Source organism: Rutilus rutilus (genome assembly GCF_951802725.1).
Source record: "Rutilus rutilus genome assembly, chromosome: 3".
Taxonomy (NCBI): domain Eukaryota; kingdom Metazoa; phylum Chordata; class Actinopteri; order Cypriniformes; family Leuciscidae; genus Rutilus; species Rutilus rutilus.
The window spans coordinates 3331477-3400118 of NC_140211.1; the positions used below are offsets into that span (position 1 = coordinate 3331477).

General features: G+C 40.6%; 3 protein-coding genes and 1 long non-coding RNA gene across 4 annotated transcripts; 1 reads left to right on the plus strand and 3 right to left on the minus strand.

The window, feature by feature from the left end:
• Positions 1–1403: 1403 nt before the first annotated feature.
• On the minus strand, positions 1404–5813 carry LOC311288444 (C-type mannose receptor 2-like; the record flags this gene model as incomplete). The annotated part of the gene is made up of 5 exons (XM_084405864.1): positions 1404–1759; positions 1924–2304; positions 4920–5147; positions 5240–5278; positions 5807–5813. 5 exons carry the CDS (start codon positions 5811–5813, stop codon positions 1404–1406), a joined length of 1011 nt encoding a protein of 336 aa, XP_084261990.1.
• A 13628-nt stretch (positions 5814–19441) lies between these two features.
• On the minus strand, positions 19442–32523 carry LOC311287898 (C-type mannose receptor 2-like). The gene is made up of 5 exons (XM_084405015.1): positions 32480–32523; positions 32251–32289; positions 31808–32158; positions 20473–20796; positions 19442–20308 (listed from the first exon to the last, which is right to left on the minus strand). Exons 2-5 carry the CDS (start codon positions 32285–32287, stop codon positions 19959–19961), a joined length of 1062 nt encoding a protein of 353 aa, XP_084261141.1. The 5' UTR covers positions 32288–32289; positions 32480–32523; the 3' UTR covers positions 19442–19958.
• A 486-nt stretch (positions 32524–33009) lies between these two features.
• LOC311287941 lies at positions 33010–34170 on the plus strand. Its single transcript, XR_014626852.1, has 3 exons — positions 33010–33086; positions 33164–33260; positions 33336–34170. It is a non-coding gene; the product is annotated as an uncharacterized lncRNA (long non-coding RNA).
• A 9517-nt stretch (positions 34171–43687) lies between these two features.
• On the minus strand, positions 43688–56052 carry LOC311288445 (C-type mannose receptor 2-like; the record flags this gene model as incomplete). The annotated part of the gene is made up of 5 exons (XM_084405865.1): positions 43688–44069; positions 44234–44566; positions 51956–52303; positions 52396–52434; positions 55992–56052. The coding sequence occupies 5 exons, from the start codon at positions 56050–56052 to the stop codon at positions 43714–43716; spliced, it is 1137 nt and encodes a 378-aa protein (XP_084261991.1). The 3' UTR covers positions 43688–43713.
• Between the last annotated feature and the right edge of the window lie 12590 nt (positions 56053–68642).

Sequence of the window (68642 nt, forward strand, 5' to 3'; positions counted from 1 at the left end):
TTATTTTATACACTTTTAAAAAGAAATTAATGTTTTTCAATATGTAAGATGGTTTTTATTCTTTTGTTTATCTAAAACTGAAATGGTTGGTTTTAGTAAGCTTTTATTTTATATACTTTTAAAAGAACTGAATGTTTTATGTAAGATGATTTTATTTATATATTATATACTTTTAGAGTATACTTTTCAACTTTAATTATTTTTGTGGATATCGATGGTACGGATATTGATGTGTTCATTTTAACTCGATCATTTTATATTCTTTTATTCATCTAAAACTAAAATAATTGGTTTCAGTAGATATTCTTTTAAAGGATGTTTTTGTGTGACATACAACTCACAGTGTCCGAACAGCACGTTTCACATGGGTGGGAGGGAGCGCGATGCCGGGGACACACCATATAACCAGACATGCACCCATATAACTGGACCAAAGTTCAAACACCCGTCAAAACATCTGTTCTGTTAAAAAGGGCAAAAACTAACTGTCAAAACTTATGATTTAGGGCTAGCTAGGTCAATAGGGCAAAACTAACTGTCAAAACCCATGATCGATAGGGAGGAAGGGCAAAGGTTAATCCCTGACCCCCATTACGGAAGTTCAACCCATCAATTAAAAGGTCACCGGAAGTTCAACCTGTCAAAAGGTCAAAGGTCAAAGCCATTAATCATTTTGACATAAGGTCCCGTATAAGTACTACTATTCTCATTCCTTTAATATCCGCGGGACTCGTGTGTCCGTCTCTCATTAGCAATCGCGCCCTGTGTCACACCACAGTCATGTTAAAAAACATGAATGTATTCACTCATCCACAAACATTATTAGATCCTTCAGCATGACGACAAGTTCCCTGATTCCTCTTATCACCGCGTCATCAACCGACGCCTTTGTTATTGTAAGAGGTTAGCGACCCCTAGTGGCGAAAAAAATAAATAAATATTGTAGCTTTAAGAATAAATCATATTTAATTTTATTGAGACACATATAGATGCTCACAATCATATTTTAAACAAGTAATTAGTAAATATATGACTAGTGCAAAACACAGGAGTGAGGAGAAGAAAGAAGCCACACCACCAGAATAACAAGATCCCATGAAATCAACTGATGTGGCTTGTGCTTTGCGTTTATTTTAAAAAGCCGATATACTTTGATCCACATCCTCGAATCATGATCTTCTACTTTCTATTTAACAGTAAGTATGTTTGACTGAACAATCATAAATAAAAACTCATGTTGATGTCATGGGGTCTTTAAAACATATAGTGCACATTAGTATTTTAAATACCCAGAGAACATTACATTGATATTAAAAAGACTCATATGATACTTTTATATTACAGAAAATATATATTTTTTTGTACTGATATAAGCACATTATCTGATGATAATGACACATCCTTCAGTCCTCAGATCTGCTGCAGATGAAGTTGAGTTTGTCGTGTTCAGGACGGCTGATCCAGCGCTGATCTCCTCCAGACTGAACTGCTCCAGATCTCACTCCAGACTCACAGTTCTCCTCTCCTGGAGCCCAGTTATGAAAGCACACGGTCTCTCCGCTCAGCCAGTACCAGATGCCCAAAATATGAGAGTGACGTAAACCCAACCACACCGCCTCAGTAGACGCACGTTTAACCACATTCATCACACGACGCTGCATCTCCTCTGAATGAACCGAGACCAGATCCGTATAATTCTGTCTGCAGTATCTCAGAGCTTCAGGCCACGTCAGAGTCTCTTTGATCAGAATCAGTTTATCTGGACACAAAACAAACCACAAGCAAAAACTAGAGAGAGACTGATCAAAAACAACATGCAGAACAAACACTGTGGAGGAATCTGTCATGTCAGACATGTAGCGTGAACTTTAAGATGTCTGGAGGTGATGGATGGAGTGTGTGTGTTTGTGAGGATCTGCTCACCTTCATGACACACAAAAGGATATTGGTTGTTGCAAGAGATGTCATGCCATTGACCCTGAGCGTTGTGTTCGATAACAGTACAGTCTTCACCACCTCCATTATTAGGTTGAGTAGGAGCCCAGTATCTGAAAGAGGAGTTACTCTGATCTGACCACTGCCATGAGTCTTTGAACAGACCGATCCAGATCCGTGATCCTGATAACTGAAGACTAGTATTCAAGATCTGTGGTCCAGATAACCGAAGACCACTATTGAAATTAGTGAAATGTTGATTCTCATTCTGGTTCTTCACACTGACCAGATCAATGTGATTCTGTCTGCAGTAACTCTGAGCGTCTCTCCAGTTCATCATCTGATGGACAAAGACGAGTCCTGTGTTCGCTTCAAGAAAAGAATCAAAACAATAAAAAAAAAAGAAAAAACTGTTTCATGAATTAGTTTGTTCATTATTCTTGCGCTGCTTTATGGTTTGGATGTGAACGAGCAGCAATGGAAGACATGAAGTACATTTCTGAACATTATGATGATTTTAAAGCGCTTTCTTTTTGTCCATTATGTTTCCTCTTCAGAACACTTGATTAAGAGCCTGAAGAGAGAAACGTCAGACAGAGGAAGATGTTACACTGCAGCTAAATATGTTAATTAACTAGTCCACTAAAATATTTACTTGTGCTGTATACTAGTAATTTAGCATTTAATGTAGTTGCAGTGTATTTTGATGCTTGATTTTGTTTTAATGGACTATTATTACACTGACATTATTACATCACGCTGTTAATATAATTTGAGATATTCAAGTCTGGGTAATTTTAGCAGCTTTAAAGATCATTTTTTAAAGCACACTTTTTTTCATGTGCACTTTTTAAAGCAGTGTTTTTGAGTGTCGGCCTATTTGAATCTTTTTTTCTTTTTTTGAATTTGAATATTTAAATCTAAAAATGCATAAAAGTATTTAATGCATTATTTTATTAGCATTAATAATTTGTTATTACAGCTATTTTATAATAAATCCAAAAGCAAAACATGAAAATAACTACCCCAGGTGAAAAAAGACGTAAGACTGGAAAGACGTAAAAACTGTAAGACTGGAGAAACTGGAAGGACTGGAAGAGAGGGCAACTCTCTGAGAAAACAAAGGAAATTAACATTTGAACTCTCTTGCTATATTACCATCTCCATTCAAGACACGATCACACCAGTAGATCACCTCCCAATTTACACATCATTCCCTTCACCCATCCCTACCTAAATTCACCCACAAATCTATACAGTTTTATACATGTTTGGTATCATTTGAAATGTCTCAGTGTGACTGGTACAAAGGTCCCATTTCCAAAGAAGTAAACCAAAGGGTAATAAAGTTTTTAAGAGTTTAGAGATAACTTGCACACAGAGGAGGACGTATCTTCCAGGCAAAAGGCCTCCTGCTCTCAAAAGGTGTGAACTCTGAATGCAAATTCCCACTGTTAGCACACGTTTCCATGTGAAAGGCATTTCTGTCTATAATGACATGTAAAAAGAGGCTCAGGGCGATTTGTAATGAGATCTGTCCATAATGCTTAGTATCTTCCAGAGACATTAGAGTCAGGTACATCTTTTTCTCTTTATTCCAGAGCATTTGATGTTTTGTATTGATTATCTTTGAACTGATTATGTAATTGGCCTGATACATTTACAAATTCTCGAAGTACTGACCGAGATGACGCTGTTCTCTGCGGGAACATTAGCGCTGAACACCCGCTGATGGCCTGGAGCTCGAACCTGCGAAAGCTTCTGAACATATCGTAAAATAGGCAATAAGATTATATATTAGTCACTTATTTGAGGTCTAAATAACTACATTCTCGTCTAAAAAACTCTTAAAACTACATTTCGTGACACAACTACAGTAGTATTTATTAAAAATATGGTGGATTTGCTCGACCGCCATGACAGTCGGCGCAAGCGGAGGGATACAAACGGTGAAACAGTTAGAATGAGGTTACTGCACAAATACTGATCAGATTCGAGAACCACCTGAAACTATAAATTATATAATATAAAATAAAAAATAATATGTATAATATAAATAATTTTTTGTGTTGTTTTAATGTTGATAAATCATGGCATATGCACCTGCTGCGCAGACGTCACACATCATCAGCGCGTTCTGTAAGGCTTTGCAGAGACACACAGTCACTGAGCGCCACACACACACAGCAGTCGTCTTTTACAGTTCCTCCTGAACCAAAACAACGAGCTCATGCTGCGTTCACACCATGAGGAACCGTAATTATGAGATGGCAACCCGGAGCTGTTCACGTCCTCAGACTCGGATTGATGTGTTTCTATGTTAACACTATCAATGCCAAAATGAATCTACAGCAGTCAGGTGGTACAACTGGAGCTCTGTAAGTTGTTTATGTTCATTCACGAGTTTACACTTACATACAATTAGAGGGAGTTAAGTTTATGTGTATTTGGCGTGCTGTCCGGGGGGAGTTTGGCCCGAACCCAGAGTGCTCTCCACTCGTATTAATTATCTGAATGTGCTCCTCCCGAACTTTGTTAATAAAAACAGAATTTATTATTGTAATGTTATGTGGTTTGAGACATGAGGTAATTTGCCACTGTCTCTCTTGATGCTTAGCCGACTCTGCTGTGTGTGTTCGTGTGTTTTAAAGGAGCCGTGGGTTTGGAGACTCTGAAGGAAAAGTGGGATCTCATGCTTTCAAAGCTAGCTTGATATTGCTGACCTCTCCAAAATTGCCTACGCTACCTTTAAGTTATAGGTTAAGACTGTGTGTGTGTTAGTAGAAAATGTCTTGGAGCCGTTATATTTGGTATATGGTGCATGAACGGTTGTTGTAATTGTAAATAGCTGCACTCACTGTTGTTGCAGATGAAATGATGATTTTCACTACATGGCAAATCATGAAATTGTCCATTTGACATCATTCCACAATCTCCACCATCATGTTGTCTAGGTCCCCAGTTCAGATAGAGCGCAGGTTCACCTGAAGACCACTGCCATTTATCAACACTCGTCCTCTTCAGCCCAATCCAGACATACTGAACACCTCCATCATTCACACTCTTCTTCAGCTCGTTCATGTCGTTCATGTTGTCAACGGTGGCCAGATCTGTGTATTTCTCTCTGCAGAATCTCTGAGCTTCAGTCCAGGTCTTCAACACGTTTATAAAGTGATACTGACGCTGAAGACATTCAGATACGGAGCAGAGAGCTGTGAAAGAGAGCGTTTGATTTAATGCTTTTCATAACAGGGTCAAACCTGATGAAACTATAAACCATAAATAATACACCAAACACACTCACCAATGAGAAGAAGAATCAAATATAGAGTTTGGTCCATTTCTGAAGAAGAAACACATAGAAAAACTCAGAAATCAAAATAAAAAATGACCATTTCATTTAGTATCTCAACAGCAGAATGAATTCACTGTACATAATTATTCAGACAATATTAACATCAGAAAGTGTATTGTGTTTGAAGAATGAACATGTTCTTACTTTAGAGGTCGTGTGTTTCTGTCCTGAGTCTGATGTTTCTGTCTGCAGATTTACACTACGCTATTATTATATCTGCTCTCATCCCTCATTCAGCTCATCACATCATTTGTGTATTGTTCTGAAAACCCCTATTTCATATTTTACTTCCTCTATATCTGTGTATTTGTCCAGCCTGGTCTTTCCCTTTATTTGCATATTGACTTCTGTGTCAGTCAGTATTAGTCTATAATATGGACCTTATGGAATCAAAAAATGATTTCAACATTCTAAATAAATATTTGAACATTCACAACTAAACAGCAGCTTCAGTGATATTGCTGGACTGCATAACTCGTGTTTCATTCCTGATCATCTTAATATCGTCGTCCACACTTGCCATCTTTGCACTTCACCATTTGTCTACTATAGACTTTTCCTTGTATTTGCCCAAGTGATCAAGTGTGTGTAGAACTTTTGATCGCCTAATTTGACACACTTATGGTGTTGTAAAAATGCAAGTGTTTACAGAGCTTTAATTTTGATTCTCAAAGCTTTGCATTTTTAAATAATCCTCTAAGTGTCTGTACAGCAGTGCCTATAGGCATATACATATATGTAACACAGTTCCCTTTCAAGGGAACTCGAGCTGCGTCAAACGCTGTGGGAACGCCCCTGCGTGAGTGCGTCATGAAGCACGTATGGAATCAGTCCAATGGCGAGACGGAACGTCATAGGCGGGTGACGTCATCGACCAGGAAACTATAAAGCACCCCAGAAAACACAAATGCGACAGCTTCTGTGCCTTCAGCAAGCGCTCTGTGTGTGACTATTGTCCAAGTGTTTTTGTCTGTCATTTAGTGTGTCACTAAGCAGGAGTTTTCACTGAAAAAAAAAAAAACATACATATATATATATATATATTATGGCGAGCGAGCAGCAGTATAGAAAGTGTGTTCCCCCTTGTCCTCGTTTCCTCACGAGTGGGGATACACACGATCTATGTGTTGTTTGTTTGGGATTTCAGCATGCCCAGTCAGCTCTCGAGGCAGCTGATTGCGAGCATTGCGAGCGTTTCCCCCTTAGAACGCTCCGATCCCGCCGAATGCTTTTCGAGGAAAGTGGTTCTCTGCCGAGGCAGAGCGGTGGCGCTTGTCGTGGGGTTCGCAGATGGATCTGTCAGCGGGGCTTGAGACGGGCTCTGCCTTATCTCAGCCCTTACCTGCCAGTTCCGGTGCCCCAGCCCAGGTGGAAGCACGCGTTGCGGTTTCTTCCCCCCAGGCTGAGGCACCAATGTTGCAACTATCCAGTTCTGAGGAGCTGGCTGTTGTCAGCATTGAGACTGGGGACACTGAGGACTCGTCACCTCATTCCCCTGAACACGATGAGCTTATGGAGGTTATTACTCGCGCTGTATCCAAACTGAGTATTGAATGGCCAGCTGCTAGGCAGGAGTCTGTTGTAAAAAGCAAACTGGATGAAAGATTTCTGCCTTCCCGTGTTCAACCTCCACGCAGGTGCCTACCGTTTTTTCCCGACCTCCACACGAGGTGTCGAAGTCGTGGAAGAAACCGGTTTCGTACCGTATTTTTAGCCCTCAAACTTCCACGTATTCTAATATTGCGGGGGCTAAATCATATGGGTATGGGGCAATGCCTAAGGCTGAAGAAGCGCTAGCATCTCATCTTTCTGCTGAGGCAGCATCCTCTTTAAAGGCACCGGCTTTGCCCTCCAAGCCATTAAGAAATACTTCGGCTTTGGTGGGCAAAGCTTATTCGGCGGCAGGTCAGGCCACATCATGCTTGCATACAATGTCCATTTTACAAGCGTATCAGGCAGATTTATTAAAAGATGTGAGTGAGAGTGAGGAGATGAGCACTGATGTTATTCGTGAATTACGTCAGGCTGCTGATTTATCTCTGCGTGCCACCAAAGAGTCGGCAAAACTAATGGGCCGCTCTATGGCAGCTTTGGTGGCCGCAGAGAGACATTTATGGTTGAGTCTCTCTGGTATGAAAGAAAAAGAAAAATCTTTTCTTCTGGATGCTTCTCTATCTTCGACTGGTTTATTCGGTGACGCGGTGAATTCAGTCATTGGAAAGTTTCAAGAAGAGAAAAAACAAGCAGCAGCATTTCAGAAATACCTCCCACTCAAAATTCATGTACCTGGGGCTGCTGGGCGGGGGCAGTCCCGGCCGTCGACAAGGTCCACCCATAGGGCGCAACAAAAACAGAGTGTCGCGTCTAGTGCCCCTCCTGCTAAACAGTGGGATCAGACGCGGCACTCTCAGACGAAGTCCTCTGGTGGTAAAGCCGATCTGAGGATGGTTATTATGGCCAAGAAGGCTTCGTCAAAGAAGTCTGTCATTGCTGAGGGTAGTCCCCACCGTGAGAGAAAGGAGTTCACCGCTGCAGACGGTGCCCATTCTCTCTCGGTGCCCTCAGGGGTCCGGTCTGCCAACCCCGCCTTTATGCCGGGGCGTAGACGGTCCCAGCGAGCGTTTTCCCGTGGGGCGCTCGCCCCCTCTGAGGAGGGGTTCAGGGCAGTTAAACCAGTTGTTCCCTGCCGGTGTGCCGTTTCAGGGCGCTGCGTTTGCTGCTCAAAATATTCCAGAGGCCAGCCTCGAGAGGCTGGTACCCTTAGTAGATTTTCTGGCAGAGTGGAAAAGTCTTCCAAGAGTCTCGCAGTGGGTCCTGCAATCGATAGAGAAAGGGTATGCTATCCAGTTCAGATCTCGTCCACCTCGATTCAGCGGGGTCCTGCCCACTGTGGTGGGCCCCGAGCAGGCTCTGGTTATGGAACAGGAGGTGAAAACGCTTTTGCAAAAGGAGGCTATAGAACGGGTTCCTCCTCCCAGCAGGGAGTCGGGTTATTACAGCCGATATTTCATCGTTCCGAAGAAGGATGGGGGGTTGCGTCCAATTCTAGATCTGCGCCTGTTGAATCGTTCTGTAGCGAAGCTCAAGTTCAAAATGCTTACTCTCAAGCAGATCGTGTCACAAATCAGATCCGAGGACTGGTTTGTCACGATAGATCTAAAGGACGCGTATTTCCATATTTCCATTCTTCCACAACACAGGAAGTTCCTGAGGTTCGCTTTTGGGGGCGAAGCGTACCAATACCGTGTTCTTCCGTTCGGTCTAGCTTTATCTCCCCGCACATTCACGAAGTGAATGTCCCCTGCTCCCTGTCCCCTGCTCGCATCGCATCGATTCTCTCAGCCGTGAAACAGGTGAAGCTAGGCCAGTCGCTCACTGTAAAGCAGTTTCAGAGACTGCTGGGTCTGATGGCAGCAGCGTCCAACGTTATACCTTGCGGCCTGTTGTACATGAGACCTTTACAGTGGTGGCTCAAAACCAAGGGGTTTTCCCCGAGGGGGAACCCACTCCGCATGATCAAGGTCACGCGGCGCTGCCTTCGTGCTCTGGTCATGTGGAGAGAACCTTGGTTTCTATCCCAAGGGCCTGTGTTGGGAGCTCTTTGTCGTAGTGTAACGCTAACGACAGATGCTTCCCTCACAGGTTGGGGGGCGATCATGAGTGGACGTCCAGCCCGGGGTCTGTGGCAGGACCATCATCTCTCGTGGCATATAAATTGTCTAGAAATGTTGGCGGTATTTCAGGCTCTGAAATATTTCCTCCCAGACCTGAGAGGCCATCATGTTCTTGTTCGGTCCGACAACACATCGGTGGTCTCATACATAAATCATCAGGGGGGTCTGCGTTCACCTCCGTTATACAAGCTGGCTCGCCAGATCCTTCTATGGTCCCAGGGGAAGCTTCTTTCATTAAGGGCGATTTATATCCCAGGGTATTTAAATCAGGGGACAGACATCCTGTCGAGGCAGGGGCCGAGGCCCGGGGAATGGAGACTCCACCCCGAGGTGGTGGAGCTCCTTTGGGAGCACTTCGGTCGTGCCGAGGTAGACCTGTTTGCTTCCAGAGAGACATCACACTGTCCACTGTGGTTCTCTCTCAGCCATCCAGCCCCTCTAGGGTTGGACGCTATGGTACAGGCGTGGCCGAGGTCGCGTCTGTACGCTTTTCCCCCGATTGCTCTGCTCCCAGGAGTTCTGGAGAGAGTTCGCCTGGACGGGGTCAGTCTATTGCTGGTAGCCCCGTTCTGGCCGGCTCGAATATGGTTTGCGGACCTAGTGTCTCTCCTCAACAGCTCTCCGCTGGAGATTCCGATCAGGAGGGACCTTCTCTCTCAGGCGAGTGGGTCGATCCTTCACCCCCGCCCAGAACTGTGGAAACTTTGGGCTTGGCCTCTGAGGGGGCCCAGCTCATAGGTGCAGGTCTCTCGACTGAGGTTGTTGAGACCATTCTTCACTCCAGAGCTCCATCCACGAGGAGGTTATATGCTTTGAAGTGGAAACTTTTCACTTCTTGGTGTGGAGAACACCAGCTGGACCCAGTTAACTGCCCGGTGGGTGCAGTGCTGGAGTTTCTGCAGGAGCGGTTCTCCACAGGGTTATCCCCCTCCACACTAAAGGTGTACGTGGCGGCACTAGCTGCTTACCATGTCCCTTTGAGTGGAGTCTCTTTGGGGAGACACCCATTTATAACTCGTTTTCTTCGTGGTACTTTGAGGCTGAGGCCAGCAGTTCGCACGAGGGTGCCGACCTGGGATTTGGCCATCGTGTTAGAAGGTCTCTCCCTAGCTCCTTTCGAGCCCATTGAAGATGTTTCGGAGAAGTTTGTCACTCTTAAAACTATATTTCTTCTCGCTATCTCGTCTCTTAAGAGAATTGGAGACATTCAAGCACTTTTGGTTGCTCCCTCGTGCCTGGAATTTTTGCCTGGTATGGTGAAGGCTTTTCTCCATCCTAGGCCAGGCTACGTTCCTAAGGTCCCTACCAATGTTGCTAGACCTATTAGTTCTGCAGGCTTTCTGTCCTCCTCCTTTTATGTCGTCTGACCAGGAGAAACTTAATTTACTCTGCCCTGTTAGGGCTCTAGATGCCTATGTCCACAGAGCTGCCCTGTGGAGGAAGTCGGAACAACTATTCGTTTGTTTTGGGTCACCCAGGAAGGGGTGTCCTGCATCTAAGCAGAGGATGAGCAAGTGGGTGGTTGAGGCCATCTCACTTGCTTACGAGTCGGTTGGTCAGCCTTCACCTTTGGCTGTGCGAGCCCACTCGACTAGGGGTATGGCTGCTTCTAAAGCTCTTTTATCAGGAGTTTCTCTTCATGATGTTTGTGATGCGGCAGGCTGGTCCTCACCGTACACATTTGTCAGGTTCTATGATCTGGACCTCAGCTCCAACCCTGGGGCGCAGGTGCTTTCGTCTGCTTGTGCGCTCTGACTTCACACAACGGACACTTGCTCTTATGGCGACGTGGGTATTAGCGTTCCCACAGCGTTTGACGCAGCTCGAGTTCCCTTGAAAGGGAACGTCTCGGTTACGTATGTAACCCTGGTTCCCTGAATAGGGAACGAGACGCTGCGTCGTTCTGCCATACTCCCGGCATGCCCGTGATCTTCTTGCTTCAGGCCTATCAGAAGCTGTCGCATTTGTGTTTTCTGGGGTGCTTTATAGTTTCCTGGTCGATGACGTCACCCGCCTATGACGTTCCGTCTCGCCATTGGACTGATTCCATACGTGCTTCATGACGCACTCACGCAGGGGCGTTCCCACAGTGTTTGACGCAGCGTCTCATTCCCTATTCAGGGAACCAGGGTTACATACGTAACCGAGACGTTTACTAGTAATGATGGTGCTTTTAATTAAGTGTTAAAAAGCATTTGCAAATGTTGTAAATGTTGAGAAGGGCTGAGTTCTTTAGTGAAGACTGGTGATACTGGTTACTGAGAGCCTTTAAAGTTTGAATACTGGGAGAGTTTGACTAGTGAGAGAGTTTGGGGCATTAAAAAATACAACATGAAGAGGAAGGGAAGACAATTTTTTTTTTTCTTTGGGAAAAAATATAAACGTTTTTGCTCATTTATAGGCTTCTTTTTATTCCTCTTCTGAGAGTTGAGACCCGTCACATTCACAACAGAGACGAGATAAAGTCCATCTCTAATGTTAGTAAAGAATATTAGACTCATTATCCCACTGAAATAATATCATCATCTTCTGCTGTTTCAGAATAAATTAGTCTTTATTTCCTCCGTCTAAATACTTGATTGTGATTGGCTGGAATGTGTTCATTAAAACAGGGGTTCTCAACCTTTTGCAACTCGTGGCCCACCAATGAGTGTTTAAAAACATTCCGAGGACCACCTTTCCACACACATATGATAGTATGAACACAGAATAACAGAAAATTCTAAAAGTACAAAGATATACTCTGCTGTTAATCTGTTATGCCACTGTAGCAGAGTAGGTCAAGTCAGCTATATAGATGAAAACTGTCCTTGTATCAAAAAGACTGCAAATTTACTCAGTAACCATTCCTGTAACAATAACAGGCTAACATACCTGTAACAACAGGTCAGACACACAAGAGGGGATTTTCTCTATTCGCTGCAACATGATCTCTATACCACGAATGTTATTTCTCGTGCCATTTATACGCCAAAAATGTTTTTTTTGCGTGCATATGCTACGCACTGAAAACCCTTGGTTAGGATGAGGGGTGGGGAGTGCATGCATATTACACGCCATACAGCATATCATATGCACGCGAAAAATGCGTATCATATGCACACAAAAACTATTTTTGGCGTTTAAATGGCACGAGAAATAACATTTGTGGTATAGATACGAAATGTTCAACAAAATTCATTCACCCCAATTTATAGCCTACTGTAAGTGTAATTTATTAAATACAGTTAGCGATATGAACATGACTGTTTAAAACAATATTATGTTGGCTTCCCAACACAGCCCAGTTTTGTTCAAATGTCTCGGCAGCTTTGATGGTTTTAGCGCCTCATTTGACAACATTTCTCCACATTCAACACCTGAATCCACATTCAACAACATTTCTCCACATGCGCCTTCAACTTAAGGGGGTCGCACACCGGACGAGAAGCGCAGCGGCACGTCTTTAAAATTCGAACACATTATTTTCTGAGTGTACGCACACCGGCGGCGTCTGTCCGCAGCGCCAGCTATGGGCTCAAGATTCTGTTCAAAAACCTGTCGCGCCACAGAGCGCCATTTACATAGTTTTATATTAAATTTACTACATTATATTTGTCTCAAAGCGTCGTTAATGTAGCCTATATACTGACTTCACCCTGTGCTGCAAGATACATTTAGTTTTATATTCATTTACAAAAATCAGCTGCGTGGATGAAAATGATCGGATTTTCAGGTGAGATTCTCAATTAATTCAGTTAATGTAGCCTACGTCCTGAGGTAAAGTGTTCAGACTGCGGACTCAGAAACAATTGTATTTAACTGTAATTGTAAATTTAATTGCAATCATAACAGTACAGACATTATCTTAATTTCGTAATGTCCTTAAACATAACAATATTGCTGGCCATAAACTGAGAAAGTGCGCGTCCAGTGTTCGATACCTCGAGTTGTAGACGCGGCGCTGCGATTCTCGTCCATGTGCGACCCCCTCAGTACCTGCCCTTATAAAACCAAATTTAATGTATTCAGCATCATATTTTCTCACCACACTCTTCGAAGCTTTTCCTTGCACAGGTCTGTCTCCCACATATGCTTTTCTTTTCAGAAAACGATCCATATTACAGTAACATAATGTTACTGCATCTGATAGAACAACGTTCAATCTTACGTGATTGGTGTCGTGATATTTAAACCTAAATTAGCTTTTAGATAATGCATTTTGACTTGACTTGAGTGTTTTTGATAATATAAATTCATAAGAACAATTAGATAATTAGAAAATAACTTTTACAAACAAGATTTGTAAAAAAAATAAATAATAATAATAATTTGGGGGTTGTCTACCACTGCCTACACGGCCCACCAGATAGCGCTCCGAGGCCCACCAGAGGGCCGCGGCCCACCGGTTGAGAATCACTGCATTAAAACATTGTTACATTTTTAAGAATTAGTCTTATTTAGAAAATTCATATTGTGTTTCGTGTCATACTCCTGCTGTTCTTAGTCTATAGAACATGAACACATTTGCATGTAAACACATCCTCATCACTCATTTGTTTAGGTCCACATTTAGACGTTCAGGGTGGACAATATTTGCATCTCTGGCGTGAAACAGAAGCAGAAACAGTGAGTTATTGTACATGTTATTGACACATTCCATGGTCTCATTCTTTCTTTGTTTTATTAAAGGGATATTTAACTGCTGGAAAGATGAATGTGTATTTAAATTGGGTCATTTATGTAGTAGAAATGTGAAATTATTTTAGAATTTGGAGCTTCTAGACTGAGAAAAGCCAGAAAATGTATTTTTAGCACATGTGGATGAAAGACAACAACTCCCAGAATGCACTTGCTTCGCTGCCCTATGAGGCCACTCCTAAGCCGCAGCTGCTCCGGCCGCCTCTTGTTCCTCCATCATCCGCATCTGTTCATCGCTGTATTGTGGCTCGTACAGGCAGCCACGGGCATCGGATTCGCGCACGAGATCTTCAAAATCCCCTTCTGCCATATCATCTTCAAAACTACCTTTCGCCATCGTGGTTAGCCTACTACTCAGCTTTCTCCACAGAGCAAGAGCCTGTTAGCTTAGCTTAAAAAAAGATGGCTGACACTATTTCTACATTCTGTGAGTGAGATCCCCCTATGGGCGGGGTTGAAGACATGCGGAACGAGCTCCTCCTACTGGCTGTAGTCTCTCGCCTCTGGCCAATAAAGCCTCTGACACTAAATGATGATTTTTGTGTCATTGAAGTTTTTTTTCCAGACACACAATACAGAAATCTCTCGTCTCAGGGGGACATCATTCATCATTCCAAAATACTACCGGGTTTCTACTGATACAAAGCTTAATGCTAATCGGAGAAGTTTGTGTGATATGCCACATATGTGTGATATTGTTAACACTGAAACGGCACTCCTTCTACAATATGTACCATTTGTTCAAAGCAACCAGTCTGAAGCAACGAACTCATCCAAGTCGTTATATTCCTTTTTCATTCCTGTTTATTTTGTACTTCAAAGCAAGAACAACCTTTTAACTTTATATAACCACAAAATATAGAACGACGGTCAAAAAACTGTATCGCTCCGTCACTTGCTACAACCCACCACACGGATATGACATCTTAATCCCCTCATCAGTTATCAAGGACATAATTATTCATAAGTATTAACATGACTTTTGCACAGTACTGTACATTAAGGGTCTAACAAACACACTTAAATTCTACATTACCACCACTGTGAAACTACAACAGTCAGCTTTTTCAACTCAGCATTCATATAAAAAAAAGAAATGTACTTCACAGACATCAAAAATCAGCACATGAATCACAACAATGGTGACAATCAAACCAACTAACACAAAAATATACACTCTGAACATCACAAAGCAGGCTACATAAAGTCACAAAACAACAGCAAAAATAAAAGCAAATAAAGAAAAAATAAAGAAAATAGTAAGACTATTCAGCTGTATCATTAATTTATGCTGCAGTGCATGCAGGGAGTTTTGTACCATGGAGTCACGACCGGCTCAGAGCCACGACAAATGAAGGAGGCAACGAGAACAAAAGCGAATCAAAAAGAATTTATTAATAAAAATAAAGTTTAAAACTAAATGAGAAAAGCACAGCTACGGAAAACATTCCACTAGGAACATCAACGTAAATGAAGAATACGCAGCATAATTTACAGCACAAAATATTAAAGACATGTTCCCTCATACATACACGCCTACAAATATAAATCCCCAAACTAAACTAATACATGAAGCAAATGAATGATAAACAAATAACAAAGGAGCAACAGAAGACAAAAGGGCAACCGAAGAGAGCGAAGTCAGAGAACTAAAACCTTTTATAATTCTCTGCTGGTGTTTCACATTATGAGTCCCAACACACAACCGGCTAGAGGAGGACGGGCTCAGAGGCACGTCACACATGGTGGCACCCAGCATGCATTGCAGCATGAAACTTTTTGTTGATCATTATTAACATGTTGAGATTCATATGCTGATTTGTGATGCCTGTGTGTCTGACTGATGCAGGAGCTCATATTGATGTATAACCACAGGGCTGCTACAATCAATAATATAAAATTAATAACACACTTACTTAATCAAAGATTAGAATAGATAAAATTATGGAATCAGGTCACTAAATGATGATTACATCACCATCACCTGCTTACATTTTGTCTTGTATTTTTTTTTTTTTTTTTTTGCAATAACAAATGTGCTTCACAAACACTGTTACAACAATCAGAGAAAAATAATAATGTTGATAACATGTCAATGATGATAATGTCATCATGAAAACATGACCATGATGGCCAGATCATATTTTCTCTTGCTATAACAAATGTGCTTTACAAACACAAAGTTGCAGCAGTCAAAGAATAACTAATATTAAAAAAGTCAAGGGTCAAGAGCACAACTAAAGCAAACACTGATCACCATAATGGTGATGTGAAACCAAACATTTTCAATAAAACATCAACATTTAATTCTCAACAAGAGCTTCTATAGATGTATGACAGAAATATAGTCTAACTGGTTAATAATAAGTGCAATAATATGATAAAAATAATTTTGTTTATACAGTTTTATCCTACAGTTTAGGTTTAGTGACTTGCTGTTTTGTGACATCTGGGGTTCATTTTCTACTCAAAATGATCCATCGAATTATACCGTTTAATGAACTTGAACAGCAGAAACAAACTGTGTTGCATTATCTTTCTGCTATCACTGTAAAGCTGCTTTGAAACAACTATTTAACCCTCTGGGGACCAAAAACGCGCCTGCGCGTTTAGCTCGATTTTTTTTTTTAGCAATGAAAAATAAACACAAAATGCTCTGTTAATTTTGATCTTTCATTTTCGTGTAATACATCAATCGATCCTGTTCAGTTTCTATTTTTTTTTCTGTATACTCACAATAAAAATAAAGTGTTTTGCTTTTTGCCAAATAAAGAAAAACTAACATGATGCTATTTCTGCCTTCTCTCTGTCAGTAAACTCCCATTTGAAACGCGTTCGAAAATGATCTATAACTCCGCGAAAATTCAGTCAAACAGGCAAACAGACCCACGGGCATAAAGCTTGAGATCGCATCTTTTAAATTAAGTAATTTATATAAAAAACAAATATTCACAGCTTCTGTAATCTGTATAAAAAGAGAGCGATTCCAGTCGAGCTCATTACGAGCTCATTGACTTTAATTCGTTCACGCCTACTCACGGAGCGCGCTATTCACAACATAATGTGTTAAGCCATCTATGCAAAACAGGTAAACGCCCCCAAGCAAATGCATTAAACGCTTCAAGTTTCATCATTTCGTCACCTGCGCGTTGGGAAGATGACACGATACACCGGTGCAGAAACCCTTCAGCTCGTCCAGGATACTAGCGACGAAGAGTCCACATTTTCATCAGAAGAAGAGCGCGACTACTCTGATGACGACCGTTTGTATTTTGAAGAGCGACTTGATCCAGCCGTGGATAGAATTTCGGATGAGTAAGTATTTATTCTTACTTGCATTAGTTGACAAGCTATTCAATATAAACATGAGCTTACATATTATACTGGGTGGACTATTTTCCACTTGCCATCCAGAGTATTGACATTTGATATCTACCTATATTCAACACGATCTAATGAAAGTGCATATCTATACCATGAATTTAATATCTCGTACCATTTCAACGTCAAAAATGTTTTGTTTTGTTTTTTTGTGTACATATGCTACGCACTGTAAACCCCTTGGTTAGGAAATTTGTATTTGTATGTGTAGCCTAAAATATTTGATTTGCTTAGAGCCCGCATCAACGGGGCATAAGCATTTACTGTGAGATACCTGCCTTTTACTTTTGTTTATTTATCGCTCACAATTGCTTTGTTTATAGCCGACTGATTATTTATTTTGGTCACATTTGATTTGCTTAGAGCCCGCATCAACGGGGCATAAGCATTTACTGTGAGATACCTGCCTTTACTTTTGTTTTAACAAAATTACAATAAAACAGATTGAAAAACAAAACCTTTGAATCTCCTCATTCTTTGTTCAGGATGCCTCACTTGATGGCCCATTAGCAATTGGGGGAGCGTCTACGTCACACCCCTGGTCTGAATCTCATTAATATTGATGGGCCATTACCACTCCCACACATAAACCTCTTCAAACAAAAAAAATGTTTTACAAAGTTTAAATCAATGTAGTGTTTTATGTGAACGATTAGGCAGGATGATTTTCACATCATTTTGAAGCCAGAACTCGAAGCGACAACATCCATTAGTCAAAAGTCTTGTGGACACATATGTATTATGTGTTTTGTGGTCTTATTTCAGCAACTTTCATTTTTATTTTTTTCAATAACCATGCATAAACATTATTCTCTTAAAAATACAAACATGTACATACATGTTGCTCACATATTATGGTAGCCCCGTTTGAGCCCCTTTTGTGTTATATGGAGTGAATTTACACCTTTGCCATTAACATGTTTATAAATAAGTGAAAAAAGCACAAATGTCAGGGCATGTCAGAACATCCCAAGGGCCCCAAAACCACCTTGGTCCCCAGAGGGTTAAATAAAGGTGACTTGACTATCTTCATTGTGTACCAAATATTAAGGTCTCTGTGTTTGAGTGAGTACAGAGTTACTTCTATAAGGCAGATATGGTGTCTGCACTATATCTATTGTATTATTTATATAGATGTTTCTAAGTAAAGCATACAGTTTAAAAGTGTGGTGTAATTCTGTGTTATATTATTTGAGTAAAAAGTATTACAAACTGAACTTCCACTTAGTACAAATTATTCAACAAACTTTTACTGGCAAAGGTAAAGTTACTTATTTTCTTCGTTACCTTAACTTAGTTAAGAGTGCATTATTTAGTTAAAAGTTTACTTCAAAAGTATGCGCGCAAAATAAATATTAAGTACATTTTACTTTTTTTTTTTAGTGTGTCTGGACGTTAGTTGTAGAGAGATCATAATGCAAGGCAAGCACCGCATATATCTGACCTATTTTTAGCGGCATTCAGTATAGGATTTGACTGTTCATAGTAATGATATAAGTGTTATACATCATTTGATTGTGTTTAGTGTCTACTTAGTGAACACTGTTGTGCTTTTTGCAAAATAAAGCAAAAAAAAACATGATGCAAGTTCTGCCATCTTTCTGCCAAAATATCCAAAAACCACTTGGACAGTGTTATATATTTCTTTCAATTGTGTACTTACATTATCCTAAATGTTTACAAGAATTTGTAAATTAAGAGAAATTCTCTCTGTCAATGACGTAATATCCGCATTATCCCTGTTTTCTGCTAGTACTGCCATAGTAACCATGGCAACAGACGTGGACAACTGCGTAATGTTTAGCGGCACGCTCACGCTGTTGTTGTTTCGTTCAAACACTACTGACCATTGCAAGCAGACTTTGGGACAAAAGGAGAACTAAAACGTGGATCAATATCGGCATGTCGTTTTCGAGATGCCAAGAGCTTCGCGACAAACTTGGACTTGACAGAGCTTTAAGACTTGACGAGACCTATGATCTAGCTCACTGCAAGTCTCATATAGCCAACAAACTAACACAATAAATCACATTATAACTTTCAACACTCAAATGCAGTTTAGTGTAACGTTAGACCAAGTGAAACAGCACTGCGTTACCTCACAAGTTTAATTCGTCAAATAAACTGTCCTGTGTGAGTAGTGATCAGCACTTGTGGATAGTTCGGTAGAATGAAATATCCTCATTCCTTTAATATCCGCGGGACTCGTGTGTCCTTCTTTCATTAGCAATCACGCCCTGTGTCACACCACAGTCATGTTAAAAAACATGACTGTATTCACACATCCACAAACATTATTAGATCCATCAGCATGACGACAAGTTCCCTGATTCCTCTTATCACTGCGTCATCAACCGACGCCTTTGTTATTGTTAGAGGTTAGCGACCCCTAGTGTCGAAAAAAAAAGACATTGTAGCTTTAAAAATAAACCATATTTCATTTTATTGAGACACATATAGATGCTCACAATCATATTTTAAAGAAGTAATTTGTAAATATATGACTCTTGCAAAACACAGGAGTGAGGAGAAGAAAGAAGCCACACCACCAGAATAACAAGATCCCATGAAATCAACTGACGTGGCTTGTGCTTTGCTTTTATTTTCTTTATAACAGCCGATATGCTTTGAGCCACATCCTCAAATCATGATCTTCTACTTTCTATTTAACAGCAAGTATGTTTGACTGAACAGTCACAAATAAAAACTCATGTTGATGTCATGGGGTATTTAAAACATATAGTGCACATTAGTATTTTAAATACCCAAAGAACATTACATTGATAGAGAAAATACTCATATGATACTTTTAAATTACAGAAATTAATTTCATTGTACTGATATAAGCACATTATCTGATGATTAAAACAAAAAAAGTATTTGCCAGTTAAAAAATCTTTTGCTTAAGAACAACACAAACATATCCTTCACTCCTAAGATCTGCTGCAGATGAAGTTGAGTTTGTCGTGTTCAGGACGGCTGATCCAGCGCTGATCTCCTCCAGACTGAACTGCTCCAGATCTCACTCCAGACACACAGTTCTCCTCTCCTGGAGCCCAGTTATGAAAGCACACGGTCTCTCCGCTCAGCCAGTACCAGATGCCCAAAATATGGGAGTGACGTAAACCCAACCACACCGCCTCAGTAGACGCACCTTTAACCACATTCATCACACGACGCTGCATCTCCTCTGAATGAACCGAGACCAGATCCGTATAATTCTGTCTGCAGTATCTCAGAGCTTCAGGCCACGTCAGAGTCTCTTTGATCAGAATCAGTTTATCTGGACACAAAACAAACCACAAGCAAAAACTAGAGAGAGACTGATCAAAAACAACATGCAGAACAAACACTGTGGAGGAATCTGTCATGTCAGACATGTAGCGTGAACTTTAAGATATCTGGAGGTGATGGATGGATTGTGTGTGTTTGTGAGGATCTGCTCACCTTCATGACACACAAAAGGAAATTGGTGGTTGCAAGAGATGTCTATCCACTGTGTGTTCTGAATGACCGCTGTACAGTCTTCATTTCCTCCACTATTATTAGGTTCACCAGTATTCCAGTATCTGAAAGAGGAGTTACTCTGATCTGACCACTGCCATGAGTCTTTGAACAGACCAATCCAGATCCATGATCCAGATAACCCAATGAAATCCTTAACCTTTTGATTCTCATTCTGGTTCCTCACACTGACCAGATCAATGTGATTCTGTCTACAGTAACTCTGAGCTTCTCTCCAGTTCTTCTGCTGATTGACAAAGAAAAGTCCTGAAAAAAAAAAAAACAACAGTTTTTTCTTTTTCTTTTTCATTACTGAACATTACTATGATTGTTAAGCGCTTTCTCTCGGAACACTTGATTAAGAGCCTGAAGAGAGAAACAGAGGAAACAGAGGAAGATGTTACACTGCATCTAAATATGTTGATTATTTAACATAATTCATATTTAATATATATATAATATATATAATATATATTATTATATATTATATATAGAACTGCCACCTTACTCCGAACTCCTTGAACTGCCACCTTACCGTGGTGGAGGGGTTTGTCTGGGGCTATATGCCCCTGGTAGGGTCTCCCAAGGCAAACAGGTCCTAGGCGACGGGTCAGACTAAGAGCGGTTCAAAAACCCTTATGATGCAAAAAAAAAAACGAGGACCGTGACGTCGCCCGGTATGGCGCAGCCGGGGCCCCACCCTGGAGCCAGGCCCGGGGTTGGGGCTCGTATGCGAGCGCCTGGTGGTCGGGCCTCCCCCCATGGGGTCCGGCCGGGCTCAGCCCGAAGGAGCGACGTGGGGCCACCCTCCCGTGGACCTACCACCTGCAGGAGGGACCGTAAGGGGCCGGTGCTAAGTGGATCGGGCGGCAGTCAAAGGCGGGGGCCTAGACAACCCGATCCCTGGACGCGGAATCTAGCTCTAGGGACATGGAATGTCACCTCTCTGGCGGGGAAGGAGCCTGAGGTTGTGCGTGAGGTTCAGAGATTCCGACTAGAGATAGTTGGGATCACCTCTACGCACGGCTTGGGCTCTGGAACCACACTCCTCGAGAGAGGATGGACTCTTCACCACTCTGGAGTTGCCCATGGTGAGAGGCGGCGGGCTGGTGTGGGTTTGCTTATAGCCCCCCAGCTCAGCCGCCATGTGTTGGAGTTCACCCCGGTGAACGAGAGGGTCGCTTCCCTACGCCTTCGGGTCGGGGATAGGTCTCTCACTGTCGTTTGTGCTTACGGGCCGAACGGCAGTGCAGAGTACCCGGCCTTCTTGGAGTCTCTGGGAGGGGTGCTGGAAAGTGCTCCGACTGGGGACTCCGTCGTTCTACTGGGGGACTTCAACGCCCACGTGGGCAGCGACAGTGACACCTGGAGGGGCGTGATTGGGAGGAACGGCCCCCCTGATCTGAACCCGAGTGGTGTTCTGTTATTGGACTTCTGTGCTAGTTACAGCTTGTCCATAACGAACACCATGTTCAAGCATAAGGGTGTCCATCAGTGCACATGGCACCAGGACACCCTAGGCCGGAGGTCGATGATCGACTTTGTGGTCGTTTCATCCGACCTCCGGCCGTATGTCTTGGACACTCGGGTGAAGAGAGGGGCGGAGCTGTCAACTGATCACCACCTGGTGGTGAGTTGGATCTGATGGCGGGGGAGGAAGCTGGACAGACTCGACAGACCCAAACGTACTGTGAGGGTCTGTTGGGAACGTTTGGCCGAATCTCCTGTCAGAGAGATCTTCAACTCCCACCTCCGGCAGAGCTTCGACCAGATCCCGAGGGAGTCTGGAGATATTGAGTCCGAGTGGACCATGTTCTCCACCTCCATTGTCAACGCGGCCACTCGGAGCTGTGGCCGTAAGGTCTCCGGTGCCTGTCGAGGCGGCAATCCCCGAACCCGGTGGTGGACACCGGAAGTAAGGGATGCCGTCAAGCTGAAGAAGGAGTCCTATCGGGCCTGGCTGGCTTGTGGGACTCCTGAGGCAGCTGATGGGTACGGACGGGCCAAGCGGACTGCAGCCCAGGTGGTTGTGGAGGCAAAAACTCGGGCCTGGGAGGAGTTCGGTGAGGCCATGGAGAAGGACTATCGGTCGGCCTCGAAGAGATTCTGGCAAACCGTCCGGCGCCTCAGGAGGGGGAAGCAGTGCCCTACCAACGCTGTTTACAGTGGAGGTGGGCAGCTGTTGACCTCGACTGGGGATATCACCGGACGGTGGAAGGAATACTTCGAGGATCTCCTCAATCCCGCCGTCACGTCTTCCATTGAGGAAGCAGAGGCTGAGGGCTCGGAGGCGGACTCGTCCATCACCCAAGCTGAAGTCACCGAGGTAGTCAAGAAACTCCTCGGTGGCAAGGCACCGGGGGTGAATGAGATCCGCCCTGAGTACCTCAAGTCTCTAGATGTTGTGGGGCTGTCTTGGCTGACACGCCTCTGCAACATCGCGTGGCGGTCAGGGACAGTACCTTTGGACTGGCAGACCGGGGTGGTGGTCCCTCTTTACAAGAAGGGGGATCGGAGGGTGTGCTCCAACTATAGGGGGATCACACTTCTCAGCCTCCCTGGGAAAGTCTATGCCAGGGTACTGGAGAGGAGAATCCGGCCGATAGTAGAACCTCGGATTCAGGAGGAACAGTGTGGTTTTCGTCCCGGTCGTGGAACACTGGACCAGCTCTATACCCTCTACAGGGTGCTGGAGGGCTCATGGGAGTTTGCCCAACCAATCCACATGTGCTTTGTGGATTTGGAGAAGGCATTCGACTGTGTCCCCCGCGGCGGCCTGTAGAGGGTGCTCCGGGAGTATGGGGTCCGGGGCCCTTTGCTAAGGGCTATCCGGTCCCTGTATGACCGGAGCAGGAGCTTGGTTCGTATTGCCAGCAGTAAGTCAGACTTGTTCCCGGTGCGTGTTGGACTCCGGCAGGGCTGCCCTTTGTCGCCGGTTCTGTTCATAATTTTTATGGACAGAATTTCTAGGCGCAGCCAGGGGCCGGAGGGGGTCAGGTTTGGGGACCACACGATTTCATCTCTGCTCTTTGCGGATGATGTTGTCGTGTTGGCCTCATCAAACCAGGACCTCCAGCATGCACTGGGACGGTTTGCAGCCGAGTGTGAAGCGGCTGGGATGAAAATCAGCACCTCCAAATCCGAGGCCATGGTTCTCAGTCGGAAAAGGGTGGTTTGCCCGCTTCAGGTTGGTGGAGAGCTCCTGCCTCAAGTGGAGGAGTTCAAGTATATTGGGGTCTTGTTCACGAGTGAGGGAAGGATGGAACGGGAGATTGACAGGCGGATCGGTGCAGCTTCTACAGTAATGCGGTCCCTGTACCGGTCTGTCGTGGTGAAGAAGGAGCTGAGCCGCAAGGCGAAGCTCTCGATTTACCAGTCAATCTACGTTCCTACTCTCACCTATGGTCATGAGCTGTGGGTCATGACCGAAAGGACAAGATCCCGGATACAAGCGGCCTAAATGAGCTTTCTCCGGAGGAGAAGACCCGGAGGAGACCCCGGGGAAGACCTAGGACACGCTGGAGAGACTATGTCTCCCGGCTGGCCAGGGAACGCCTCGGTGTCCCCCCGGAAGAGCTGGAGGAAGTGTCTAGGGAGAGGGAAGTCTGGGCATCCCTGCTTAGACTGCTGCCCCCGCGACCCGGCCCCGGATAAGCGGTAGAAGATGGATGGATGGATGGATATTTAATATATATATATATATATATATATATATATATATATATATATCAATAAATATAAATATGATAAAAAATGGCTGTAAAAAAAAAAATCTGAATTGTTTATCCTTTTTTTATTTTTCATTATTTTATTTTTTGCAAAAATCTAACCTTTCATTGAAGTAAAATAATTGAAAGTGGGGAGGAAATCACATTATGAAATAAATGTTTTTTCTCCAAAACACGTCGGCCATAATTATTGGTACCCCTAGAATTTTTTACGAGTATATTCCCATTAATATTTACCTTTATTTAGCACACCAGGGTGACTACACTGTAAAAATAAAAGGTGCCTGGAGGAACCGTTTGGGGTTCTTCACTTTGCCACACCGGCGGAACCGTCTGTAGATCCTCTAGGACCCTTTAAAAAAAGAGTTGGTTCTCTGAGGAACCACACAGGTTTCCTGAGGAACTCTTATATGAAGCACTGTGTGGAACCACTGTGGGTGTCTCCAGGAACCAAATTTCAATTGAATTGAATTTGTATTAAATTAATTTCATGTTGTTACTATGGTTACCATTAACTTATATTATAATAAACAAACTGAACCATATACAAAATAAGAATTGTTTATTACATATTTTAGATCCATTTTAATACATACACTTCAATGCACTTCGGGAAAAAAAGCTAGTAATAGATTAATATCAATGAATACACACACACAAAAAAATATATAATACATAAGTAATATGAATAATCAACCAATAGGCTACACAAGAAAATACATCTCAACAAAATGCATGGAAAACACATGTTCCATGTAATAAATAAATGTAAAAAACTAAAATTTTGACTAATTAAAAATGTCCATCTTCACTTGTTTCAGTTTGACACCACTGTTTCCAAGTCCAAAAGCTCTATCAGAAGCCAAAAACAAACAACAAACAGTGCTAATATACACTCATTGTGCTGTAATATTCCTGAAAATTATGATCCTAACCTTTATCTCTATACCGATATCTCAGATGGTTAGTTATTCAGCTATTTTGAATCATAAAATGTTGAAGTCTGGGATGCCGTGAGACTGGATACTGTAATGTTCACTATGGCTTTTGAAAAGCTTAAATGTGTGACTTGAATCAACAGTGCTCATAAATGGTTGTTGAGTATTCTCAATATCTAGAAACAAGATAGAGGAAGTAGAAGTAGAGGCTTCGACCCGGAAACAGTATTCCTTATGTCACAACAAGCAGAAAACATTTTTCATTTTAACAGAGTTAAGGTGCAGTGAAATTATCTGTTGTTCTGTGAATGTTCACTGGTGAATTCAGTCTTTTCAATAAGAATCCACACGATCAGCAATTTTGTGTAGTGCTTCATACATTACGTCGCTACACTGCTGACAGTGGTCAATGAACCTTTTTGCCTGTGTAATTTCACGAAATGCAATCAATTATAAAATCTTCACAAGGGACATGTGAGGTACTTAACGAGTTAGAAAAGTGAAAAGGTGCATCAGCTTCATTTTCCGTTTGTTTTTCCTCTTTTCTGGTGGATGGTCCAGGCACTTCAACGATTTTCAGGTCTACAGGAGGATTTTTATTCTTGATCAAACTTGTATTTCAGCTTACCGAGATCCCTGCAAAGTACAACATGTACTGTTAGTAAGGTTATTAAAGTGATAGTTGTGAAATTTAAATAATTTCCTCAGCCTTGTGATGTTACAAACCTGTTTGACTTTCTGTCTGTGAACCCAAAAGCAGATCTCAGGCATTATGCAACCCCAGTCACCGTCCGCTTTCACTGCATGAAACACAAGCAGAAAAAAAATTGTGTAATTCATTCATGAAACCATTCTTATGTACACTTGTCTAGTTCAATTCAATGCAACAATTTATGTAAAAATGGTTAAGCTCCAAAAATGTCCCAGAAAAGATCCTAAAAATAATGAGTTCACAACTCATATGGGTTGTGTTGCAAGTCTTATGAAGCCATATAATAGCTTTTTTGTCGAAAAAGAGCAAACTTGAAGTTATAATTCAGGGTTCAAATGTCTTATATTCAAATCCAATATGATTAAGGTATAGCCTATAAAAAATGCATAGCATTACTGGCTCCAAACCTGTGATATTATTTTTCTGAGTAACATGAATGAGATTTGAGGGCATGAGGGAAGATTTTCAGAGAATAACTGATTAAAAAACACAAGTACACAGTCAAACAATACAATTTCACACAGAGAAAGTTCATAGTAATAAAGTACTTGCATGTGGTGCAGGTAACCTACTGTAATTCAATGTTTCCACTGAAATGTTCAGATTATTTTAGAAATGTACTGGTTGTTCTGGGGAAACAAAAGAACAAAGCTGATTATTCACAACATAATATTTATTTACCAGTAAATGGCTTTAAAATGGTGTTTGAGAGAATGAGGGCACCTGTAGTAAGTAAAGTTAGGCTAAACAAAAACAGACCAAACTATATTAACCTGCTTTTGTTATTCATAACAAACGCCAATGACAGCAGAAATCAGCTAAATTAGTTAACGTTAGGCTATAGTAGGCTATATTTGAAGACACAGTTGTACAGAATATGTTGAATTGAATGACTAAATCAATCTAAGACAATAAGTCAATAATTTCCATTTGTTCATTAGATCAACGTAACGTTAGTTGGCATCGCGGCTAAAACCTTCAAACCAGATACTGTGCAATAAAGATACTTTACAAGTGGTAAACACTGTAAAAACGTAGTAATGTATAATAAATTTAGTTTATATATATGTGTGTTTAAATAGTGAGTACACTCTGTATTTATATTTATTTGGCGAGTTTACAAACCTTGTAACGGAGAGCCGAACAAACGGCGGAAGCTTTGATGAGGGGAGCCGTACTTTCACACCCGATGACGTCGATCAGCTGAGCTTTGTTGCGCGAGTAGCGCGAGCATCACTGAAGCGACGATAGCAGAGGAATAGCAGCAGTTTTGCGACAGAATAAAACTTTTCTCCTCCTGGTTCTTTTTATTTAAATAATAATTTATGAAGAAGTAGGTAAAAAAAATGTTTTATTACTATTTTTTATTCAATAATAATTAATGAATTCTTATTATTAATATTATTTAGTGTTGTTGTTTAAGGTTTAAATTAATCAATAAAATCGGCCTATACTAAATAAATGTAAGCTACTCAGGTGAAAAAGACGTAGGCTACTGTTAAATGTATTAAAAATGTATTAAAAATGCAATTAAAGTAGGCTATATTTGTATTGTAGGCCTACTAAAAACACACTCAAGTACATTTTTAATAGTGAGTCTTTTTCACCTGGGTATGTATACTGAATCAAACTTAAGTAGCCTATAATAATAACAATAGGATACTAATAATCTCATTCTGGCCTCACTGAACCATTGGGTTCCTCCAGATTAGGGCTGCACGATTTGGGGAAAATTTCATATTGCGATAATAGAGGTCAATATTGCGATTGCAATTGCGATATGCGATATAATAAACAAATGGTTTCATGAGTCAACTTGCTTGGTTCTCAAGGAAAATAAATGCACACACAGATTAGTAATAATCTGCCTAAAGAAAAAAGTTCTTTAGTCAAGAGCAGTGAGTGGCTACTCTGTACTGTCCCTTTAAGACCTGCCGCTGCTGTCAGAGACGCGGATCTCACACGCGCCTCACAAGTCATCACAACTCTTCACGTTCATCATAAGACTACTCTTATGTTATGAAGATACTCGACAAAAAGACATTTTGGCACAATTTTGTGTGTTATTGTTCGTTCAAGCTCGAAAGAGAACTGTATTCTGGCATGCTGTTTTGTGCGCACTCACAATATTAGTGCGAGTCTTATTAGTGTGTGTCACAGTCAGGACATTCACAGGCAGCACGTTCATTTTGGCATACATGTGTGTTCGTTCTACCGCGAAAGAGAACTTGATACTGGAGCGCTGTCTGTGCGATACTGGCGCGCTTCTATTTGTGGCTCGTGTCGTATGTGTGTGTGTGTGTGTGTGTGTCAGGAGGACATTCACTTGACAGCGTGTTCTTTTTTGTCTTATCGTGCATGAATGGTTTAAAAGCATTTGCATGAATAGCGGGATCATGTCCAAAGGATGCCAAAAATGAACAGATGCTGCGTTAATTGAGCTAATTTTTTTATTTAATATAAATCGCAGCATTTTACGTCATATAATCGCGTAGGCTTGACATCGCGATTGCGATTGCGATACGATTAATCGTGCAGCACTACTCCAGATGCTGGCTTTAACATAAGAGATCTTCCAGGAACCACTTAAATGTTAAAAGATCTTCCAATAACCCTTTTATCGCATTCAAGTTCCTCTATTTTCCCCCAAAGCACTTCGAGGTCTCATAGTAATGAAAAGGTGACTCCAGAACCTCTGAACTAAATACAAAGTGCTTAAAGGATCCCATAAGTTCCTGCAAGAACCTCAAAGATTGTCAATGCTCCTCCAGTAACCCCACTATAGGAGAAAGAGCTTTGAGGCACCTAAATTACGAAGTTCCTTGAGTATCCGACAGGATATTTGAGGCTCCTTTAGTTTTTACAGTGTAGGAACATGAAATTGTTTAGCTATGACTTCTTGTTTCACAGGAGTTTAAATATGACGAATACACAAAGGCCAAATTCCCTTAATCATCCATCACAATGAGTAAAACCAAAGAATATAGTTCTGATGTGCATCAAAAGATTGTTGAACTTCACAAAATAGAAAGTGGCTGTAAGAAAATAGCTAAAGAATTGAAAATCCCCATTTTGACCATCAGGGCAATAATTAAGAAGTTATAATCAACTAAAGATGTTACGAATCTGCCAGGAGGAGGACGTGTGAGGAGAGGAGGAAAGTTTGAGTGGCCAAAGACTCTTCAAGGATCACAGATGGAGAATTGCAGAGATTACTTGAGTCTTGGGGGTCAGAAAGCCTATAAAACAAATAAAACAAACAACCCCTACATCCCCACATGTTGTTTGGGACGGTTTCAAGAAAAATCCTCCTTGCTCGTCCAAAAACAAACTCAGGCAAATTCAGTTTTCAGACACGACTGGATCTTCAAAAGGGACCGGATTCTATGGTCAGATGAAACTAAAAAAGAGCTTTTTGGCAGGAAACCCACCAGATGTGTTTGATGCCAACAGGGATAAAAGTACCCCATGCCTACGGTTAAATATACTGCTGGATCTTATATGTTGTGGGCCTATTTATTTGCTGGAGGTCCTGGACATCTTGTTCAGATACATGGTAGCAATTCTAGCAAATACCAACAGATCAAAAATGAAAACCTGACTGCCTCTGCTAGAAATCTTATAATGGACCGTGGTTGGATCTTCCATCAGGACAACGGTCCAAAACAAACATCAAAATCAACACAAAAATGGGTAACTGAGCACAAAATGAAGCTTCTGCCATGGCCGTCCCAGTCCCCTAAACTGAACCCTATAGAAGATGAGGGGGGTGAACTGAAGAGAAGAAGCACCAACATGAACTTGTGAATCTGAAGGATCTGGAGAGATTCTGTATGGAGGAATCTGATCTCTTGTCAGTTATTCTCCAAACTCATCAGGCATTATAGAAGAAAACTCAGATCTGTTATCTTGGCAAAAGGAGGTTGCAAAAAGTATTTAATAACAGGGAGCCAATAATTATGGCCAGCGTGTTTTGGAGAAAAGCATTTCTTTTATAATGTGATTTACCCCCACACTTGATTGACCGCAACTGTATATATATATATATATATATATATATATATATATATATATATATAAAAACATTTAACATACTTGTACTGTAGGCTAGCAATTTATAAATTAATATAGTTATAATCCAAAAGCCTATGGGAAAATGGGTTTTTGTCGAGGGAACCAGCGAGATGCAAACTGCCGGTTTGCCTACAAAGTCACGTCATACTTGCAGCGCTGTATGAGCAAACGAGTCATCTGCTGCCATCTACTGGTTATAGTGGTAATTTCATTATTTCATTTTCCTTTTAAAGGTCTTTGTTTTCTACTAGGGGACATAAATCATCCATTAAACTAAAACATGGCATATTTTCCATATCTCCATGAATGAAAAAGATAAATTTAGGCTAGATCTTAGGGATCTAGATCAAACATCCCATAGGGGTCCATGTGCACCATAGACAAAATGGCCCGATTGCGCAGACCTCCGTGATTGAAGATAAAACAGTTCAGCATTTTATCATGAAAAAGCTGCTTAATTTAGTGGCATTTTTCAGATATCTGAAAAGGAGGCATAGTGATGATGTGAGTAATAATACTTCTCTGTTTTACTCATTTGAATACAGTGAGTCAATTAATTTACCTTAATTATCATTTTTGGAACAGATAAGGGGTTTGTGGTAGTTTTGTAATCTGGCTTAAAATCAAATTGACCTAAGATACTTGACAAAGAGAATATCTGCAAACAGTTTATCAGTTTACATAAAGTTTGTGTATTGTTCTTTGTTTTAAGCATATTTTTTTTATAATACACATAGCAATAAAATTGACATTTAAACCATTTGCAAATTTGTCTACAAAACCTCTGGATTTATATATTTTCTACACTTAAGATATGCAAATGAAAAACTAGCCTACCTGAAAAAAATTATATTCTTTGTGTTTTCATTTTGATAAATCATTGCATATGCACCTGCTGCGCAGACGTCACACATCATCAGCGCGTTCTGTAAGGCTTTGCAGAAACACACAGTCACTGAGCGCCACAAACACACAGCAGTCGTCTTTTACAGTTCCTCCTGAACCAAAACAACGAGCTCATGCTGCGTTCACACCATGAGGAACCGTAATTATGAGATGGCAACCCGGAGCTGTTCACGTCCTCAGACTCGGATTTATGTGTTTCTATGTCAACACTATCAATGCCGAAATGAATCTACAGCAGTCAGGACTAAAGCTCCATATGCTGTTTACAATTATTATTATTGTAATGTTATGTGGTTTGAGACATGAGGTAATTTAACGCTGTCTCTCTTGATGCTTAGCCGACTCTGCTGTGTGTGTTCATGTGTTTTAAAGGAGCCGTGGGTTTGGAGACTCTGAAGGGAGAGTGGGATCTCATGCTTTCAAAGCTAGCTTGCTATTGCTAGCCTCTCTGAAGTAACATTCCCCACCTTTAATTTACAAGTTAATACTGTGTGTGTGTTAGTAGAACACGTTCTGGAGCCGTTATGGTGCATCTATAAATGAATGGTTGTAATTGTAAATAGCTGCACTCACTGTTGCAGATGAAATGATGAGTATCACTGCATGGCAAATCATGAAATTGTCCATTTCTCATCATAGCACACTCATCTCTGCCTTCAGGTTGTCCAGTAGCCCAGTACATTATCAAGTACTCTCAGTTCTTGTTTAGTTACTGGAACTCTTGTATAACTGAACTATTCTAACTAAGCTTTTGCCAGTACAACAAACTATTCCTATTTCACTTTACTTTTTTTACTTTTTTTTAAGACAATTGGTTTGCATGCTTTTAAGTAAGTCTAACTAATTAGATTGTACAGTACAGTATATGGTGTATCTTTTATAAATGAATGTTTATTGTGATTGTATGGAGCTGCACTTACTGTTAGATGAATTGCAGATGAAAGTCAGGCTGTTACTACATGGCCAATCATGCCATTGTCCATTTGTCATGAAAGCACACTCATCTCTGCCATCAGGTTGTCCAGGTCCCCAGTTCAGATAGAGCGCAGGTTCACCTGAAGACCACTGCCATTTCCTCTTCAGCCCAATCCAGACATACTGAACACGTCCATCATTCACACTCTTCTTCAGCTCGTTCATGTCGTTCATGTTGTCAACGGTGGCCAGATCTGTGTAATTCTCTCTGCAGAATCTCTGAGCTTCAGTCCAGGTCTTCAACACGTTTATAAAGTGATACTGACGCTGAACACATTCAGATACGGAGCAGAGAGCTGTGAAAGAGAGCGTTTGATTTAATGCTTTTCATAACAGGGTCAAACCTGATGAAACTATAAACCATAAATAATACACCAAACACACTCACCAATGAGAAGAAGAATCAGATATAGAGTTTGGTCCATTTCTGAGGAAAAACACATTGAAAAACTCAGAAATCAAACATTCGAGTTGTCATCGAGCAAACATTGTCATACGAGTAAAATATGACAATTTCATTTAGCATCTCAACAGCAGAATGAATTCACTGTACATAATCATTCAGACAATATTAACATCTGAAAGTATATTGTGTGTGAAGAATAACATGTTCTTACTTTAGAGGTCGTGTGTTTCTGTCCTGAGTCTGATGTTTCTGTCTGCAGATTTACACTACGCTATTATTATATCTGCTCTCATCCCTCTTTCAGCTCATCACATCATTTGTGTATTTCTCTAAAACTAATTTTCATATTTTACTTCCTCTATATTTGTGTTTGTCTACCTCTGTTTCTCTATATTTGCATATTGACGTTTGTGTCAGTTTTAGTCTATATTAATATGAACCTTAATCAAAAAATGATATGAACATTTACAATTTGCATTTGAACATTCACAACTAAACAGCTGCTTTAAAGATATTGCTGGACTGCATAACTCGTGTTTCATCCCTGATCATCTTGACATAAATGGCCGTTTCATTCTTGCGATTGTAGCAGGCTACAGCTGTCTGGCCAAATGGCAATTCATTTGCAGTGCTGTGAGTGGTCGCTGGGCAGTGAACAGTGAGCCAACCGCGATGGTCGAGTCCCTATATAAATCGGGACCTTTCGTTTGACAAGCTACGTCATTGACATGCGACTGTTGTCCTGTCTACCTGCCGGCCTATCCGTCTGATGTCTGTCTTGGTCTGCCTTGGTCATCTATTCTATCCTAGCGTTACAGGTAGGAAAAGCTCTGGTTCTTTGTTTCCACTCTTTTAACTTTAAGACTGGGGCTTATAGGGAATGTTTTAATTTTAGAATCCCCGTTGCTGTAGTAGCCCTGTTAGCAGCTAAAGTTGTGCCCGGTTATTGGTGATCAGAGCCTGGGGCCGTGACTGGATGCTGTTTAGCAAAGGTATGTGACTACGATAATTAATAGATGAATGTTACGGTGAGATGCGTTTATAAGTAGACACTTTTTGTATTTCAGGGAAGGCTTTATAGCCGGGGTGTAGCGGCCAGTGGGCGACATCAGCGCCGAACGCCTGCTGCTTTGCTTACGTTTTAATGTCACGATTTGTTTGCGGATATAATATGCTCATGTCAACAACTGCGGCTGCCTTTTCACCCGGGACCTAGAATAAGTGGAACCGTGGTTGGCTCACGTTAATCGGCAGCTTCCTGGTGATCTCGTTCCTCCTGTTATACCGTGAATTGGTTTCATTCAGCATCATATGGCCAGTTTCATGGTTTAAGTGTGGAGTGTTGGATGGACTGACACCACTAACTGTAATTATTTTGGTCTATATTTTATAGGCTCAGTGTTGTTTTGTTTGTTTATTTAAACTCTTGTATGGAGGCTTTTGTCTGCTGCTGATATACAAGAGCATTATTCTGATTTATTTGGGTTGATTATTTATTTGTTTTGCTTTGTCTACCCCGACCAAAGATCGTTAAGCCAGAGGGCATTTTTGCCCCATTGTGCTGGATGGGCTATGATATTTTGTTTGTTTAATTTGTATTTTGATTTGTGATTTAATTGCTACCTATATCTTTAACTCTAGTACCATCTTGGGTTTAACAGTGTTTTGCAATTGTTGTGTGTAGTTTTGGTTGATTTTCACGTGTTTGTCTTTTGTCTAGGTGCTGAAGACCGCCAGTGGGAGCAGTGCCCCTTGTGGTGGTGGGTCCCTTGGTGTGTGCAGTGGCGGTGCGTTCACCAAATGTGATCATTTCCCTTGTGGTGCGTGTGTGTGAAATTGATCACGTGTGAGTGGGGTGTTGTGTTATGGATGTTCATTGCTCGGGCCACTAGTCTCCCACTGGTAAGTTTCAGCCCTAGTTTCACTTCGTGTGTGTGTGTGTGTGTGTGTGTGTGTGTGTGTGTATATTGTGATTAGAGTATATTGTGTGTTTGTGATTTGATTTTGTGTCAATTACATTCTATTTGCTGTGAAATTTGTATTATATGTTTGTTGTGAAATCTTGAATTTTTGGAGTGACTCTGGTGTGTATGGCTCCATTGGTTGTACATTTTTATAAAAAGTAAAAGAAGAGAAATTAATAATAATACAATTATATTTTTGTATTTGACCACTGTCTCTGGCTGATCCCTTCACGAACCTGAGTGCCTTGTTAGCGAAAAACCATTAAGTCTTTGGGTGTAAGTCCCATCGTGGCGTAGTCTGCTATTTGTCTGGGTCTAAGCCCAGCTATATATATTCCACCTGCCACACGATCTTTGCACTTCACCATTTGTCTACGTGTGTAGCGGTGTCGGTGTGTTATCTGTGTTGTGTCTACTCAGAATCACTCTAGAATGCAGAAATTTGTCCCATCAAATCCTCCTTTTATAACATCTGTAGGAAAAAAACAGATAATGTGTCCATCACAGAGGGACTTGAAGTCACAATTACAACAGTATAACGTATGAAACAATCATTTACTAAATTACGACCTTAATAAATCAGCACGTAAACTTGCGTGACCCACCGCTGTGAATGCGCATGCAGACTGGGAAGAAGCAAAGTGTGTCACTGGCGGACGGAAGGAATGAGGAAAACCCAAAAATGGTCATAGCAAGTGGAACCACAAAATAAATGTTCTTAATGCACTCCTGATACACTTGCATGACATTCTCCTTGTGTTTGGCCCAAGTGTTCAAGTGGGCATGAAGACCGCAAGTGTGTGTAGAACTTTTGATTACCTAAAGTTGTAAAAATGCAAGTGTTTACAGAGCTTTATTTTGATTCTCAAAGCTTTGCATTTTTAAATAATCCTCTAAGTGTCTGTACAGCAGTGCCTATAGGCTTATACATATATGTAACACGATTTACTAGTAATGATGGTGCTTTTAATTAAGTGATAAAAAGCATTTGCAAATGTTGTAAAATTTACAAATACACGTTTGCACCAGTAAAATGTGCTCACTTATATCCTGTTGCGTGCACATACTCTCTAGTGGCCAAGTGTGGGTATTTGGACAGACCCCATGTTTGAGTTTCTCTGTTTTGGGCCACTTTTATCTGTTGCTGTTTGAGCTGAACAGAGAAGGGTTGAGTTCATTAGTGAAGACTGGTGATACTGGTTACTGAGAGCCTTTAAAAACCCTCCGTTTGAGGCTCCAGTCAAATGAGATATGAGAGTGATGAGATACTTAGTAGATTGTCCTCACTCAATGGCTGATTGTCTAAGTGGTGTCCGCTTAATAATATAGAATTCATAGACAATTGAAAAAAGTTTTTGGGGCAGACCTGACCTGTTGAAAAGAGATGGTATTCATCCCTCCTGGGACGGTGCCACTCTTCTCTCTAGTAATATGGCACATAGTCTTAGAGCTCAAACATGAATTGGGGCTCAGGTCAGGAAGCAGACAGACTGGCTTAACCGACCATCTGCTAGCTGTGTCACGTCACCAAGGTCAGATAAATCCCTTCATATAGAGCCTCTTTCACCTAGATAGCATCATATAGAGACTGTGTCTGTTCCCCAAATTAGGACATACAAAAAACGTCCAAACCCATTTAAGGGTAAATTTTTCATTGATGTTCAACAAATAAAAAACAGATATAATACAAATGAGCAAATGATAAAGCTTGGGTTGCTTAATATTCGATCCCTTACTTCAAAAGCACTTATTGTTAATGATATGATTACAATATAGTGTAAATGATAAATCACGTTTGAGATTTGTGCTGGCTACTGTATACAGGCCACCAGGGCACCATAAAGACTTTATCAAAGAATTTGCTGTTTTTCTATCAGAGTTAGTACTGGCAGCAGATAAAGTCCTAATTGTTGGTGATTTTAATATACTGTACACATACATATATTAATAAGAATATGTATCAACACCACACTAATCTAATTACCATCATATTTCTAAGATTCTATGAATATAATTAAGTGCAAACATAATAGAACATTAAATTTCTTCCACATAACTAACTTATCTATATTTCTAACTAATCTATCTATCTATCTTTATAACTAACTTATCTATCTTTATAACTAACTTATCTATCTTTCATTCTTACTAATCTATCTATCTTTCTAACTAACTTATCTATCTTTCTTTCTTTCTAATCTATCTATCTATCTTTCTAACTAACTTATATTTCTTTCTTTCTTACTAATCTATCTATCTTTCTAACTAACCTATCTTTCTTTCTTTCTTTCAACTAATCTATCTTTCTTTCTTTCTAACTAACTTATCTATCTTTATTTCTTTTTAACTAATCTATCTATCTTTCTAACCAACTTATCTGTCTTTCTTTCTTTCTTTCTTTCTTTCTTTCTTTCTTTCTTTCTTTCTTTCTTTCTAACTAATCTTTCTTTCTTTCTAACTAATCAATCTTTCTTTCTTTCTTTCTTTCTTTCTTTCTTTCTTTCTTTCTTTCTAACTAACCTATCTTTCTTTCTTTCTTTCAACTAATCTATCTATCTTTCTAACTAACTTATCTATCTTTATTTCTTTTTAACTAATCTGTCTATCTTTCTAACCAACTTATCTGTCTTTCTTTCTTTCTTTCTTTCTTTCTTTCTTTCTTTCTTTCTTTCTTTCTTTCTAACTAATCTTTCTTTCTTTCTAACTAATCAATCTTTCTTTCTTTCTTTCTTTCTTTCTTTCTTTCTTTCTTTCTTTCTAACTAATCAATCTTTCTTTCTTGCTTTCTAACTAACTAATCAATCTTTCTTTCTATCTATCTATCTTTCTTTCTTTCTAACTAATTTTTCTTTCTTCACTTCCTGCTCAGCTACTGTTCGGACGCTCTTGCTTACTGCTCTGCGCTTTGCTCTATCGCTTTTATATTTTATCTTCTATATTTGTATATTTTAGCTCCTTTTATCACCTAATTTTAACTTCAGCAAATCAGCACAGTGCTCAAACGACAAAGTTTGGATTACTACAAAAACGCAGAATTCTTCTACCCGACCAGCTTACATTCCGGGAAAGGAAAACACAACTGCCTACACTCATAAGGATAAGAGAGAAAATGCCTCTTCTGGAATCTACTTGCTGCACTAATTGCTACAAAGGATTGCAGTTCTTGAAACAAAGTTACTTACGGGACCACCAAACCAGATGGAGGACACAACAGAGCTTCGTCATGGAGACCCTCAGCATATAGCCGGTGAGTCCCATGAAACTAGTGCTCCTCGACAGGTAGAGAAACAAGCCGATCGACTTACAAATCGATGGCACAAACAGGGAGCTAGACCCAAAGGCACTCGAGACATCAGATTGTCACGAGCCTCACATATTACCGCAGTAGCATCCTCTACCCCAGATACAGCTCTGACAAGGATTGCAAACACTGGTCTCCTACCAACACCTATACATCTTGAGAACAGATTTGAAGTACTAATGAATGTAAATGAGGAATCCCCAAACGTGATGAATGTGATCGAACACAGACTGAATCAGCCAGTAGCTAACACTGATGCTAACTGGCGCTCAAGGTCGAGCAGACAGCGGCAATCAGCTCAGAGCGCAGCCGAGCCCAGGACTCTGATAGTGGGGGACTCCATAATCAGAAACATTAGCAGCAGGGATACAACTACGTGCTGCCTTCCACAAGCAACAACTTCTGATATAAACAGGGAACTTCAGAACATTCTGATGAAACATAAGACTGCAAATCGACTCATAATTCATGTGGGGAAGAATGATATTCATAAAGAGCAGTCAGAACTCCTTAAGAAGGATTTCAATGAACTTTTTGAAACACTTAAAAGACTGAAAGTTCAAACATTCATCAGTGGACCACTCCCAGTAAGAGGAACAAACAGGTTTTCACGGTTGCTTGGGCTTAATACATGGATTAATGAACTGCATTGACAACTTCAATCTCTTCTGGAGTCAGAGACAACTGTTTCATCGGGATGGCCATCACCCAAACAAACTTGGCTCAAGAGTGCTAAAGGACAATATCTACTTCTCCCTCAGTCATCCTTCTGCAGTGTGTGCCAATCCACTCAATCTGAACGGCACACACACACCTGGACACAGTACGAATGACCACAGGACTTCACTTCAGCAGCAAAATGGACATGATGTTGACATATCACACAAGGACAATGATAACACCACTCCGCCACAACAACCTCTGCTCACGGACTCAATCTCAGCTGAGCCCTGTCCACAGAGCTCACCACAGACAGACATATTAGAACTGCTCCAAGATTCAGCACCCAAGGACGACTTCCTGGAAAACAGCCAGGGAAGCCAGGACAGCATATTACAGCCTCCGATAACACCGGAGCAACAGCCCCTGTCACCAGACACTTTTTCCCTCTCTCCAGCAACTCCACTTCTGTGCTTCTCACAGAAAATGGAAGAACTGGTGTATGCTGGAACCAAACTATCCCACTCTTTTGCTGCAAGCCCCCAGATATCAACCAAAAAACACCAGGCACCGCTGCCACCAAAGCCTGCGGGCCCAGATCGCCCTCCCCCTCCTGTGAGAGCTCTTCGGCCTCTGCCACAACGCCAGGGCCCACACCCTCCTCCATCTGCTCGAGGTGAACCAAAAACAACTGATACCAGCTCTCAGTGATATGTGTCGGGTCCCCGCTCTGATAACAGTAACTTTCTCAAATGTTTACAGAACAAGCGGGAACCCAGTGTGCCTGTATCTTTCTCTATTGCTGTTCTATTACAAGATAGAAAGTCTAAGGCCTTCAATAGCCGTACAGCAAACTCAACTAATCTGGTGCCTATTTTTTATGCCTAACTTTACTTTTATGAGTGTCTGCAGAGCTGTAAAGAGAGGTGGGGGTCTAGCAGCTCTTTTTAAAGATATCTATCAATGTAAGCAAATATCATTTGGGAATTACACGTCTTTTGGATATCTGGGTATTGTGTTAAAAGGTGCTCCACGCATTTTACTCATCATTATTTACAGGCCTCCAAAATACTCTCCAGCCTTCGCTGAGGACTTTACAGAACTGTTATCAACGATTACCTCAGAGTTTGACTGTTTTGCCATTGCTGGAGATTTTAACATTCACATGGATAATGCAGAAACCAGTATGGCAAAAGAAATCAAAACTGTTTTAAAAACTTTTGATCTGACTCAGCATGTACATGGACCCACACACAATCGTGGACACACTCTAGATTTACTTATCAGTAAGGGTCTAAACATTTCATCGATAGTTATTAAGGATGTAGCACTGTCTGATCATTTCTGTATTTTTTTTGATATATTGATCTCTCCTGCCACTGAAGCTAGATCTGTGTCTGTCAGGAAGAGATGCTTAAATGAGAACACTAGTGTACTATTTATGAAGGCTATATCTTTAACACCAAGCATATCTGCAGACTCTGTTGATTTTCTCCTTGATTCTTTTAACTCAAAAGTTAAAGGTGTAATTGATGATATTGCTCCTGTGAAAGTCAGGAAGAAGAGTGGCAGACTAAAAGCACCTTGGAGAAACTCAACAGCAGTGCAAAATATGAAAAGACAATGCAGAAAAGCAGAGTGCATGTGGCGGAAGACAAAACTTGTAGTCCATTATAACATCTACAAAGACAGCCTTCATGCTTTCAATATGGAACTAGGCAAAGCTAGACAGACTTTCTTCTCAAATATTATAAACTGCAATTTAAAATATATATTTTTTTGATTCGCTAACGAGCTAGTTATAACTATAAGGCAAAGCTAAAAACAGGTTGCATTGATACACGTTTTTCCATTTCCATTAGTTGCACTGTGATGAAGATGAATTTCATGTAAGATTCATAACATATAACGTTAGGCCTACTAGCTGTTAAACATGTATTTTGTTATGTAAAGTTCCCCCCACAGCGGAGCCTGCCGTGAACGCGCAGGCTAGTAAACATGCGGTCACCGATGACGACGGATAAGGTCGCTAGATATAAGGTTAGCAGGTTTCAATTGTTGCTTTGCACAGTGCGTGACATTTTATCTGTATGTTATGCGGCTAGAGTTTTAACACTGAGTCATGGGCTCCGACGGGCTTGTTTATCGTCATCGGTCTTTTTCCGTTTACCTGTCTTTGTTGTATGAGCAGGTTCCACTCGAGAAATTGGCAGTTTTGGTTGTTTGTCCGCCATTAGCACAGCTGCTCGGCACACCGGCAATCTTGATTTTGAATGACGGTACGCGCTGTGCAAGAGAGGGGCGATCAGCGCGTACGCGAACTTGATTGACACTGCTAAGACACTCCTCCTGGCTCTGAAGGCATCTGATTGGTTCTTTACATTCGCACCGAATGGCAGTGATTGGTCAGAGTTTTTACTGTCCTGCAGCTGCTACAGAGGTCTGATTGTTTTCATTCCTTTTTCTGAACACATAATGTATTGACTACTCTCAGGATGGAAGGACCATTTCACCCAGTATAAAAAAAAGTGTTTCTGAACAGGATTACCTACTATAGCTTTAAGTGCTGTAGTGTAAATGCAGACTTATAGACTGTAGGGATGGGGAAATGAAGCCTTATGAATCACTGAGGCTTTCCCCTGACTGTTCCGGGAAAAGATTCAAAGCTTCGAGAGTGTCGAGAACAGCGCCAGCTGGTGCTTATTTAAAATAAAGCAGCCAGAAGCCTGTGTTAGAAGCTCTGGCAGATGAAGCAACCACAACACACTCCATAGTTTCAATGTTATGTGTACAAATAAAAGCCTTACATGTTTGTGTTTAATTTGTTCTTTAAATAAATTAATTTTCTCTCCTCACAAACCCATGAACCTGACTGAGCCAACAATGACTCGTTAAATAAGATCTGGGGTTCGAGCCTTCTGACACCCAAAGCGAAACGCGCACGTGATTGGACAGAAAGGGAGGCTTCATTTGTCGTCGATCACGTGACTCTAGTAAACCAATACACACCCCGATACAGGGCTTGACTAGAAATTGTGTCGCATGTGTGATACGCACATCGAAGCTTCAGTGTCATACGTAACATCACTATGTGGGTGTGTGTGTTGGTACCTGTTCTGCCGTCCTGTGTTTAATTACAAATAAACCTTCGTTTTGGAAATATATCCTCGTCTCAGTCTGCCTTCCTGCGATCCACCGTGACAATTACATTATGTGGTTTGAGACATGAGGTAGTTTAACACAGTCTCTTGTGACCAAGGTTATTTTAGTTTTGCATCTTTTATTAGTTTTTATTTCGTTTTGACTTTTTGTTTTCAAATTCAGTTTAGTTTTAATTCGTTTTTAAAGTTTATTTTTTGAAAATGCTTAGTTTTAGTTTATTTTTTTTATTAGTTTTAGTGTTAGTTTTAGTCATTTTTTTGTATAATTTGGGTTATTTGTCAGGGGCAAGATTCAAAAAGGTCAGAAAAAAGTATTGTGTAATAATAATTCAACAAAAACATCATACAATTTTAGAAATATGTATTCAACAATAACACCAGTACATAAAATGTACGGTAACACACTTTACAATACGGGTGCACTAATAAGCATTTATTCATGCTTTAACTAATGCACAGATAATGATGTGTTAATGTATGACTCATGAAGAACTAAACCATTAATTCATGATTACTGCATCAGCAACTAATAAAGATTCTAAATGATTAATAGATTAAGTAATATATGAATTGTTATTAATTAAATCTGTCATAATGTATTAATTCCTTAATAACATATTTGATTAACTAATAGTGAAAATGAATGCGTTAATTACCACAATGGGTTGAAGTCATGTACTTCAACTTCAAATTTTCTGCTTTAATTAATCATTAGCTAATGATTTGCAAATGTATCATTATGTTATGACTTTACTTGTTGAGGCACATGACTATTAACTAATTTTGGTTTTGACATCCACACTAAGCCATGGATTTCAATTTCCAACCATGTACAACCAAGATTTCACTGAGTCCGATGAACCTTGTTGTTCACGCACAGGACTATGACAGGTTAAGCTTGAGTTCGTGGAACACTGAAAACATGCGGTCGAGCGCTGCTGTTTCATAACACTGTGTCTAGACTGGACAAAGACTATAGAACGTCTGTTATAGTCAGTGATACTACACTGGATGTGGCGCGACACTACACGACAGTAAACCGATGTCACACTCTATTTCTAACGTACTCAGAGCTCTTGTGCTAGTTCTGTTACGAAGGACAAATGGACTTGCGATGGTCTGTCATGTCCAGTGTAAACACTGTGTAACAGCGTCAGGAGTTCAGATTCTGGTGTGTGTGCTGATATTTGTGCAGCCCAACTCACCCATCCTTCACACACATTCACCGACTAAAGGTAGAGTAGGCAATTTCGGAGAGGCCAGCAATATCAAGTTAGCTACATTCACTGCATGTGCATACTGTCAAAACCCATAAATGGCATATTACTTAACAATTAGTTAATAGTCATGTGCCTCAACAAGTAAAGTCATAACATAATGATACATTTGCAAATCATTAGTTAATGATTAATTAAAGCAGACAACTGGAAGTTGAAGTACATTGCTTTGACCAACTGTGGTAATTAATGCATTCATTTACACTTTTAGTTAATAAAATAAGTTATTAAGGAATTAATACATTAAGACACATTTAATTAATAACAATTCATATATTACTTAATCTATTAATCATTTAGAATCTTTATTAGTTGCTGATGCAGTAATCATTAATTAATGGTTTAGTTCTTCATGAGTCATACATTAACACATCATTATCTGTGCATTAGTTAAGCATGAATTAATGCATATTAGTGCACCCGTATTGTAAAGTGTTACCAAATGTACATATGGGCACAAATATGTAAACAGTCTACTCTGCAGTAAGTGCAAAATGTGTAAGTGACGTGTGCCAGGAAAATAACCCTAAATAGCCAACAGACTAAAGAAGACGTACATGAACAGCATGTATTTAACCCATTTTTGAGCCACACGAGACATTGCTGTCAGAGTGTCAGGGAGCTCAATCTGAGACATGTAACGACTGAGACAAATCAGACACAATTATTTGGTATTTGTACCAAAAAAATCTTTAAACTTCACTCTGGGATCTGTGGTCCCACCCCCCATACAGGGCAAGACGGTCTTAGTTACCATGACCACGATCAGATAAGTTGGTTTTATGACTCTTTGCAAAGATCTTCTACTTTATATTTAACAGCAAGTATGTTTGACTGAACAGTCACACATTAAAACTCATGTTGATGTCATGGGGTCTTTAAAACATATAGTGCACATTAGTATTTTAAATACCCAAAGAACATTACATTGATAGAGAAAAGACTCATATTATACTTTTAAATTACAGAAATGAATTTCAATGTACTGATATAAGCACATTATCTGATGATTAAAACAACACAAAAAGTGTTTGCCAGTTAAAAAAACATTCGCCAGTTATGTAAGAACACAAACACATCCTTCACTCCTCAGATCTGCTGCAGATGAAGTTGAGTTTGTCGTGTTCAGGACGGCTGATCCAGCGCTGATCTCCTCCAGACCGAACTGCTCCAGATCTCACTCCAGACACACAGTTCTCCTCTCCTGGAGCCCAGTTATGATAGCACACGGTCTCTCCGCTCAGCCAGTACCAGATGCCCAAAATATGGGAGTGACGTAAACCCAACCACACCGCCCCAGTAGACGCACGTTTAACCACATTCATCACCTCCTCCTGCATCTCCTCTGAATGAACCGAGACCAGATCCGTATAATTCTGTCTGCAGTATCTCAGAGCTTCAGGCCACGTCAGAGTCTCTTTGATCAGAATCAGTTTATCTGGACACAAAACAAACCACAAGCAAAAACTAGAGAGAGACTGATCAAAAACAACATGCAGAACAAACACTGTGGAGGAATCTGTCATGTCAGACATGTAGCGTGAACTTTAAGATATCTGGAGGTGATGGATGGATTGTGTGTGTTTGTGAGGATCTGCTCACCTTCATGACACACAAAAGGAAGTTGGTCAATGCAAGAGAAGTCATGCCATTGACCCTGAGCATTTGGTCTGATCACTGTACAGTCTTCACCACCTCCATTATTAGGTTGAGTAGGATCCCAGTATCTGAATGAGGAGTTACTCTGATCTGACCACTGCCATGAGTCTTTGAACAGACCGATCCAGACATCATTAGATATGTGACTATCACTGATGAACTTCTGAACCTGTTGATTCTCATCCTGGTTCCTCACACTGACCAGATCAATGTGATTCTGTCTGCAGAAACTCTGAGCGTTTCTCCAGTTCTTCGTCTGATTGACGAAGACGAGTCCTGTGTTCGCTTTAAGAAAAAAAATAAAAAAAATAATTGTTCTTCTTCTTTTTTCTTTTTCTTTTTCAGTAACATTTCTGAACATTACTATGATTTGTGAGATTACACTTGATTAAGAGCCTGAAGAGAGAAACAGAGGAAGATGCTACACTGCATCTAAATATGTTGATTATTTAACAAAATTCATATTTGATATGAAATATATATATATATATATATATATATATATATATATATATATACTATATACTAGTAAATTACTAGTATAAATTAATATAGTTAGTGTATATTGATGCTTGATTTTGTTTTGATTGTCTATCATTACATGAACTGGACTTTTTTTCTGAAAAAGATTTTTTATACAGAAATTGACTCACAAAGTGTTACTCTTATCCACAGTCTGTTCTAGATTCACTAATAAATTACATGAATTACATACAATAATTACATTATTATATTTTACAGTTACATTTACTCAAATTGTTATGCTGATAATATAATTTGTATGGAAAAACTGCAATTAATATGGAAATATTTCCGGGGAAACTTTGAAACACACACACACACACACACACACACACACACACACACACACACACACACACACACGCAAACACACACTAGGGTGAGGCCAGAAATGGAATGGACTTTATATAACAGGCAAAGCATAGAGGATGAAAACTGCACGCCAAATTGCCAAGAAAAATGTATGAATCCGTTACACTGTTCCTCAGTCACTCCTGAAATTGCTGTGATTGACAGTGATAACCGTAGCAACGGACGGGACAAAACATTTGTCAAAATAGACCTGTGCATTAAATGCTGTAGTGTAAATGCAGACTAATAGACCTGCAGCAACATAGACCAAAATAAGAATACGTGTTGTCTGGGTAATTTTAAAAGCTTTTAAGATAATTTTTTTAATCAATTTGTTTTTCACATGTGTCCTTTAGCAATGTATAAAAATCGTTTAATTTTTTTTTTTTTTTTGTTAAATCAAAAAAATATTTGAAAGTATTTAATGCATTATTTACTTATTAGCATTAATAATTTGTCATTAAATAATTTGTTATAATTCGTTACATTTATATAGCGCTTTTCTAGGTACTCAAAGCGCTTTCCATGAAAGGGGGAATCTCCTCAACCACCACCAATGTGCAGCATCCACCTGGATGATGCGACGGCAGCCATATTGCGCCATTAAAGCTATTTTATAATAAATCCAATAGCAAAACATGAAAAGAACTACATTATGAAGTGGCAAGAGCAAACAGAGTGGCTCAAGTATGACATCACTTTGTAGAGTTTAGCATTTTAGCACTTCTGGTTCCATCGTCCCGAAGTCAATGGGTTTTTTTAATGGGATTTTGGTTAAATGGCTGAAATAAGGTCTGTGGTGAACACAAGCTCAAGACACTTTCACGTTTTATTCTACGACATAAAGTTCATCAATATTACGCTACTCCAGATTTGTACATGTCTTGAAAAAGGCTGTTGCTAACAAGTGGCTAAATGGGACTAGAGAGGCTGTCGGAGATGAAACGTCATCACGCCGAACAGATAAACTCAATCCGCTTTTACAGACTCATTATGCTTATAATTCTGCTCTTATAAACTATATTCCAACTCAATGTTCTGGGAACATGTTTTAGATAAAAACTGAAAGAGTTGTCAGAAGCTTTAGTGATGATATTTTATATTATATTGATATTTTATTGTCATAAAACAGGACACGTAATTGCCGATTGTTTATCTTTAAAGGAGCCGTGGGTTTGGAGACTCTGAAGGGAGAGTGGGATCTCATGCTTTCAAAGCTAGCTGGCTATTGCTAGCCTCTCTGAAATGACCTATCCCACCTTTAATTTATAAGTTAATACTGTGTGTGTGTTTGTAGAAGACGTTCTGGAGCCGTTATATACTGTATATGGTGCATGGGCGTCGGAAGCAAAATAAAAATGTGGGTGGGTCATCCTCCAGAAGTTTTTTACTGGAGTAGATTAGGGGTGTTCCCGAAGCCAATTACCTTATCTAAAATCTCTATGCAATAATGAGTGAGAGTAAAAATGAAACGAGCGCAACTCCGTCTTTCAGAATTTGCGTCTTTCAGAAATTGCGTGCATCTTTCAGAAATCCGAGCTTGGCAAGAGTAATATCAACTCAAATAGGCTACTACATCATAGACATGTTCTACGAAATGATATTGTATATTATTGTATGCATATTTAGATGATTTAAGTATTGTACAATATACTCGAATGAATGGAATAGGCACAGCATGATCACAAATCAAACAGCGCCTTAATTGCCGTCTCTGCGCGTCTCCGCTCTAATAGCCTATAATCAACTAAGATTGATATACATTACACTGTTAGACTTTTCTGTAATTTCTACAGTTATTTACTTTAAATCCCCCAGTATTATACTGCTATTTCTCTGTACAGTAAACAACTGTGATTCCCATTGCATCATGGAAATTTTCTGTGACGTCTAACACCACATACAGAGACTTACTGTATTTTTTTTTAATTTGCTGTATACTACTGTATTTGTCTAACACCACATACAGAGACTTACTGTATTTTTTTTTTATTTGCTGTATACTACTGTATTTGTCTAACACCACATACAGAGACTTACTGTATTTTTTTTTAATTTGCTGTATACTACTGTATTTGTCTAACACCACATACAGAGACTTACTGTATTTTTTTTTTATTTGCTGTATACTACTGTATTTGTCTAACACCACATACAGAGACTTACTGTATTTTTTTTTTATTTGCTGTATACTACTGTATTTGACGTAACGGCCTCTCTGGCTGGCACTATTCCATCGTGCTTTTTATTTCCTAATATTTGCCTTACACCACGTGTCTACAACGCTATAACAGTCAGTCAGAGGCTGTCTATATTGGACACATTGAATCGACCGGGCCGGACCATTAATGCAAAATGTAAACCTGTTTGTCCCTTGCCAGAAATAGCGCGAGCGCTTGGACTCGTAACGTTACCGTCCGTACGTCCGAAATATAACGGCGCATCACTATACACTGTCTGGGATTTGTCGTGTCTCGCCGGAGCATCCAGTGTAATATCACTGGGACTGTCTTTTGCTGGACCGCGCCGTTCGTGTCTGGCCCGGGGAAGAGACGGAATTCACTTCACCGAGAGAGAGACCAGCAAGCAAGGTAAAACAAAACATTCTGTGTGTGTTGACAGGAATGTGCCCAGTTTAACCTGTAATTTACCACAGTAAACTGCGCTAACGTTTCATTTTACACACTTTGTTGTCGAGTTAAAATACGCCAACAAGCAACGCTTAGTTTACATTAACAATAAATGAACTATGTGAAATTCTGTTTTGGTTGTAGATAATGTTGGCCTACTGATGAGAAAATAACATTGTATGTTAGCTAATGTTAAGTTTTATTTGGCTAGCTGCCACCTTTCTAGTTTTAGCATTAGTTTGCAAACTATAACATATTATAGTTTTTTTTTTTTTTTTATGGAATTTAATATTTACTTCCATTTTTGTATGTGTTTAAAGGCAACTGCAACAAAGCGCCAATTCGCGCCAGTGACATCTAGCAAGATTCCGGAGATAAGTTAACGTTAGGCCATTTGTGATATATTTTGACATAAGTTTGCTGAAATGATTAGCAATATGTGATAAGTGCTTTGGAGCCACTGGTGCAGACTAGGTACAATATCTTATAAAATCTCTATAAAATTGGCTAACTTTATATCAAATAAGTGACCTTTGCATCATGTCTAACTTTGTATTTATTACACAGCAAATGAACCAATTAGAAGATGGACCATTTTCTTTGTTCAGTCTCACCAGATTAAATGTATCCAGGTAAACACTGCACTAAAACTCTCACTAATTCAATCATACAAAATCTAGCATTCTAAACAACTTAAGTTTATATTTTTGCATTATTTTGATATTTTATTAGCCAGAAGACTCTCTATTGCAGTTCCACCTGACCAGGAAGGTCCTAACATCAGCGCACAGGTGGGTTAACTACTGTAGGAAGGACACCGATCATCACTCAGTGATTTCTTGCATGTGTCTTAATGTATATTTGTCTCAGACAGGAACCCCTTCACTGCAGATGAGCTGAAATGGGCTAAATCATCGATGTCAGTCTTTCTCTCTATGGATCTCAGCATTTTTGGACAGAATTTAGGATTTGTAAGTATTAAAATTTAATCTGGAATAATTTAATTTAGTTCAGTTGAAATGTTTGAATATGCTATTGCCAAAGCTGTCTACAAATATATATTCTTAAGTTATTGTAAACATTATAATAAAAATGTAAAAAAGGAGGTTAAAAATATTTTGACACTAATATTTATTTCTCTCTCTCTCTCTCTCTCTCTCTCTCTCTCTCTCTCTCTCTCTCTCTCTCTCTCTCTCTCTCTCTCTCTTACAGTATATAGTGTTGGAACCAGGCTCTCCTCTTAAGGACTGAGTACATTTGTGTTTGTGGACACGCACACAGACCAGGGAACACTCTGATGTTGTCAATCAAGTTCTGAACAGGAACCAATCTTTGGAGAAGTTCATTTATTCGCAAAGGTGGACAAAAACATTGTGTTGGCTTTTTAAAGATTATTTTGATGATGATTTTTACTCGTAGAAGTAGAAGTAGACTGAGGGGTAGTCAGACATTGATAATAATACGAAATGTTTCTTGAGCATCAAAGAGACTTCTTTCAAAAACATTAAGACACTTAAATACTTCTTTTGGCCACCAGTGTACATGAATCCAACACATTTTTGGAAATAAGTGAAATTATTTTGAAGGTGGGGTTATGTGTCATGTATTGTGAAAAGAACTGTGTTTTGTCTTGTGTTGGACATTTCCTTTTTGACTGCTTAAAAATGTATTTATATTCTGCAGTTTTATGAATGTAATGGTTGATATTTCATTATAATACTTGTATAAGCTAAACAACCAATGACTCTACATTCATTTTGTCAAATGCTAACGTTTTGTTTATGGTTTTATGTATGTTTTTAACAATGTTTGCAGTGAAGGACAGCACATAGTGTGTTAATTTAACACGTTTACACATATTTGTGCTAACCTTTCTGACATATTTACTTTGTTAAAATCATTAACACAATGAATGAGTTAAAATTAACACAAAAAAACATTGTCCCTAAACTCACCCATTAATGTGTAAAAATTCCACACATTATTTCCAGCATTGGCAGACTGTATATTTTGTGATATATATGAAATGTTTTAAATAAAAATATTGTATTTTGTAATAACTTTGTCTAATTCGTTTGTATGTTAGTAGTATTTATGTAGGATAAAAATAAAAATCTAATTTAGTACAAATAAAAAATAATTACAGTAGTGTACTGATTAGCTTCGTTTTTACAGTAATGCACTATTACACAATTACAGTACCATACTGTAAAACTGAAAACGGTAATGTACTGTAAATCTTAATTACAGTAACTTACTGGCAACAGTGTTGCCAGTAAGTTACTGTAAAAAAAACCTTGAAAAGTCTAACAGTGTAATTACTTCTTGATATGTCCATTTAAATGTTTTAAACTTCGTATGATGTGATAAACAACATGATATATTTCTTTGTCTCACTATCTCTTGAAGCTGAACCTCGTTGTCCCCGTGCGTATTTGGCGCTGTGAGGTTTTTTTTCCCACTGCAACTTTGCTGGCTGCGCGTCGTCTCATTTTATTACGACTCTCAACTGTGTGGCTACAAAGTATATTACAATGGCATCGAACACAGCTCAGCCAATAATAATCAAGAACTGGAAGTGTCCGTTTTTATAACGTGTTTTGACACTTTTTTTCTTGCTGTAGCATTAATAAAAATGTAGCATAATGCTGAATTTAAAGAAGTTTATCACTTTAAACACAGAAAAAAAAAATCCCCTGGGAGAAACTGTCCTGCCTTCTAAATAAAAGAGCCAATCGCTGATTGGTAAAGTCATTGCGTCACTGCATTGATCTGTTAGAAGCTCCGGTTCCCATAGGAACCTGAGACTCGCGCTTAGGACAGCACATGCGCATTGGCTCGTCAGGCTTGAAAAGTAAGGGTTTGGTCCATAGACAGTAAAAGAAATAGACACAGCGACTCCATAGACTTCATCGGAGAAAAGTGAAGTTAATGAGAAGCTCTCACTTCCTGATGGCTGAGCGACTGCGCAGACTCAAACTGAGCTTGACGACGTAGATGTGACGTGAGCAACCCGTCTGACAGTTGTAAGTCTTCTAGTAGCTGTGCCGAGAGAAATCTGAATCATTTCCTTCCGAAACTTGCAGAGACGGAGAGTGTGAGCAGGAGCTGTCCATGAGCTAGGAGCAGGAGCAACTATGGGCTTCTCCCTCGACTTTATGCCTCCCGGTCCCCCCGATTGCCCGCGAGCTTCTCCTCCTGTCCATACGGTAATCTCTCTACTGTGCGACAGAGAGTTGGTTATGATGCAATCGTTAGCCTATTTTTACAAAAAACTGCTTCTACAGGGCCATAACGTAAGATACAAGGTAATGGAGCCTTTTATACATTGTCGTGTTTCTTTAGAAATAAACAGTGGATAAATAGAGTCTTTAAACACCTCAGATGTAAAGTTATTCGGTGTCAAAGTGACGCCAAAATGAATGGGAGTCAGTGGAATGCTAACAGCAGGTGATGGCTTGTTAGCCAATGGCGGCCCCCGGGGAAGGTACGCTTTCCGGGTGCTGGATTACCCCCTTGGTTTGGACAGACTCTGAATGAGCCAAGTTGATTTGAGCAGCAGCGTGGATATCAACGCTGTAGCTAAAGCGCGTAATGGAGTTTTATTTATTAGGGCATTCCTCAAGTGGAATGGATTTGACTGACGGCGCTCTGAAGAGTGAACAGACATATGCGCTGAATTAGAGACGGTAAAAGTGAGTGGGTCCAATATCATTGGTCTTAAAAAGTGGGTGGGTCTTGTCCCACCCATATACAACGGTTCCAGCGCCCATGGGTGCATCTATAAATGAATGGTTGTAATTGTAAATAGCTGCACTCACTGTTGCAGATGAAATGACGAGTATCACTACATGGCAAATCATGAAATTGTCCATTTCTCATCATAGCACACTCATCTCTGCCTTCAGGTTGTCCAGTAGCCCAGTACATTATCAAGTACTCACAGTTCTTTTTTAGTTACTGGAACTCTTGTATAACTGAACTATTCTAGCTAAGCTTTTGCCAATACAACATACTATTCCTATTTCACTTTTCTTACTTTTTTTAAGGCAATTGGTTTGCATGCTTTTAAGTAAGTCTAACTAATTAGATTGTACAGTACAGAATATGGTGTATCTTTTATAAATGAATGTTTATTGTGATTGTATGGAGCTGCACTTACTGTTAGATGAATTGCAGATGAAAGTCAGGCTGTTACTACATGGCCAATCTTCCCATTCTCCATTTCCCATCATAGCACACTCAACTCCACCAACAGGTTGTCCAGGTCCCCAGTTCAGATAGAGCGCAGGTTCACCTGAAGACCACTGCCATTTCCTCTGCAGCCCAATCCAGACATACTGACCAACTCCATTCACACTCTTCTTCAGCTCGTTCATGTCGTTCATGTTGTCAACGGTGGCCAGATCTGTGTAATTCTCTCTGCAGAATCTCTGAGCTTCAGTCCAGGTCTTCAACACGTTTATAAAGTGATACTGACGCTGAACACATTCAGATACGGAGCAGAGAGCTGTGAAAGAGAGCGTTTGATTTAATGCTTTTCATAACAGGGTCAAACCTGATGAAACTATAAACCATAAATAATACACCAAACACACTCACCAATGAGAAGAAGAATCAGATATAGAGTTTGCTCCATTTCTGAGGAAAAACACATAGAAAAACTCAGAAATCAAACATTCCCAGATTAATTTTGGAGTAAAATATGACAATTTCATTTAGTATTTCAACAGCAGCATGAATTCACTGAACATAATCATTGAGACAATATTAACATCTGAAAGTGTAATTGTGTTTGAAGAATGAATATGTTCTTACTTTAGAGGTCGTGTGTTTCTGTCCTGAGTCTGATGTTTCTGTCTGCAGATTTACACTACGCTATTATTATATCTGCTCTCATCCCTCATTCAGCTCATCACATCATTTGTGTATTTATCTAAAACTAATTTTCATGTTTTACTTCTTCCTTATTTGTGTTTGTCTACCTCTGTTTCTCTATATTTGCATATTGACGTCTGTGTCAGTATTAGTCTATATTAATATGAACCTTAATCAAAAAATTATATGAACATTTACGATTTGCATTTGAACATTCACAACTAAACAGCTGCTGTAAAGATATTGCTGGACTGCATAACTCGTGTTTCATCCCTGTTCATCTTGACATAAATGGCCGTTTCATTCTTGCGATCTTTGCACTTCACCATTTGTCTACGTGTGTAGCGGTGTCGGTGTGTTATCTGTGTTGTGTCTACTCAGAATCACTCTTGAATGCAGAAATTTGACCCATCAAATTGTCTGTTAATAACATCTGTAGTAAAAAACAGATAATGAGGACTCGTGCAGCCCTTAGAGCAGTAATGAACGATGCTGAGAAAGATAAAGGATAAAATCAGCGTAAAGAAAACCACTTAAAGAAAGAAAATAATTAATAAAACATAAATGTGTCCATCACAGAGGGACTTGAATTCACAATTACAGCAGTATAACCTATGAAACAATCATTTACAAGATTACGACCTTAATAAATCAGCACGTAAACTTGCGTGACCCACCGCTGTGAATGCGCATGCAGACTGGGAAGAAGCAAAGTGTGTCACTGGCGGACGGAAAGAATGAGGAAAACCCAAAAATGGTCATAGCAAGTTAATGCACTCCTGCTACACTTGCATGACATTGTCCTTGTGTTTGGCCCAAGTGTTCAAGAGGTCATGAAGACCGCAAGTGTGTGTAGAACTTTTGATTACCCGATGGGACACACTTATGGTGTTGTAAAAATGCAAGTGTTTACAGAGCTTTATTTTGATTCTCAAAGGTTTGCATTTTTAAATAATCATCTAAGTGTCTGTACAGCAGTGCCTATGTAACACGATTTACAAGTAATGATGGTGCTTTTAATTAAAGCTGCAGTCCGCAGTTTTTCCTCTTTGTCGCCATCTCTGTTCGAAATCTGCAATTGCAGTTATTTGCGGAATTATCAACTTTACGTGCGTTGTGTCTCGGCACGGCACAGCGTGGATGAATACAATGTTTTGAGGAGAAAGTGCGGCTGTCAATCACCGCGCCGGTGGTGTGGATACTGGCATTCGCAATCACAGATTCTACTTTTGGGAAATATGAACAACAAATGTCGTCTGAACAAGTAAGTAACATCCACTTTTGTTCTGACCAACTAAGGGGAAAAAAGCATTGCAGTAAATCGCGCCGATTAAATCTAACGATCGCTTATCATATATGACATATCACGTCAAACCGTGCAAATTATTCTTTGTTCTCAAATTGTTAATGTTAACAACATCAGCATTGCGTGACTACATTTAATGCCCTCCCGATATTTGTCCTTGTTTTCGCAAAAGGTTGCAATCTCTTTTTTTCTCCGAAGTCCTAAGTCTTTCACGATTTACAACGGGTGAATCTCTAGTTGTCACTGGTTATTGTCGTTTGAACCTTTCTGGATCCGCCATCAAATTGAAAAGTTTAATTAAGTCAAGTGCTGTGAGAAAAGGCTACAAATCTCCACCTCCAACATCCTCACACGCAATATAGCCTACTAGCTGAGACTCTTCTTTATGTGGACAGATGTGACGTAATGACGCAAAGAAATGCTTGAATTTCCCGCGGAAATCCACCAGTACCACTGGAATTAAAAACATTATTACAAGCTTACCGTTTTGAATCGAGCTACGGCAAGCAGAGAGTTTTGAACACTGGCTGGTTATGTACTTGCTCAAAAAATTATTTTGGATGATTTTTTTACCCTAAAAAGCTACGGACTGCAGCTTTAAGTGATAAAAACCAGTTGCAAATGTTGTACAAATGACAAAATATACATACTCATGTTTGCACCAGTAAAATGTGCTCACTTATATCCTGTAGCATGCACATACTCTCTAGTGGCCAAGTGTGTGTATTTGGACAGACCCCATGTTTGAGTTTCTCTGTTTTGGGCCACTTTTATCTGTTGCTGTTTGAACTGAACACAGAGAAGGGTTGAGTGCATTAGTGAAGACTGGTGATACTGGTTACTGAGAGCCTTTAAAAACCCTCCGTTTGAGGCTCCAGTCAAAGAGAAAGAAACGTGTGTGAGATGAAGGAGTGAGTTTGACCAGTGAAGGAGTTTGGGGCTTGAAGCATTAAAAAAGACATAATGAAGAGTAAAGGAAGACAATTTTTTTTTTTTTATAACTGTTTATCCCAGCTAACAATTTTTGGTTCCCATAACGTTAGTTTTTGGTACCCAGAACATTCTCAGAATGTTAGTTTATGGTTCCCAGAACGTTATTTTTTATGGTAACCACCCAGCAACGTTCTGGGAACGTTATTTTATTGTTACATAAAAATAAAACCAAAAAAGAACGTTCCCCTAACGTAAGTATTTGGTTCCCAAAAAAATTACCAAAAAATAACATTAGGGGAACGTTCTGTGTTAACTGGGATGGTATAAACTGTTTTGCTCATATTTATAGGCTTCTTCTTTTTCCTCTTCTGAGAGCCGAGATCGCTGGTGGTGAGGAGGAGATCATGTCAGACATTCCCAACAGAGACGAGATAAAGACATTAAAATGCTCATATCATGCTTTCATTCCCCTATATAGTCCATCTCTAATGTTAGTAAAGATTATTAGACTCATTATCCCACTGAAATAATATCATCATCTTCTTCTGCTGTTTCAGAATAAATTAGTCTTTATTTCCTCCGTCGAAATACTTGATTGTGATTGGCTGGAATGTGTTCATTAAAACATTGTTACATTTTTAAGAATCAGTCTTATTTTGAAAATTCTTATCTTGTTTCGTGTCATACTCCTGCTGTTCTTTGTTTGTTTATAGAGCATGAACACATTTGCATGTAAACACATCCTCATCACTCATTTGTTTAGGTCCACATTCAGACTTTCAGGGTGGACAATCTTTGCATCTCTGGCGTGAAACAGAAGCAGAAACAGTGTGTTATTGTTGTAGACACATTCCATTGTTTCATTTAGTCTTATTCATCTGTTAGTTTTATTAAGTTACACTTAACTCTAACATTCGTTTTTCTGGCTGTTATGAAGCACATTTGTTATAGAAAAAAAGCAGTGACAAATGATTACGTAGTAGATGATTAGTATGTATTGATGATAGCATGTAGTGGCCTGAGGCCTAAACCATGAAGCCAGTTTAAGTTAACAAGGTGTTTCAGTTTAGTTTGCACCAACCCTGGATTTTAGGCACCATGAAAGTGGCTCGGCTTTTAGCAGTGTTCATCGCAATAGTCATGGTATCAACAAACCTGACTGGATTGGTTTGGTTTTGTCAACTTGAAACTAATCCTGTAACCCTGAGTTTGTTCAGCTACCATCATGGTACAGCCCCTGATTTACTGATCTAATCCAGTGTTTAATCAGTTAACAAACATGTGTTATATTGTTAACACACTTGAATTCTACATTACCACCACTGTGAAACTACAACAATCAGCAATTATGAAGGATTTTTAAACTCATTGTTCACATGAAAAAGTGGGCAATTGGTCCATTTCAGGGCGTCAGACTGTGGGGGTAAAACCAGTACTGATTACCAGGGCCCCAAGGGGAGAGAGGGACCTTGAAAAGTCTGGAATATATTTTATTTTACCTGGATATTTTAATTTCATAATTAAATTTCAAAATGAATGTCAGATGAAATGTAAAGTAAGTGTATTGGCTGAATAACTCGGTTGATTGACTGACTACATTTTGAATAGAAAAAAAGTAAAGACTATCTAAAGTCTCACGGTCCCTCCCCTTGCTAATGCGCCGAATGGTTTAGTCCATCTGCACGCATTTTGTTTAAGTTAGTTAGTTGAGCGCAAAATTCTGCTGTAGAAATGTCTTTCTGAAAGAAAGCCAAATCAGGCCACCAAAAAAGAAAGGAAAGGCAGGAGAAGGAAATAAAACAAAATAAGGGGAAACAATTGGCAACTGACTTCTTTTCAAAGAAAGGTGAGCACAAACTAGAACGCGAAATCTATAGTGCTAAACTGCTTGAATATCTCCGCGATCGTTAGTGTCTGTAGACCAGAGTATGTTAAGAAAGTCTGAAATGATGACTTAAGCACATATGGCATTAATATTAGGCTACCTTCAATGGGGGGGGGGGGGGGGGGGGTCTCCAATGTCATGTATAAGCTATAAGAGTTGAGGAACATGGGGCCCATCAGGACTGCCAATGCATAGGGCCCGGGATCTTGTGCTACGCCCCTGGTCCATTTACACATATATCACCCAAACTGTTAATCATTTAAATTCTGTTTGTTAGCAGAGTCTGGTATTTAATACAGACACTTAATTTTGAATCATATGATTTATGTCACTCGCTACATGTGGGTAATGTTCATTCACTCCCACCACCTACATTTCCTGCTGGTACTGAGACTTGAACCCGCAAGTCTCTTTCCTTCAGTGATTCTGGTTATTAATATCAGGTGTCACTTAATATGAGACAGCGCCGACACCACGTGACTGTGACGTATGCCACCAAAGTGCATCGAGAGTGAACCAGAGCAGCAGGACTCAGCCAGAGCAGCTTCTCCAGAGCGACTCACGAACTGATGACGACACAGCTGTTCCACGATTGGCCAGATTCACCGCATGACAACGATCATGTGTGTTTTGTGGTTATTCTCACACCTTCAGTTCCACTAATGCTCACAAATCTGTTTTTATAACAGTAAAATCTCTTTTTTATCTAGTCGTGATGTTATTGTGTCATGTTTATCAAAATATAACTGATATAAAAACGTAGACCCCACTGCATTGGTATTTAAATATGTTGAACTATATTCTTGTATAAACAGACGCTGTATTAAGCAGTACTACAGTGTAGGCTGCATAACGTATTAAACAGAAAAGTATCTGAAGCGTCTGTATTTGACAAATATAGCATTTATTTCACTTCAGCTGTGGTGAAGTATACAAACACAGCGCTAGCGTCACTACGAGAAGCAGAAAGTGTCCGACTTCATGTCTCAGTATTCAGCTCCTGAACGCGAACTCTCGCCGTTCGGTTACATCCAGCCACAGCCGATGTCCAACACACCTTACATCCAAGGGGCAACATTCTCATCTGAAAAATGAAGCCTACCCGGAAGTGCGAAAAACTGCAATACATCGAAAATCCGCTAGGGGCAGGTCCCAAAAGGGAGCAAATGTCCATAGCCCCCATGTTAAAATGTCCGTTTTCACAGCATAAATTCATGTTTTTACAGGTTGGTCCCATGGACTTTTATTGTATTTTTCGATAGGTTCCAAGTGCCTGACAACGGCGAGGGTAGTGAATTTTTTTCTAACTCGTTAGTTTAGATCGTATTTAGATATAAGATGTATCACAAATAAGGGCGTGGTTAACTTTGATTGACAGCTTGATTGACAGCTTAGGCTGCGCCAAGGAGAATGACAACATAAGAAGCGCCATTTTTTAACACAGTTGAAATATAATACTACTGTTTCTGTATCATGAAATGTAGTTTTAAGAGTTTTTCAGGCGAGAATGTAGTTGTTTAAAGCTCAAATCTGTGGTTTATTTAAAGATTTATGAACATTTTATCCAGTTGTGAGATCCAGCGATGATGACCGGGCGCTCGGCGCATGTATAAATAGGCAAACGCTATGTGCAGTGAATATAATCAATACGCGTTGCCTGAACCACATTTGTGTGGCTATAATGTTTAAGATTTCTTTAAATGAAAACGAAAAGAGTTAGTATGGTGTTTTATAACATATTTCGTTGCCTAAAATATACACAGAGATAACCGGAGTAGCAGAGCGAGCTGAGTGACGCGCACTGCGTCAGAAGGTGGGGGCGGGGTTAGGATTTCCCAAGATTTTCCAAGATGGCGCCGCCCATACCCCCCATAAACGGCTTCAAAACCGTTCTTCAGAAAGTCTATGGGTGACGTCACAGACGCTTTGTCCATATTTTTTACAGTCTATGCTTACATCACAACTATAGACCTTATGTAGCCCCACCCCTTTTCAGCGCTGCGCTTGTTGTCTTTTGTCTTCCAGTTTGTATTTCCACAGCGATCTTAAGAATTTATCAATGAACTGCCCTTTTTAAAATCTTTCTGGTCTACTGACTTTTGTTAAGACATCTGCTTTAAACATTACAATGCTCGTGATAACTTTCGTTAACTCTACAATAAGTAAATCCACTTTACCAGCTAATTACTCTTCCACAGCGATGCCATAGAAATACACAGAGCTACCGCTAAAACAGAAGTTCAAAGACACTATTCTAAAGATGCTGCGCACCTGTGTCTCTGGCGCATAAGGTCTATAACAGCACAGAACAACAATCGTTGGAATCACTTGTAGAATGATTTTGTTTCAAGCTGATAAATGATAAAAACATTGACAAAACCTTTCCGTTTGCTTCTGTCATGTCAAACTAGCAAATAACAATTAAGCTTGCTTAGGCTTCTTATACTACTGGTTATGAGGGACAAAACTGTATGAAATTGTATATCAGATTTAAGACGAAATATTATGAATGAAACTTACTTGACACTTACTTGATCCTAACAAAGTGAATACGCTTAAATAATATACTGGTCAGTAAATGTCAAGCTTTTCTTGTGATTTTTGCCGTCCGTCATGTGTACAGATACTTTTCATACACTAGAAGCGAGTTCAAACCCGGACAAGTGGTTGCCGTAGTAACCTTAACCATGACTTATGTGGATGAACTTTTATTTGAGGAAATCTGTTTATAATTGCCTATTATGCTTGAACTTATTGGTCCTATTTACTCTGATTTTAACAAATATGTCTATAATGGCTAACATTGCTTAAGTGAATGCTCAAGTTTAATATACAATGATCATAATGCAAGGCAAGCACCGCATATATCTGACCTATTTTTAGCGGCATTCAGTATAGGATTTGACTGTTCATAGTAATGATATAAGTGTTATACATCATTTGATTGTGGTAAGTGTCTACTTTGTGTGTACACTGTTGTGCTTTTCACAAAATAAAATAAAAATATGCGAGTGCTGCCGTCTTTCTGTCAGTGAAGTCCCTTCTGACACGCTTCCGAAAATGAACTCCCAGCTAACACAGTATGTTGTGACGACGTCGTCAGTTAGTCGTCATTTGGTCAGCGTGACATTACTTTATGACAACGTTGTGAGGACGTCGTGGTAAAGTTCCATTTTTTAGAATCTTGGCTAACGTTCCAGAAACGTTGTGGGCACGTCCTCAAAAGACGTCGCTAGTTTATCCCATGGAGAACGTTGTGAGGACGTCGTGGTAAAGTCCCATTTTTTTCCCATCTGGTCCGCAGATAACTTTCCAGAAAATTGCATTACAAGTACTATCGTAGTAGTTCTCTTACGAGAGGTTCTCTCATATTGCGTAAGTTTAGCTTACGCTACGGGTAAAGTCATCTTTTCTCGAGATATGAAGCCAAAAATTATCCTTAATTTAAAAAGGCTCTTAATCTTGTCAACGCAGTGCGGCAGCAAGCAGACCTAGAGCAGGCATTCTAGCGTGCTCATAGGCTGCTCTGCGGCAACTGCAGCAGCCTATCGCTGAGCCCTTGGCGCGACGTCACGCCCAATGAGCGCGAGCAGCGCGCCTACGCGTCACGGCCCGTCGGAAGGGGCGTGGCAGAGTGTATAAATATGGGCTGAGAGGCTGCTTTCACTGGTTTTTGTCTCTTCAGCGAAGCTCTATGCAACGCTGATCTCTGAGGAAGCCGCCGTTGAATCCAGCGCCTTGCAAGCCGAGGATTCTGCCTGAGGAAGCCGGCCGCCTTCGCCGCCTTCAGCCATCCCTGCCTGCTTCACTATCCGGCACTATATCCTTTCTATTATTGTATTGTACAGGCATTTGATACAAAATGCCCTGCATTTCATGCAAAGCTCCGCTCAGCGACAGAGACCGCCATGTTATCTGCGCTCTCTGCCTGGGACCGGACCATGCAGCCCTCGCTACGACGAGCGGCTGCGAACTATGCGAAGAGTTGCGAAGAGGCTTTCGCCCCGCACTGCCGTCGCCTCAGGGGATGAAACAGACGACGCTGCTATCATGGACAGCTGCCCCCAAAGAGTGTTTAGCCCCACCCAGGTCGGACTAACCTCCATTCCCACATATTTCTCAGTCCCCTCCTAAGCTCAGGCGACTGGAAAAACATTTATTGCAGTAAACGAGCCTGTTCTAATTACACGCACGCCTGCAAACAAACGCTGACGCAAACATGATGACATCTTCCCGCTCTCTCTCCCTTTGTTCGAGCCGCGCAACTGCGCCGTTCTCAAGGGATATCAGAGCGGACGTCACGAGCACCGGCGAAAAGAGGAAGTGAGAGTGGTGAGAGTGAGAGTCGACGGTCGGGTATATCAGTACACCGTCCTGCCATTCGGTCTATCTTTAGCACCCCGTACATTTACGAAGTGCATGGACGCGGCTCTCTCTCCCCTGAGAAGACAACGGGGATGCGGATACTGAACTATCTGGACGACTGGCTAGTTCTCGCGCAGTCAGAGGCAGAGCTTTTGTCTTACAGAACAGCGCTTCTCAGCCATCTGGAATGCTTGTGTCTCTCGGTCAACTGGACCAAGAGCTCATTACTGCCCCGCCAGTCAACTTCCTTCTCGGAATAGAACTGGACTCGGTGGCTATGACGGCCAGATTGTCAGAGCAGCGCGCGCGCCGCATTCGACATCTCGCCGCGTCTTTCAAGACGGGCAGTCAGGTTCCGCTGAGGACATTCCAGCGAGTCCTGGGGCATATGGCCTCAGCTGCAGCAGTGCTCCAGCTGGGCTTACCGCGCATGCGCCCGCTTCAACGCTGGCTGAAAGCGCGAGTGCCTCACCGAGCCTGGACGGCCGGCGGCTTATGAGTCAGGGTGGATCATGGCTGTGTTTCAGCCCTGCAGCCCTGGCTGGCAGCCGAATGGTATCGCACGGGAGTGACGATGGGAGTTATCTCGCACCGGAAGGTTGTCTCGACAGACGCGTCCAACCTAGGTTGGGGAGCGCTATTAGAGGGCAGACCGGTCTATGGCCTTTGGTCAGACCAGGAGAGTCACCTTCATATAAACTGTCTAGAGATGCTGGCGGTCAAGAAAGCGCTCAAGCACTTCCTCCCATACCTACAGGGCCACCACGTACTAGTCCGCACGGACAATATGTCAGTGGTGGCCTATGTGAACCGTCAGGGCGGTGTCAGATCCAAAACGCTCTGCGCCCTGGCGGAACGCCTCCTTGTGTGGGCTCAGCACTCACTGCGCTCGCTGAGAGCCGCGCATGTGCCGGGTCGCCTGAACGAAGGTCCAGACAGACTGTCCAGGGACAATGTTCCCCTGGGGGAGTGGTCTTTGCATCCCCAAACAGTCCAGTCACTGTGGCGCCGTTTCGGCAGAGCGAAAGTCGACCTCTTTGCGTCAAAAGACAACGCGCACTGCCCACGGTTCTTTTCCAAGAGCGAGGACGCGCTGGCCCAAACCTGGCCCAGCGGCCCGCTCTACGCTTTTCCCCCGCTCTCTTTGTTGCCACAAGTCATCGGGAGAATCAGGGAAGCGCGCCACACGGTGCTCCTCATAGCCCCGTATTGGGAGAATCAGACGTAGTTCCCAGATCTAATACGGCTGGCGGACACACCCCCCTGGCCGATACCGGTGAGAAGAGACCTTCTCTCTCAAGCCCGCGGCTCGATCTGGCATCCTCATCCAGAGCGCTGGTCTCTGCATGCATGGATAATCAACGGATACCCGTTGACTTGCCAATAGGGGTTGTGAACACGATCACACAGTCTAGAGCTCCCTCGACGAGACGGCTCTACACATCTAAATGGTCTGTGTTTAATAAATGGTGCACCGCCCAAGGGCTGGATCCACAAACATGTGGGGTGTCGCGTGTGCTTTGTTCCTCCAAGAGCTGTTGGACATGGGCAGGTCTCCCTCCACGCTCAAAGTCTATGTTGCGGCCATCTCAGCTTTTGCCGACTCGGCGCTGGGCCGCGCATTAGGGAGGAACGAGTTCATTATCCGCTTCCTTAGAGGAGCTAGGAGGATGAACCCCCCGCGACCCCCTTCGGTTCCTATTTGGGATCTTTCCCTGGTCTTAGAGGCCATGAAAGCGCATCCCTTCGAACCCATGGATAATGTGGATATGAAATACCTCACGCTCAAAACCGTTTTTCTGATAGCCCTGTCTTCAGTCAAACGTGTGGGTGACCTACACGCGTTATCAGTTAAAGGGATACTCCACTTTTTTCGGAAATATGCTCATTTTACATCTCCCCCAGAGTTAAACAGATGAGTTTTACCGTTTTAGAATCCATTCAGCCGAACTCCGGGTCTGACGGTACCACTTTTAGCATAGCTTAGCACAGATCATTGATTCTGATTAGTCCAGTAGCATTTCTTTCAAAATGACCAAAGAGTTTCAATATTTTTCCTATTTAAAACTTGACTCTTCTGTAGTTAAACCGTGTACTAAGATCGACGGAAAATGAAAAGTTGCGATTTTCTAAGCCTATATGACTAGGAACTACTCTCATTCCAGCGTAATAATCAAGGAACTGTGCGGCTGTACCATGAGTGCAGCAGGCGTAGTGATATGACGCAGCGCCTGAAAATAGGTCTAATAGGTTAGACAAACTTAGTCCCGGTCACGTTGGAAGAAGTTACCGAGCTGGGGACTATTTTCAGGCGCTGCGTCATATCATTACGCCTGCTGCACCCATGGTACAGCCACACAGTTCCTTGATTATTACGCTGGAATGAGAGTAGTTCCTAGCCATATAGGCTTAGAAAATCGCAACTTTTCATTTTCCGTCGATCTTAGTACACGGTTTAACTACAGAAGAGTCAAGTTTTAAATAGGAAAAATATTGAAACTCTTTGGTCATTTTGAAAGAAATGCTACTGGACTAATCAGAATCAATGATCTGTGCTAAGCTATGCTAAAAGTGGTACCGTCAGACCCGGAGTTCGGCTGAATGGATTCTAAAACGGTAAAACTCATCTGTTTAACTCTGGGGGAGATGTAAAATGAGCATATTTCCGAAAAAAGTGGAGTATCCCTTTAACGCTGCATGTCTCGAGTTCGGACCTAATGACTCTAAAGTCATCCTCAAACCGAGACACGGCTATGTCCCCAAAGTGTTGGGCACACCCTTCAGAGCACAGGTCATTTCTCTCTCAGCTTTGCCGGCAACCGGCAGCGAGGTTGACAGTAATCTCCTTTGCCCTGTCAGAGCGCTGAGAAATTACATTACGCGCTCCGCCGCCGTGAGGCCTGGGTTTGGTCTAGCGGAATTTCTATTCATGACATTTGTACGGCGGCGGGCTGGGCCTCCCCATCTACATTTGTTAGATTTTACAATCTAGAAGTTCCCGCCCTGCAGGCTAAACTTTTATCAGTCTAAATCTCGCGTAGGCCGGCCCACTTCTGTGCGCGGGCTACTGCTGTTTGATTTAGCTCTCCTGGTTGAGCTGTACAATATAAGGGTTGGTTAGTCAGACCGGCCGCGCCGCTCTGTTCCCCCTACTATGTGCTTATGTACTTGCGCTAGCCATACCTTTGGCCGCCTGGCTCACACTCTTGTGTTCCCCTGGCTTTCCCTGGGACTCATTCAGTGGATGCCGGGCGCGCACGGCGTTGACAAGGGAGTTCCCGTAGCGTAAGCTAAACTTACGCAATACGAGATAACCTCTCGTAAGAGAACGTACTCGGTTACCTAACGTAACCTCTGTTCTCTCTAGAGAGGGAACGAGTATTGCGTAACCCGCCGTGCTCGCGCCACGAGCTCACTCGCTTCTGCGACAAAAACCAGTGAAAGCAGCCTCTCAGCCCATATTTATACACTCTGCCACGCCCCTTCCGACGGGCTGTGACGCGTAGGCGCGCTGCTCGCGCTCATTGGGCGTGACGTCGCGCCACGGGCTCAGCGATAGGCTGCTGCAGTTGCCGCAGAGCAGCCTATGAGCACGCTAGAATGCCTGCTCTAGGTCTGCTTGCTGCCGCACTGCGTTGACAAGATATAAAAATTAAGGATAATTTTTGGCTTCATATATATATATAATATATATATATATATATTATATATATATATATATATATATTAGGGGTGTCGCAATATACCGGTATTAACGATAATCGTGATATTCAAAGCATGAAATATCGACATCGTGTTAATTTAGAGCAATACAATATACCGGTATTGGCGATATTGGCGTTTTCTAGACGCAGCGCTCGTCCGCGCCCGCGCAGCTAGAGTGAAACACTCTGTCCACACCCGAAAAAAGTAAGCTGAGCTCGCCAGTATTAACAACAGAGTTCTTCGGCTTCAAAGAAAACAGCACCTTAGAGGTGGTCGCACACCGGACGAGAAGCGCAGCGCCACGTCTTTAAAATTCGAACACATTCTGTATGAGTGTACACACACTGGACGAGAAGCACAGCGCGGTTCTATTCGGCGTCTGTCCGCGGCGCCCAGCAACGGCTCAGGACCTTGTTCAAAATCCTGCCGCGACACAGAGCGCAGAAAAAAGTGTTCAGATCACAGACTCAGCAACTATTGTATTTAATTGTACAGTATAATCATAACATAGTACAGACATTATCTCAATTCCATAATGTCCTTAAACATAATGATATTGCTGGCCATAAACTGAGAAAGTGCGTGTCCGGTGTGCAATACCTCGAGTTGTCATAGACGCGACGCGGCTATTATTTTACTAGTCATCATGGAATGGGAAACGTGACATTAACTGTTAACAGGGGGTTTCTGTGATCATATATTTAATAAAGGGTGATTATTAAAATTAAGAACCCCGTTTTCTTTACTCATCTTATTTTTGTATTTGTATTTGCACTTGATTTTTTTATTCAAATCTGCTATCTGCATGACTTTATTGGCGCCAGTGCAACAACAGGTTTAAGAGCTTTTCAGTTCTTCAGGAAACCTTCAGACAGTGTTTGGCTTCAGTTTGAAACCAGATAAACTTCACATGCTTGTCTTCCTTCACAAAAATTTGCCATAGATTGAGTACCCCCCCATAGATTCTATAGATATCGCGATATATCGATATCGTGAATTCTTTTGGCCACAATAACCGTGGTGTGAAAAATCTAACATCGTGACAGCCCTAATATATATATATATATATATATATATATATATATATATATATATAATATTATATTAAAATATTATATGTATTTTTTATTATTATTATTATGAAGGAGGTTGAGTGTTAGTAAAAACAACAATACAAAATCTTAAATAAAAGTGACACTTCACGTGGAGTGGCGGCATTTTGCACATATGAGCGGGTTGAGCTTCAAAATGAGTTTTAAATTCATGAGATTTTTATTAATGTAGCCTAATATGTTAGATGTTTATTTATGTAAATGTTGCTTGGCTGATATGGGCGTGCGCGTTGAACATGCGAGTCGCTTTCAAACACTGGAGCGAGAAGAACAAAGCAAGGAAAACATTGTCTTGTTGTGCTCTCTTTAAAATCCCCCTTTAAATTTTGTCACATTGTACTTTCCTAACATGCTCTAATTGATTGTATCTCCTTATTTATTTGCTTATTTTATCTTTTCTTGTATTATTATTATTATTATTATTGTCATTTCTTGTCTGTTTTTTTATTTATTTTTTATCTTTTTATTTTTTACTATTCTTCTCTCCTCTGGTGTATGTTCCGTTTTGTGTTTTCATGTTGAGAATTCATTAGTTGTTGACTTTTGTTTCTGTATATCTAATAAAAAATAAATAAAAAATAATAATAAAAAAAAAAACACTGGAGCGGTTGCCATGGAAAGAAACGGCGCAGGACCACTGCAACTGACAAAAAGCAGAAATCCATCTCTCGCTGTTGTTTTCACTACTTTCAGGTGAGTTTAGTCTAAAATCACACAAATAATACACTACTGTTCCTGACATTTTTCTTACGTGTTATTGACACACATCTATTGAAAATGTAACGCTACTTCATAGAAATAGTTTAGTGTCTTCGAAAAACTCCGTTAGCATCTCAACCGTTTTCAGAAGAGGTAACTGTTAGCACTAACGTTAACTGTCAGGCTCTTGTTTATAAAAGTTTGGGCTTTTAATCACATCTTTATGTGTAGGTGAGATTTTTTGTTAGTTTTGTAAAGGATTTGCTGGCAGTTGAATGGGTGATTGGAAGTTGGCTAATTAATTTAACCAACTGGTATTTGCTGTTAATCGATGACGTCACTTACTTGACTGGATAGTATTAGAAATGTTAGAATGTAATATAAATGTTTTTTTGAGCATCAAATCATCATATTTGGTGATCAAATCACCGTCCTTCGGATGAGACGTTAAACCGAGGTCCTGACTCTCTGTGGTCATTAAAAATCCCATGGCACTTCTCGTAAAGAGTAGGGGTGTAACCCCGGTGTCCTGGCCACATTCCACCCATTGGCCCTTACCAATCAGGGCCTCCTAATAATCCCCTTCCATTGAATTGGCTCTATCACTCTATCTCCTCTCCACCTATAGCTGGTGTGTGGTGAGCGCACTGGCGCCGTTGTACTGTGGCTGCCGTCGCATCATCCAAGTGGATGCTACACACTGGTGGTGGTTGAGGAGAGATTCCCTGATATGATTGTAAAGCGCTTTGGGTGTACAGTAGTACATATGAAAGCGCTATATAAATGCCTCATTCCATTCATTCCATATTAGAATGATTTCTGAAGGATCATGTGACATTGAAGACTGATGTAACCCGTGTCGTGGCAAGTGTGTTACCCTCACCCTCCTCAGTAAAAGACACAGAGGGGCGTGAAAGAAGACACTGCTTCAATCTATGGACCAACGATCAGAAGACCAGAATTCGCTCAAGAGACTGTGTTAGCAGCAAAGAAGCACAGGGACACACTGTTTAAATTGGAATAACAGGCAAGTTGTATTTAAAAGGAATAATAAGCAATTCAAACGAAAGAAAATGTTCAAAAAGACAATAAAATTAAACTCAACACGTCAATAAAAGAAAATAAACCAGAAGAAAATAAACCAGAAATAAATAAACTCTTATTTATATCCTAATTATAACCCCTTTTTTTTTGTTAGTCTTTCTTTTTATCTACTATAATTTATACGGTCTATTTAATTTTAAATCTAATTTTACCTAATTAACTTATTTTGGTATAATTAAGATATATGGTTTCTTTAGTTATTTGAGTTATTCCTAATTTGGCTTATTTATATTAAGAATACTTTTCCCTTTTGGTCTGATTTAAATGTAACTCTTTTCAATTTCAACCTTTCGAATTACCTTTCAGTTCACTCTTATTACCCAAAAAAAAGAAAAGAAATTATAAACTCTTAATAATTCAAAAGAAATAATCACAATATAAATTGAAACAAAATAACAACAATAAGGAAAATAATTCACAGTCAAATTATCTCAGTGTTCACAGAAATCTCAATGTGATATGAGATTGTACTAGTTCTCAGCTCCAGTTCAATGTTCCTTCACGAGATCCTTCTTCCGCAAACTCAAATTAACTCACGGTTCGGTAGGATAGGAAGAGAAACCATGTACTCGACCCTACCACACAGTTCACAGTGCGATTCTCAGTTCGATCCTTATTTGGGCATGGCTCGCCAGTTCCTGCTTGCACCAACTCTCGAACTTTCGCAGTGAAGCAGGGACATCTCACGTGCAGCTTCCCCGATCCTCGTTCCAGAAAGCAGCATCCAAACTCAGCAAATAGAAAATGGCAGACAAAACCAAAAGAAAATCCCGAAAGGATATAGAAGAAGAAAAAAAAAGGAAAAGGGAAAAAAAAAACCCAACCTTGAAAAAAAACAAGGCCAAAAGTACAATTAGGCCCT

Coding starts and splice junctions, on each gene's coding strand:
- LOC311287898 (XM_084405015.1), bottom strand. CDS start 32,287: ATGGACCAAACTCTATATCTGATTCTTCTTCTCATTG. Junction 20,797..31,807: donor CATCTGCAATTCATCTAACA/GTAAGTGCAGCT, acceptor TTTTTTTTTCAG/GACTTTTCTTTGTCAATCAG. Junction 20,309..20,472: donor TCCTTTTGTGTGTCATGAAG/GTGAGCAGATCC, acceptor TTTTGTGTCCAG/ATAAACTGATTCTGATCAAA.